Below are 72,089 nucleotides of genomic sequence, written 5' to 3' on the forward strand. Positions count from 1 at the left end.
AGGGTTGTTGGAAGGTTTGTTTTTCAGCTGGAAAAGGCTATATTTATTTTACAAGTTTTGAAAATAATGATTAAAATCATTTAATTAGCTAGCTGGTAACTCGGCTTGCTACTAACTGTTTACTTTAAAAGTAACCATCTGGGGTCCAGGAAAGGTGGCTTGTGCCTGTAATCCCAGCACTTTTGGAGACTGAGACTGGAGGATCACTTGAGTCTAGCAGTTTAAAACCATCCTGGGCAACACAGCAAGACCTCATCTCTACAAAAAAAAAAAAGCTGGGAGTGGTGGCTCACACCTGTTGTCCCAGCGACTGAGAGGCTGAGGTGGGAGAATAGCTTGAGCCTCTGCAGTTGAGGCTGCAGTGAGCCATGATTGTGCCACTGCACTCCAGCCTGGGTGACAGAGGAAGACCCTGTGTCAAAAAATAAAAGTAACCATTTGAATTGCTTTCCTACCATTTCAAATGGATTCAATAATTTTACTTGTCCTGCATGAGTGTCACAGAGATGGCCTAAAGGTGAAGTGTATTATGGCACCAATTTCACTGGGTTTTATCATTTAGTTGGAATATTGCATGTATAGTTGTGTTCTTAACTATTTGGCATCCATTAAAATTGTTTAAATATTAATATTATTGTATGGCATCTAGATTAAGAAGACATTAAAATACAGTTAAAGTATCAATGAAATAATGCAACAGAACAAAGGATTGCATATACAGAATTTTTTAAAAATGTGTTATTTCTCATTCTCTATGAATTAGGTTTGTGACAGATGGGAGATAATATGGGTCATCTGGTAGTAGGAGGCCGCCATTATAACAAACACCTGTTCCGGGGTGTTATCTTCCCTCTCCTCCTCTTCATAGTAGTAGGGAAATCAGTTCAAAGGAAATATTTCAAAAGAAAAAATAACAAACAACAACTGCAAAAGAAATGCAGGAACCCTGCTATTCATCACTGTATTTTTATATGGTTCTTCTTGTACTACCTAGATCACAGCTATGGGGCTGTGAGACTACAGGATCTCCTGAGAAGGAAGAGTCCAAAGAATTGTAGTCCGGATCATTCAGCCATTTACTAGCAGAGATCTTAGGTAGTCACTTCATATTTCTTAATCTCATGTTCTAAACTGTGATTTGAGAGTTCATTGAGAAAATGTACATCTACTTTATAAAAGAGTATAAAAAAACACGATATATATATTTTTAAATTAAAACAGGATTGCCCAGAATGTGTTCCATGCTGGTAAAGTGTACTGTGAAAATCAAAGAGAACATATGATTGAGCATTTCTCAAACTTATTTGCCTTGATAACATTTTCGTCTATTAAAATTCAGTATAATTGTGTTTAACTGAAACCACATATCAAAATCACTTAAAAGAGCATGGCAGGACAGGACTTGTCTGGACCCACACCACATCTCTTAAGGCAGAATGGCTGGTGCAGAGGTTGTGGTGGGCAAGGATCATCTCTTCACAATTCTGATATGTACTCTAATTACTGAAGGAATTCAGGACATGCTACCCCAGAATATGCATCTTTGGCTTATTACTTTTTTTCACCTCATGTAGTTATCATTTATTCCCCCGTCTAATGGAAACATTATATTCTTTGGCCAACGTTTCCCTATTCTCTTCACTCTCTAGTCTCTGGTGACCACCATTTAGCTTTCTGATTCTTCCATGTGTTCAATTTTTTTAGTTTCCACATACGAGTGAGAACATGCACTATTTGTCTTCCTGTGTCTGGCTCATTTCACTGATTATAATGTACTCCAGGTTCATCCATGTTCTTGCAAATGACATAATTTTCCTCCTTTTATGGCTGAGTGGTATTCCATCATGTATATGTACCATATTTTCTTTATCCACGTATCCACTGTTGAACACTTAGGTTGACTCCACATCTTGGCTATTGTGAATTGCGCTGCAGTGAACATGGGAGTGCAGACATCTCTTCGACAAACTGATTTTAATTTATTTGTATATATACCTAGTAGTAGGATTGCTGGCTCATATGATAACCCTATTTTTAGTTTTTTGAGGAACTTCCTTACTGTTTTTCATAAAGGCTGCACTGATTTACATTCTCACCAACTGTGTACCACAGTTTTCTTTTCTCCACATCCTCGCCAGCACTGTTATCTTTCATCTTTTTGATAATAGCAATTCCGACAGATATGAGGTGAAAATCTCGTGGAAAATCTCTTTGTGGTTTTAATTTTCATTTCCCTAGTGATTAATGTTATTGAGCATTTTTTCATGTATCTGTTGGCTATGTGGATGGCATATTGATTATTTTCAAGCTGAAGTCACTTGAGAAACAGCAGGTGCAGGAAGGGCTTTCTGATCTCCCCTTTTCTGCCTAAAAGCAGGCCATAAAATTTCCCATAAGAAAGATGCTTCCCTGTACCAGAAGAACATCCTTATCACCAGAGATGGGGTGATAAGTAACCAAGTTGTTGAAATAACCCTTATCTTCCACTAGAGTTCCCCAATATATCTCTTAGTCACTTACCCACAATTCACTGCTGCAAACCCAAATGTATCATTTCTTTGTCTAAAGGTATATACACTTTCTGCTCTGCTCATTTCTTCAGGTCTTTATTTTCTGGTAAGGCTCTCAAGTACATGTAAAATGTTAATAAAATCTGTATGCTTTTCTCTCATTCATGTCTCATGGCAGTTTAATTTCTATGCCCAGGTGGAATCCTAGGAGGGTGGAGGAGAAATTTTCCTCCCTTACACATGAACATCTGCTCTAAGGAGAGAATTTTCAGACTTTGTGTAAATAAGAATTACCTGGGGCACTTGGTAAATACTCAGATGCCCAGGTTCCAAAGATTCTCATCAATCTTGGATGGAGGTCCAGGAATCTGCATTGTTCCAGAACACTCCAGGTGATTCTGATGCAGAGGTTTTGTGGACCAAATGGTGAGAAACATGGGTTTGCAGTTCACATCTCTGGTTGCACATTAGATTCATCCAGGGAGCTTTTATAATCCACTGATACTCAGGCATCACCCATAAAGACTCTGATGTGATTGTTCCAGGGAATGCCTGAGTACCACCAGGTGAACGTATTATTTAGCCAGAGCTGAGAATCACTGATTCAGGAGTCCCACACCTGTCAGATAATAAGGTTCACATGGGCATGCTTGACTGAAGCACAGATTACTAGGCCTAATTCTTACAGATTCTGATTTAGAAGGTCTGGGTTGAAGTCCAGGAACTCATGTTTTTAGTTAGCTAATGAACTGATTTTCATTATTAGGCAAGTTTGGGATAAAAGGTATTAGATATCATGAATAAGCTTATCAGATGATTCAGTACCATTGTATAAAGTGGAACAGAGGTCCCTGGGGTGGTGAGACCTAGGTTAAGAAAGATTTGATAAGAAAGAAAGAGCAGAGCATGGTCAGGAAAGGCAAACTTAGGAGTCTTGGGAAAAGTGGGGAATGTGTTTCAGTGCTTGAAGGGTATTAAGAGCCATAAAAAAAGATAAAGCAAGAATTAAGAAAAAAACTTATATAGATTTTTCTATTTTGACATTTTTACACAGCTCTGGAGCCTCAATAATTCCAATAACAAACAGTTCTGAATTCTGCTAGAGTAATGTCTAATTTATGATACATTTTTGAAAAGTATATCATTTTTAAATTTAGAAAAAATTTATAAGTTAAATGTTTTAAATATTAAAATGTTGCGTTTTGTGCCTGTTTCCTGAGGAGCCACAGTTCTTTTACATTTTAAATGGTTAACATTTATGGACACGTTGTATATAGAACTCTCTTTACTACTTTTCAAGGTATTGAAAATTAAAATTTATTTGTGTGTGTGTGTATGCACATCACATGGATTTTTTTATTCATTGTTGAACTTTACTATGGCTTTGGGATTTTTAATTTTAAAAAGCATGTTATCTTAAATTACATCCAATAATCAGAGAGCAATGTGGCTTCTTTGTGTGTATAATTCTAGGAAGCTAGTGTGTAATTCCAAAACCATATGGAAATGCCCATAGACACTTCCCATCTTGGCATATTTAGAGTCCATTGAAATATCTAATTTTCAGAAACATTTAACAAGACTGATTCTAAATGCTTTTGTTTAAGGATACTTTGAGTAGTGAGCATTCTTAGCGGAATTTTAAAATTTACATTTATCTGATGGGATTGTTTCATGACAAATTCCCAGAGTTTGAAAAGTAGCAAAATGGATGGGAAAGTATGAAATGGTTAAATCAATAATTCAGTTGTTAAAGATGTTTCAAATGGTTTCTTTTAGCTTTGAATGACTCCATTGATTTTGCCATTTAAATCCACTCTAAGAGAGCAACTCCAATTTCAGCTGCCTTTTCCAGGCTTCTCCTCCCCCTAATCCTCACTGCCCCACAAGGCTACCCCTTCCTCATTTCCCCTGGCCACCCTTAGGCTCCAGGTTTATTTTCTCATCAATCAGCTAGTGGGTAGACATGATAAACAGGGGTGGGAAGCAAAATGCTGAGTAAATTCCATCAAGAATGTGCCTAATAAACAGAGCTGATGGTTAAGTAAATACAGGATATTTTAATAAATGCTATGAGTTTAATGTGGAGTATTTACAGAGAATTTGGGGAGAAAGGAGCACTGAATTGAATGTTTTCAGCAGTAGAGGGATTCAGCCGCAAAAAGTGTCCTTGTTCCTTACTATGCCTTAGTTTTTGGAATTTAGACATATGCATCTTCTTTGTCATTCTCCATTCATCAACCTGCCCTCTCCCCTACTGAGCTACACATACTTCTAATTCTGTCACCACCCCCAACCCCCAAGAAAAGAAAGTGTCATCCAATCTCTCCAAAAGGCTTTGGATCGAAATGGGTGAATCTGTGACTCCCTGAAGTCACAGGCTCATTAGGAAGGGATCATCTCCCAGATGGCCTCCACAGGGGCCCTGAGTGCTATTTTCATTAGTTATTTAGACCTAGTTCTATTTATATCAGTTATGTGGTCTGTGTAGTGTTTGGAAAACATTTGTGGAACCTGCGAGGCCCACCATTATTAGAAATGTGGAGGACTGGAAAAATTAGGCATTTTGAAAAAACTGGGATTTTTTTTGGTTTCTAAGGATTCCCCATGTGAATATTTTCCAATTTGGGAGCAGAGGAAAAGGAAAAATGTAGAAGATACTTTCCTGCCATTTTTTAAAATCCAGTCTTTAGGTCACACCCTAAAAATTTCCAGGGTAAAATGTCCCTCAGTATGTGTGCATTTTATGTTTAAGGACAGCAATGTTAGTTTAGGCCTGTGGTTTCAGGGCAAAAAGCTGTTTTTGGAAAATACCAGATTCAGGGTTTATACTGGTTGATAGAAAATAGGCTCAGAGATTCTGTTACTTCCAGCAAAACAGTTGGCTACAGCTGTAGACAAATCTATATTTGGTAATCCCCTCTTACGTGTAGGAGGATACATTCCAAGACCCCCAGTGGATACCTGAAACAGAAGATAGCACTAAGCCCTATATATACTATATTTTTTTCTATACATATGTATCATAAAATTAAATGTATAAATTAGGCTCAGTAAGAGATTAATGACAATAACTAGTAATAAAATTGAATGACGATAACAATATATGGGGGAGACTACTGTAGATATTGATAATCTCATCTTGAATTATAATCCCCATAATCCCCATATGTCAAGGGAGAGACCAGGTGGAGGTAACTGAATCATGGGGGTGGTTTCCCCCATGCTATTCTTGTGATAGTGAGTTCTCATGAGAGCTGATGGTTTTATAAGGGGCTCTCCCCCCTTCACTTGGCATTTCTCCTTCCTGCCGCCTTGTGAAGAAGGTGCCTTGCTTCCCCTTCGCCTTCTTCCATGATTGTAAGTTTCCTGAGGCCTCTCCAACCATGCTGAACTGCAAGTCAATTAAACCTTCTTTAAAAATTACTCAGTCTCGGGCAGTTCTTTATAGCAGTATGAAAACGGACTAATACAGATATGAAACTTCCAGGTGAGAAATTGCCCAGTGTAATAAGTTGAGTCTTACTAAAAAATAAAGCCAAGAGGTGCTGTAGGAAAAATGCTGTTCCTTTATTCACTGAGTGACCTTATTTAAGTCGCTTTTTGGAGGGCACGCTGGTTTCTCTCTTCTTACTGATCTTCCATTGCTATCAATAAATATTAAATATGGCCCACACATTCCTTCTTGGCCTAGTTCTCTACTTTCTAATTTCTCTGTCTTCACTTATTCTTGTGCTACATAAATTATTTAAAGGCCTAATAAGACTGAGAAGAGTCTTGGAGGTTTTTCTACTCCAATACCTTCACTTTACAGAAATCAGGCCCAAGGACATTTAGTGGCTTGCCCAATGTCACCCAGTTAGTTCGTGATAGGATCAGGACTTGACCTCCTTAAGTGAACTTCTGTCTCACATATAGAATGCCCTTTTCACACTGAGGCATCACCACAGTCCAACGCTGCATCCTCTAGCACTCTACTCCCTCCTCCTCCCCTCCCAGGGAGGCAGGCACGAAAAAGAGCAATTAGAGTGAATAGGAGAGGAGGGAGGATGATAAAGAACAAGGCGATTGCTGTTTACCCAAAGGTAACAAGGGCTCCCTTTTCTTATCAGCCCTAAGAAAAGGACAGAGTGTTCCTTTCAGTAGGAGTTATTTATAAAACTCTGAAGGATTTGCCAGTTGGGAAGGGGGTTCCAGAATTAAATCTCTCTCATCCCCAGTTCCCTGTGAATTCTAAAAATGGATTCTGTGTGTATGCCATGTTAATTCATATGGCCCCAATGTTGGTATGGAGCTGATGGAAGGTGAAAAATGCAGGCCACTGGAGCAGGATATTAAAAGAAATTTAGATTATAGGCATAGGTAAATGGCTCTCTCCATGGAATTTTGACTAGAATGTAAAGTCCTTGGGGTTGGGGACTTTGTTCAGTACTGTGTCTCCTAGGCTTAGGATACTCCCCTGGTGCCTAGAGGATGTCAGTAAATATTTATTGAGTAAATGAATCAGTGAATGAAATGGCCCAGTTTTAAGAACTCACACATATACACATCAAAACAAACCCCAAACACCCAGAACACATACTCATCTCCTGCCACACTTAATCTCCTCTCTCCCCTCAGTGGCTCAGGTAATAATGTCATAACAGAGATGACTAAAAGCCTGCATTTTTTTTGGTCATTGAGATGCCATCAGCTCCTCTGTAGTCACGCTTCTCTGCTTACATTTTAATTAAAAGATTATAATTCCTTTAAAGTAGAATTGCAGTGACAGCTGATGAGGCCCTACCTTTCATCAGAATGGCCCCACCTTTCATCAGAATGGCCCCATATTTTACCCTTTACCGTTCAAACCACAGAGTAACAGATTTTCTGCCTTTTGAACCATCATTCCATTGCTTTTATAGGAAGGTTATTTTCACTTCTGTGTCCAACAGAAAAATGGAGAAGTGACTAGATTTCCATTTCATTGATGGTTAAGAAACCAGTTAATGCTCTAAGAAGACATTGTATGAGTATGAAAGGCAGCTCATGGAGAACTTCCCAAAGTAGCCACCAGAAAACAAATCTGTTTCAGCTGACAATTTAAGGAGTTCTGGTAGAATAAGAAATAAACTTTACTTTTGTTACTCATACCAACATTTGTAATATTAATTGCGCATATTTAGAGCAAGACCTAGATAATTCTCTACTCTGAATTAGAAATAATTTTATAGCTTCAAGGACATAGACATTATAGAAATACTATAGAAACCAAGGAAGGGAGTAAAAACATTAGATTAGTGAGTAAATGAGGCCAACTCTGGGTTGACTTTCATGGTACCACCATTGTTTCTATTTTTGATTAGCTTTTTAAAAAATGTAATATTGGTCCCTACAAGTATGAAAAAATCACAAATATTTCAACTCCTTTGGTCAAAGAGTTGGAAAAGTCATCTGAAATGCTTTTTTTCAAGGCATTCTTGGCACCAAGGTCCATGACAATATGTTTTTAAATGCATAAGAAGTTGAGAATTCTTGTCTAGATCAGTAGAAATAGAAATATAATGTATGCCAAATATGTCATTTAAAGTTTCTAATAGCCAGATTAAAAGAGATTAAATTGATTTTAATAATATATTTATTTAATCTCCTATATCCAAAATATTGCTTCAACATATTCTCAATGTAAAAATTATTATTATTATTATTTTTGAGACAGAGTCTCACTCTGTCTCCCAGTCTGGAGTGCAGTGGCATGATCTCAGCTCACTGCAACCTCTGCCTCCTGGGTTCAATCAATTCTCCCACCTCAGCCTCCCAAGTAGCTGGGACTACAGGTGCCCACCACCATGCCCAGCTAATTTTTGTATTTTTAGTAGTAACAGGGTTTCACTATGTTGGTCAGGCTGTTCTCTAACTTCTCACCTCAGGTGATCTGCCCACCTTAGCCTCCCACAGTGCTGGGATTACAGGCATGAGCCACTGCGCCCAGCCTTAAAAATTATTAATGAAATATTTTGCACTCGTTTTTTCATACTAAATCTTTGAGACCTGTAATGAATTTTACACATACAGCACATCTTATTTTGGACCAGCCACATTTCAAGTGCTCAGTATCACATGTGGTCAAGTTTCAGTATGGCTGATATAAGTTATATAGTCCTTTGGTGTTTATAAACAGTTCTTATTTCTGTTATTCCACTTGAATTGCATAGCAATTCTGAGAGTGGTTTTAGAGGTGAAGAAACTGATTAGTGATATTAAGTGCATTACCAAAATCCCGGCAGAGACACATTCCTACAGGTATACTGCCTTCCAGTTATTCATGTCCAGGAGATCCACATCCCTTTGGGGTCTCTTCAGCACAATAGGTGCTCTAGAAAACAAATATTACTATTACTGACAGGTATGCAGATCATCTTTACATTTGGCCAGTTGTTGGAAACCATAACAGGGAGCAGGTAAAATGATCAGCAATCCATTATAATAAACAGGAATGTGGGTTTTGTAAGAGGACAAGATAATTTGCTAATATTTGGAATCTAGAAGCTGTGGACAAAGAGACAGTAGTGAACATAATTCCACTTATTCATAGAACATGTTAGTCACATAATGATAGACATTGTGTTGGGTACACAAAGTTGTCCAGAGCTTCCTGATGCCGACCAGTAAATAGATAATTGCACCTCCATTCAGGAAGTTCCATTACAGAGCTACAAACTAGGGTCTGTGGGAGTGCAGAGGAGAGCTTCCTTAGCTTTGCTAAGGAAAGGGGAGGAGATACTTGAATTGAGTCTTGAAAAAGATGTGTGCTATTAAGCAGACAAGGTGGGAGAAGGTTATTTCAGGCAGAGCAAACAGCAGGTAATAATGAGGCTAACACTTTTTTAGAGCATGATGGGCATCATTCTAAGCTCGCTCTATTTTTTTTTTTTTTTTTTTTTTGAGACAGGGTATCTCTGTTGCCCAGACTGTGGAGTGCAGTGGTGTGGTCAGAGCTCACTGCAGCCTTGAACTCCTGGGCTCAAGTGATCCTCCCACCCCAGCATCCCAAAGTGCTGGGATTGCTGGCGTAGCCACCACTCCTGGCTCTTTACAAGTATAACCTAATCTGATTCTCAAAAAATCCTATTAAATATTTAATTCCAAGTTTAGGGGAAAGTACCTAGGCAATTCTGAATATGAGCTCTTTTCATTTTAAAGAGTGGTCACTCTACTCGTGCAGAGACCAACTGAAAGTGGGCAAGAATAAAAATAAAGAGGCATATTGGTGGGCGTGCAGTTTCATCGGTCAAGGGGAGAGCTGAGGTTTGGATAGGGAACTTCCACTAGAATGTCTACATGTGCTTTTTTGAGTTGGAAATCTAAAGTCAACAGGGCTACACTGTATAACATTGCATAAAGAGAAAGGAAAAGTGGTGGATAAAAAATTAAATGCTGGCTGACCAACGTATGTTAATAAATTGGGGGAAGACCCACTTAAACTGTTCTTCTATCACCTGTGTCCTAGAAAAGGAATAAAAAAAGAATACAGAGTTCTTTGACGTTCTCAAAAGCCTATATGAGGAAAGAAATTTAAAACAAAATAAAGACACTAGTATTATGTTTTAAATGACCACAATAAATCTGCTGCAGGAATAATACATGTATTTTGGGTGGCTGAAGCATTATATCTCCCAAGCATTCCTTAGCTGACAGCTTTCTTTTTTTTTGTCACCATCATTTTACTGAGACAGTTTTTGCAAAGAGATTTTATCAGCTAGGAGGCTTTCTGCTAAAACTATCAGCAGATCTTATTTAAATGAGCTCATGAAATGGAAAAGTCCAGAGGTAGATCTAGCTCTAGAAAAGGCTTGATTTGGTAATGTATCAAGTTGACCGATGACCTGGTTTCTTGCTGACTTTCTGTCTTGAGAAGGCTGCCATCAACTTCCATGGCCATTTGCTTCCTTGTTCACAATCCGGAACATCTGTGTCCTGAGATTTCCAATAAAATCCTAAGGTTCACCTAAACCATCTTAAGTTTATGTGCCCATCTCTGAACCCATTACTCATGGCAGGGAGATGCAGCCCTATGGAACTAGTGCTGTGGTCAATCCTACACAATTCATATGGCTGAGAATGAGTAAAGCAGAAAATCTTCCTGGGAACAGAGAAAATACGGAATTCTTTTACCAGAAGGCAGACGAATAAAAACTGGGCAACAAAAGCAAACCTTCACAAATGCCCAAATCCAAGTGCTATCTACTAATAAGCCTCTTAATTTGTCTCTCTGCATTATGTGACCCCATTTCCTTTTCGAAGAAATCTCATTTCTTCATTTAATGAAACCACTCACATCTGTTTCTTGGTACCTCTATGATTGTTGTGCTCATCTTTGGGAGATCATCTCCCTCTGTCTGTGACTTAAGTATTGGTTTCCCCAGGGCTCTGTTCTTACCTTTGTTCTCTTCCTATTCGCTCCTGGAGTTTGTTGACCTAAGCCAAGATTCAACTATTGCTGGTACAGGGATTCTTGATCTAGGCTCTACAATCCCTTAAAGTATCCAAGTAGACTTCAGAGTGTTGAAGAATCTCCCAGAGATTGTATGCACATATTGTGCACATATGTATATAAAGAAAAATTGATAACTGTCATTAGTTTTTCCAAATGAATCAGGAGTAAAAGTTTAAAGCCACTGTTACTTATGCCATTATCATCCCCAAAGTACTGTGTCCCTTCAGGCCTGTCTCCTTAGCTCTAACCCTGCCTTTCCCAGTCTCTCCATCTGCTTCCAGAGGTCTCGCAGGCACTTTAGTTCAGATTAATGCAATTTTGTGAAGTTATAGGCCACTTACCTACTGTTTTAGGTCATTCAGGGCTAAGAAATTGTCTCTTATCTCCAATGCTTTATAGTTCAGTGAATTGTATTGATTCACTTTAAACTCAGTATTTGTTTTTCTAAACTTCTTCTCTTGTTTTCACCATTTTATTTAAGAACCACAATTGAGCTTTCTGCCCAAACCAGAAGCCTTGGACCTACCCCAGCACATGACTCTAGTAGGTTGAGAAATAAGTTAATGCTTGTTAACCTACTAGGGTCACTGTGCTGGGATAGCTCCTGGGAAAGTAGATTAGTCTGTCCTGATTACTCTGTAGAGTGAATATTTATATTTTACATTAAATGTAATTTTAATTTGAAAATTATTTTTATTGTTTTTAATACACATTACAGAAATAAAGTTTGACAAAGTGTCTCCTGACTAACAGGGATAAGCTGAAGAGAAGTGGTTTTTTTTTTTGTTTTTTTTTTTTGAGATGGAGTCTCGCTCTGTCACCCAGCCTGGAGTGCAGTGGCGCGATCTCGGCTCACTGCAAGCTCCGCCTCCCGGGTTCACGCCATTCTCCTGCCTTAGCCTCCCGAGTAGCTGGGACTACAGGCACCCGCCACTACGCCCGGCTAATTTTTTTGTGTGTTTTTAGTAGAGACGGGGTTTCACCATGTTAGCCAGGATGGTCTCGATCTCCTGACCTCGTGATCCGCCCGCCTCGGCCTCTCAAAGTGCTGGGATTACAGGCGTGAGCCACCGCGCCCGGCCAGAGAAGTGGTTTTTAAGTGTGATGGGATAGGGCATGTTCTGCTAGAGGAACACATAGGAATGTTTCCAAGGGGCAGTGTGAGGGTTTTATTAAAAAGGGATCATGGGCTTAAAAATAAACATTCTCCTGGAATACCCCCAACTTCTCAAAAAGCACATGTAATCTTCTACTAGTACTCGTCCTTTCTGCCTTCCAGATCTTTCTCAAGTTTATCTCCCACCCTTCCATTTCCGTTGCTGTTGCTGGAATGCCAGGCCCCTCGGCAGTATCCTTTCCCTGATCAATTATACTATTTGCAGACACTCTTTTGGCATCTAATCTCATTCTGTCCCTCCCCCTCCCTCCATCCTACCTAGGAAACCAGAAATATATTTCTTAACCAGAAATCCATTAAAAAACAAAAATGCTGGTCACTCCAGCATCAAATAATTTAGCGGCTTCCTATTGTCTACAGAAAAAACTAGTCACATTCTTTAGCACGTTGAATTGCTTTAAAGACCTTTTATCATCTGACCTTTCCTCACCTTTTCATCTTCTCTCTTCTCTCCTTCCCCACTTCCAGTATATTCTTGAACTTCTGAGATGCTGTCTTCAAAGGCAGAATGCCCTCCAAATTTATCTCGATCATCTGTCCTCTCCACATGATAGCATTTTCTGCTTTTTTCACATTATCAGTATGAGAAACTGAACACCCTCACAGCATAGCCCTTACCAATGGTGATTTGGTAACAATATGTTCAGATATAAAGAATATTACTATCAATTTTTTTATCCTAAGAGGTCCTGCCTGGGCACTCATCATCTAAATATACAGCTGTTTCCTTACTGTTTCTGATCTGCACAATGAGCACAAGACAAAGTGTTTTTTCTTTTTTCCCTTTTATTTAGAAGCAAATTTCTGCATCCTAAAATTTAAAACAGAACTATGGAACATTATCATTTAACTAACACCAGACATGTTTTTTCTTCTCATTAATCTTAAACTCTGAAGGAATTACTGAAGTTTCATATCCCTTGATCTGACACTTTAAGAATTAGGAACAGCCACGAAGACAACAGCTGAGAGATAAGATGTAGATTAAAAGAACCATTAACTCACAATGGCATTAGAAGAAAGATCATAAGTGCTGAATTCAATTTGGATGTGGTTCAAAGCACTAAGTAAAGTGGGAGGTGGAAGGCTGTAAATAGTTTTTAGTGTCCTGGAACTTGACTAAATTTTCCTATGGAGCAGCAACAGAGGAATCTAATCGTTTAAAAATTAGATAATTTGTTAGCCACTTTCCTCTCCATGAGCCACTAAATTGCTGCTGCTTTATTCAGAGATGCTGTATGGCTAGTGGTTAGGAGTATATCCTTGGAATTATATTCCTAGGTTTGAGTTCCAGTATTTTGACCCTACTGTGAGATATCAGGCAGGTGATTAACACTCCGTGCCTCAGTTTACTCATCTTTAAAATGGGAGTCATAGCATCTGCACCAGGTGGTGTTGAGACATTTAAACAGACGACATGGTAAAGTCCTTAGAACGACATCTCTCATATGTGCTGTACATATCTAGTTATTATTATTTTCTGTTGAGCGTTATGTCTTTCTAGGAGACCTTGATAATTACATTAATTTCCCCAGAGTTGTGAGGAAAACAATCATAATAAACCTTTATGAAGGCTTCCTTTGTGCCACACTCCAAGCATATATATATATATATATATATATTTACCCCCAATTTGGAGATGAGAAAACTGAGGTATACAGAGGCTAAGCAAAATTTTCTGGGGGACACATCTTCAAATCTGACTGTGGAGTTCACGCTCTGAACCACTGTAGTGAGGAAAATGTAGGAAGGGCAGTTTTAAATAAGTGGTCCTAACATTTTGAACTAGCCTCACTGTTTTCATTACGTCTGATTCCTCCTCTTAAACATATTGCATTCCAGGTAGCTGAACCTGCACGGGGTAGGATGTCTCAGGCCTAGGTGCAGGTTAGGATTGCTGGATGGCTAGAGTCGAGGCAATCTGTAGACCAGTGTGCTGCCCACACACTCCCACCTCCAAACACTAGAACCAAACGAAGTGGATAGTTCAGCTGTGTCATCGATTTGTAGGGCTGAAGGATGGGAAGATGCATGTCTATAGCAGGACACGGTGGCAGAGGTGGGTGGGTGAAAGAGCCTGGAGTAAGGACTGGGGTCAGTGGAATGCAGTGCCATCATTTGTTATGTGGTGGCATTGGCAGTGAGCACAAAGGAACTGAGGAAGGACATCGATTTGACATAAAAAAAGTTCCAGAGACTGTGCAAACCAAAGGCATCCATAAAATTCTCTTATATTTTTGAGTCATTGTACTACATTGGCACTAAAGAAAAATTACTGTTTCCTAATATCCACAAAGACAAAATGCAAAGATATGTGCACAAAGATTCTCATTATAGCATTATCCAATGAAATAGTCAAAGAATTGGAACTGCCTAATGTTTGACAATAGTGGAGATGATAAGTAAAATAAAAATGTACCACTTGATTTAATATTATGCAGTCACTAAAGCGATAATTATAAAGACCATGGAATAACAGAGAAGCATACTTAAAAATATTTTAAGTGAAAGGAGCTGAGTATAAAATTGCATCTCTATTATGGCTATAACTATGTAAAATTATATAGGTAGAGAGAGATTGGAAGGGAACACAAAAATGCAGTAAAATGTGAATTTGGTTGTAGTTGTAAATTATTTATTCTTACTTTCATCCATGCTTTTATAAGTATAATCCAGGGAGGGGTTAGGTAGAATTCCAAGCAGAGTATAGAACCAGTATAGATGCTCAGGTTGAAAGAAAGTTGGATGTAGGGTCATGACAACTCAGCATGTTCCAAATAGACATCTTCTTTCCCCAGATCCTTCCCTTTTGCTAGGGAAAGACATTATCATTCATCCAGTTCCCTGCGGTGCAAACTTGGGAGTCATCCTAGATACTTTCATTGAACATCCACATCTAATCAGACACGTAATGGTGATTCTAACTCTGAAACTGCCTGGAAGTCAGTCCTTATATCTCCTTCCCCTTTGCTATTGCCTTAGGTCAGGCCCACGTCAATTCTTGTCTAGATATACTTTTCCTCTACCCCTACATACCTCTCCTCTTTTCCCAGTTTTTCTAGTGTTACTAGAGTTCCCAAATAGAAATCTGATGATATTACTTTCCTTCTTCAAGTTCCTTGGCGACTCCCCTTAGGCTAGTTAGGAAAATGGATAGCTCTTCGGCATGGCTGAAGGCCTTATTTCATATGACTTTGCCTTCCATCTCCAGGTATTAAATCTATAACCAGCCACGCTGCTTCAGACGTCAAGGTTTTGCATTCACTGCTCTCTCTGCCTGGAATATAGTCAGCACCCTCTCACATGTCTTTATTTGGCCCTCACACTTGATTAATACATAGTTTGACCACAGAATTACAAGTTGGACATCTTTTCCCTTTCAAACCGTAAAAGCATAGCTCCACTGTCTTCTTAGTTTAGAGATGCAGATGGGAAGTCTGATGCCATTTTGATTTCTGATTCTTTGTAGATGGCCTGTTTTTATGTTTTGGGGTTTTTTTTCCCCCTTCTTTCCCTAAAAGCTTTTAAGGTTTTATCCCTGGTTATACAAAATATCACTGTGATATATCCTGGTGTGGGACTTTTTTCATTAATTTTGCTGGAGATCTTGTGAATTCTTTCAATTGAGAAACTCATTTCCTTTAGAAGTGGGGGAATTTATGATTCCCTTGGTAATTTCTTCCATTCCTTTTTCTCTATTCATTCTTTCTTGAACTCCTCCTCTTTGGATATCAGATCCCCTGGATTGCTATCTTAATCTTCTTGTTTTTATTTTTCTATTTTTCCAATCTTTGTTATTTATTTTATTTATAGATTTCCTCAATATACCCTTCTAAATATTTATTGACTTTAAGACATTCTTCCAAAATTGTATTTTTAATTTCCAACAGCTGTTCTCCATCTTCTCAATGCTCCGTTTAAAAAAATTAATCCATCTGTTCTTAATTTATGGATGAACTATCTTTATGAGACTATGAGGGAGAGTTTCATTTCTGTTTGCTGATTTAGGTTCCACCTCATGTTCCCCGCATTATTTCTGTTTCCTAGAGATCCCCTTTTCTGTTGATCTGTTTTGGTTTCTCTGCTCATGTGAGAGGTTTCCCACATGTATCTGCTGAGTTTTGAATGTCTATTCCTATCTTAAGTGAGACACTACAAAAAGTTGATGAGAGGCTCTGTGATTGTGTGTTTGTGGGGTGTGTGTTTGGACTGGCAGTGGTTTGTGTTTGTTGAATGAAGTGCTTTGCTTCAGGGTGACTGGACCTGTCCAAATCAGTGTCTTTAGGGTGTTTTCTCTTGGGTTTGCTATTTTTCCTACAGAGGAACACTCTATTCTTATATCCTGGGGATAAAAGGAGATATCTTGGTTGTATAAGCCCTACTACCAGCACACTGGGAGGTGATCAGAGAAAGGAGGTTGGGGAACCTCATCATCCCCAATGTGGAATTCCTCTGTATTCAGTGTGGCACCTCTTTCTCCCATTCAGCTTGCTGATTCCTGAGTGCTGATATCTACTTCCCTGAGTTTTTCTGGGGTATGGCTTACTCATTGATATTCTTCTTCATAAGCATTTCTGTTTCACTTTTCTGCAATGTCAGCTACCACATATCCATCTGTTTAGTATATTTTCTGTTGTCTTAACAGAACACCATAAACTGGGTAAATTACAAACAATGGAAGTTTATTTGGCTCATAATTCTGGAGGCTGGGAAGTCCAAGAGAATGGCACCAGCATCTGGCCAGGGTCTTCTCATGATGGAAGGTGGAAGCAAGCATGGGAGACAGAGCAGGAGGGGCCAGGCTAGCTTTTATAAATCACTTGCTGTTGTGGTAACTGACTAGCTCCTGAGATAACTGTATTCATCCATTCATGAGGGCAGAGACCTCATGACCCAGTTGTCCCTTATTAGGCCTTACCATCCACCACTGTTGCATTAGGGTTCAAATTTCCAACACATGAATTTTGGAGGACACTTTCAAACCATAGCATCATACTCTTTCAACATTTTCCAAAATTTTGCTGATAAGCCTTATATACTGTTGTCTCCATTTTCTCTCTTGGTCCTTGTGTGTGTTTTTTGTTTTTGTTTTTACATTTTACTTAAACATTTTTCTTTACTGTTATTCTGGCCAAGTTTGAGTGGTGATGGTGATAAGTAAGTGCATGTGTGTGTGTGTATGTGTTTGTGTTCAATTTACCACGTTCTATGAAGCCTTTCTTGGTAGGCCAGGGGCAAGTCTGCTATAGGCCTGATCCTGCAGTTAGGAGGTATATAGTTGTGGTACAGCAAGAATTTCTTGTCTGCTAAATAGGCAGACTTCTGGGTGATGACACAGTCCCTTCCATAGCCTAGAAGTTTGAATGTCTGAGAACCTGGGGTTCTGAATCCTCTGGCCTCACAATTTCTTCTCACCAAGGACAGTGAGCTTTAGGGACACTTCTTGAGCAACTAGCAATACATCAGGAGCAGCTTGTGCTCACTCGTACCTTCGATTTTGTGCGATCATTGTCCTGCTAGTTTGAAGTTTTGGTAGTCAACAAAGGGAGCGAAACAAACAGAGTCTCTATTATCTTTCAGCTTAAAAAAATTAATTTTGATAGTTTTTGAGGAACAGTTGTTTTTTGGTTACATGGATAAATTCTCTAGTGGCGATTTCTTAGGTTTTGGTATACTCCTCACCCGAACAGTGTACACTGTATCCAATATGTAGTCTTTTATTTCTCACTCACTCCCACTCTTCCCCCTAAGTCCCCAAAGTTTATTATATCATTTTTATGCTTTTGTGTCCTCATAGCTTAGCTCTTACTTATAAGTGAGAATATACAATACTTGGTTTTCCATTCCTGATTTGCTTCACTTAGAGTAATGGCCTCCAACTCCACCCAAGTTACTATAAAGACCATTATTTTGTTCCATTTTATGGCTGAGTAGTATTCCATGGTGTTTATTTACTGCATTTTCTTTATCCACTTGTTGGTTGATGGGCATTTAGTTTAGTTCCTTATTTTTGCAATTGTGAATTGTGCTGCTATAAACGTGTGTGCATGTGTCTTTTTCATATTACTTCTTTTCCTTTGGGTAGAAACCCAGTAGTGGGATTGCTTGATTGAATGGTAGTTCTACTTTTAGTTCTTTAAGGAAACTCCATACTGTTTTCTGTAGTGGTTGTACCAGTTTACATTCCCACCAGCAGTGTAACAGTAAAGTGTTCTCTTTTCACCACATCCATGCCAACATTTATTTTTTGATTTTTTAATTATGGCCATTCTTGCAGGAGTAGGTTAGTATTTCTTTTTCTTTTTTTTTTTTTTTTTTTTTTGATGCAGTTTCACTCTTGTTGCCCAGGCTGGAGTGCAAAGACACAATCTTGGCTCACCGCAACCTCTGCCTTCGGGGTTCAAACGATTCTCCTGCCTCAGGCTCCCAAGTAGCTGGGATTACAGGCATGAGCCACTATGCGTGGCTAATTTTGTATTTTTAGTAGAGAGGGGGTTTCTCCATGTTGGCCAGGTTGGTCTTGAACTCCCAACCTCAGGCAATCTGCCCGCCTCAGCCTCCCAAAGTGCTGGGATTACAGGCATGAGCCACTACAACTAGCTGTAAGGTGGTATTTCATTGTGGTTTTTAATTTGCATTTTCCTGATAATTAGTGATGTTTAACTTCACGCTCTTAGGAAAAAGAATTGACTACTATATATGTTTTTGTTCCCTTTATGCCTTGGTTATGTTCTACTCCAAAACTTCTAAGATTTATAGGATTTATTAGTTTTCATGTCTTTTCTCTATCCATTAGAATGTAGTCTCCTTGAGGGCAAGATTGAGGCTGGGCATGGGGCTCATGCCTGTAATCCCAGCATTTTGGGAGGCCAAGGTGGGCAGATCACTTGAGGACAAGAATTCAAGACTAGCCTGGCCAACATGGTGAAACCCTATCTCTACTAAAAAACACAAAGATTAGCCAGGTGTGGTGGTGGGCACCTGTAATTCCAGCTACTTGGGAGGCTGAGGCAGGGGAGCATTGCTTGAACTCAAGAGGCAGAGGTTGCAGTGAGCCGAGATTGCCCCCACTGCACTCCAGCCTGGGATGACAGAGTGAGACTCCGTCTCAAAACAAAGAAACAAACAAAGAAACAAACAAAAAAACTGAATCATCTCCATCATTGCATTTCTAGTAACACACCTGTCACATAATATATGCTTAATATTTATTTGTTGAATTAATGAATTCAGAGATCAGTGGCATATCAGGTGAAATATATAAAATCAGTTGTGTTGTTTTGGTCATTTGCAATGACTTATAGAAAAATCAGTATTGAAGGTTTCTATTAGAAAGTCAAGTACTCTTCAATGATTAGACAGCTTACAGTGATTCCTTTTTCTCAACAAGAATTAGTCTCTGTTTGTTTTTTATTTTGTTTCTACATCTGTGTAAAGATTTATTTTATTCTGCTTGGATTATATATAGTTAGCTATCCATCTGCCCTTATAAGATTATAAGCTATTTGAGGGTAGAGGCAGTACCAATTATCTCTGCCTTCTCATAATGCAAAGAACAATGCACATATACAATGAATTCAATCCATGTTTGCAGAAGTATATTAAACTGTCCTGAATTTGTCACATATGCAAAGGTGGAATATATGCTGGTGAGTATGTGAGATTGTTAGTGGGCAAGGGAAGAAAATTAGCAGGGATTTGCTGTTTGATATGAATTACTTTACTTCTATAATTAGATCAACTGAAGTTTTAGCATACTGAGCAGGCTCTCATTTCATACTCCTCCTTATTCCTTATCTTACACAAAGAACTTTTCTATGGTGCCAAGTAACAAGGGATTGGCATACAAATCAGTAACATGTCAATATGCTTTATGAAAAATTGATACATAGTCCTTACCAAAACAGTCAATAATTTAAGTACATTAAGAACTATTATCCTGACACATATTATCAGATTTACATAGAATTAATTTTCTATTTATTTTAGGATGACAACACAGATATGTCCAATTTTTTCTTTTACTTCTCAAAAAGACATAGCAAATTATGCAAAGCTATTGCTGATGAATCCTTCAAAATGTTGAATGACAAGAAGGATAAAATGACTCCAAAGTTCTAGAAAGATCAGTCCATATACAAAAACTATACTAAATCAATGGCATGATTCAACTCTCAAGTATCCTATAGCGTGCTCTATGTGGTGCAAACACAGAATCTAGTGGCATTGAACAGATGTTTCTGGAGCAATGTTATAAAGTTCCTTCAGCATTTAGTAACTATGTTTATTTTAATCACTTTAATAACAGGGATGTATATAGGTGCTTAAAATAATACAAATGGCACCTATATGATACAAGTCATTGAGCAGTGAAAATGATTTCCCAAACTGCAAATAGGCAGGATAACAAATATATTTCACGTTGAAAATTTGAGTCACCACGGAATAATTTAGTGGTGACGATAAAAACATTAAACTTTAAATATAGGGTCTAAGGTTTAATCGGATTTCTGAAAATAGCTAATAGCACAATCTATAAAGTGCCAAAAAGAAAAAAATATGTATAATATGAATTTTGGATCAGGGTATGAGCTGCTAGGAAAAAGCATGAGACAGGAACAAATATTAGTAATCTGAAGATGAGTAATAAATTGAATACTTAAAGTTTTAGCATCTAAAGATGCTAAAAGATGGAGGACAACTCAGGTCAAGACTCTGTAGAAAAGTAAGTAAGCCCTTGAGTGAGGCATAGATCAGGCGAGAGCAACAGGATACCATGATCCCAAGGCTGTGAATGTCATTCACGTGCTAGACTCTGCTTGTACACTCTAACCTGTGAAATTTTCCCTTCTTCCTCAAGTCTGTATTCCTCCCTGTACCTAAACATGGCTTGCCAACTGGTGCACACCTCTGGATCCTTATATAATTTCTTATATTTGCTTACCCCAGTTTGTGTTTTCTAGCTTGGTTACTTGACTCAAATTACTTGATTCACAATTGCTTGCTATATTCGGTGTGTTTATGTTAGCTTATGCTTTAAGCCCGTGAAATCTTTAGTAACTCAAAAGAAAAGATTTAATTCCTTCCTGGGTAGACCAAAGGTTGCAGAATTCGAAATTTTGTCATTGATGACAAAGGGGTAATTTGAATACATTTTGAACAAGAGTTGTATTCTCTGGGGGGAATTTAGCCAGATAAAATGCAATATATTTCTTTGAGTAATTTTAATTCTCAATGATGTAGAATGAAATTTTTTTTTTTTTTTTTTTGAGACGGAGTCTCACTGTCGCTCAGCCTCCCGAGTAGCTGGGACTACAGGCGCCCATCCCCACGTCCGGCTAATTTTGTTTTTGTATTTTTAGTAGAGACGGGGTTTCACCGTGTTAGCCAGGATGGTCTCGATCTCCTGACCTCGTGTTCTGCCTGTCTCGGCCTCCCAAAGTGCTGGGATTACAGGCGTGAGCCGCTGCACCCGGCAGAAAAATAATTTTTATCTCTTCTAGGACTGATTCTCGAGCTGTGAAAATTGATGGAAAATAAAGTTTTATAAGTCAACTTTTTACAGTGAAAAATCAGCAAAATATTCTGTCGTTATCTTCCTTTACATTTTCCAACATCAGCTTCATTTCTTGGTATCAGGGATGTTTTACTTTTTTAGATCCTCCCCACCCCTAAGTAACCTCTCCTAATTGTCTTCCAAATACTATCCATGATTGCATTCCCTGTTCTTTCTCTCCAGTTTTGTTTGTTCTTTGCTTATCTTATTTACTCTTGTAGCTTGTATTATCACCCTTTTAGTGATGGCTAAAATCTATATTTTCAACCTTTTCAAAGTTCCAGGCACCTATTTCCACTGCCTGCCAAATATCCTTATGTCTAAATCCACCTATATTTAAAATTTAGTATTTCACGTGGACACAAAGAAGGAAACAACAGACACCGGGGTCAGCTTGCGGGTGGAGAGTGGGAAGAGAGTGAGGATAGAAAAACGAATCAGGTACTAAGGTTATTACCTGGGTGACGAAATAATCTGTACACCAAATCCCCGTGACATGCAATTTACCCATGTAACAAACCTGCACATGTATCCCCTGAATCTAAAATAAAAGTTGGAAGGGAAAAGAAAAAGAAAATGGTATTATGGGTAACTCTGCTTTCTGGCTAACTTAAACTCGGATACAGGTACTGCCCAGTCTTTGAGGAGTCTGACAAATTTGGCATTCCTCAAATTTGTGCCAAACTCCTTAGAAATGGCGATTTGAAAAGGTATAAAATTCAGTCCGAAACGTCAAAGTAAGAATCTGAGGCCATTTTTTTTCTCTGATAAAGTTTGATTCTGTTAATATTTGCCCTTCTAGGCATTTTTTTTCTTTTCCATCCGTGTTTTCCTATGCCATCGTTTTCGTTTCCAATACTGCTGCAACTGTGCTTTTAAAATATCAAAATTTTGTATTCACATATTAGTTCTTTTTTATTTTGTAATAAACTATTTACCAACTAATATAATTTAATAGAAAAGCCCTGTAAGTTTATTAAACTATTTCCAAAGGAAAAAAAATTAACACATCTCAGATGCAGCAGCAACAACAACTAACTTTTGTATAGCACTTTACAATTCACAATTTGCTTTCAACATACATTGTCTCATTGAATCCTCACAGCAACCAGAGTTGAGGTAGGTATTTTTGCCAATTTACAAGTGAGGTAACTGAGGCTCAAAAGTTCCAGGACCTTTAAAGATATCCACAGCAAACGACTGGTAAAGACAGACCATAAAACCAGATCTTTTGACGCATAGTCCCATTTAATGCCAAGTGTTTATTTCTCAATGTAGAATTATACAATATTAAAGATAAAAGGTCTTACAACTGATCCAACTTTTCAAAAATGGAAGCTTTTATAAGGAAAAATTTAATTTCTTTGATTTATATGAAAATTCATAACCTGTTCAGTTTTAAAATTAATTTGGCCAACACTGCCATGACTTTAGTCCCTCTCTTTCGGAAGTACTGATAAATTATATAGCTTTCCCTTTGTTTTAGGATCACAGAAAATCCTCTACTGAAGAACACATATGTAGGATCTATGAATCTGAACACTAATTCAAATTCCATCCCTCCTTGACTTACCAGCAAATGCACTAAGAAAGTCTGTTCTCTATAGGAGATAGGAGCAGAACATAGGTTATAAGCAGTCACACTGTGCGAGAAATTAGTTTCTTTGCAACTCAGAGAAGAGAGGGAAGGCATTATACTAAACCTCTACTGAGATTTGGATGCCCCAAACTAACAGGCGTATTGCATTTTAATGAATGGATTCGTTACCACAATCATGACTAAAGAGCAGTTACAAGGCATCCTCTTGTGGTACTAGTACAAAACAAATAGAGAATATGGCCTTCACCCTAGAGCAGCTTGCTGAAGTCTCTTCTAAGGTCTGCCACTTCTAAATCATGGCTCATCACAAAACAACAACATAGAACTTGACACAAGTAAAGAAAACAAAGGAAAACAGGCCACCAAATAACTACCATATAACCAGCTAAAATAGAATAATTACAAAGTGAACAGGGACACAGAAGAGGAAGAATACAAACAGTTTCCTGATTAGTGCCACAGTGTGGCATGGCTACAGCACTAAGAAACAACTAAAGCTAACAAACCAGTTTGGCACAGAACCAAGAGGGAGGGTTGTTCTTTCTCAGTTAACCTTTATATTGGTGGTGCATCTAAGAGATAGCATTGCATCAGCAATAGCTCATAATAAAAAAAATGTCATGGAATGAACTTGATGTATGCTCAGGATCAGAAGAACCAACAATATTTGGCCATTAGCAGTTTAGTCACATGTACACAAAGATTATATCACATACAAACACTTAGTCTAAGTCATATATTACCAAGCTAACAGAAAAAGAATAGCAATTCCAAACATTTTGGAAAAAATTAAACTTTGCAAAAAATTAAATTAGTAAAAAAAGAACCATGCAATTTTACATTTTTGGTGCTTGTTTTCAAGCTGCTACTAAATTTAGAAAATCACTTCCCTTTATAACAAAGGGCTTTCAGAATCTAAATATCAAATGAAATTCTAGCATTTAAAGAGTTTATTAGACACATACAATTACATTCAATGAAATTATGAGTGAGCTACAAAATGGAAAATTATGAACTCACATTGATAAAACCTCAAACACATCTCAGAATAAATTCAACCTTTTTAGTTTAACATCTGTATCTTTATCAACTTTTTAATGCAGAAGGACCCATTAAACACTTAGGTAATAAAATTCAGTGTTCTATGCTAAACGCAGAGAATTTTATAGTCCACAGCATGATTTATAGTTACATTATCACCTTTCTTCCACAATGCTTACTTCACAATTATAATAAATATTAAGCTATTGATATGAAGCAGAACACTTCCTCAAATTAAGGTACCTTTCGCTGTACGTAGCAAAGACTGCCTTCCTGCAGTAAGTAAAGAAGTGACTCTTCAAATACTGGGTGGAATTTCTTTATCCAACATATTACCAGTGCGCTGGCAGATTTACAACAGATGATCAGGAGCCACATGCTCATTGGACAAGACCAGTTCCTCGTAGTTCCTGTTATGCTCATTGCCCTCCCAGTCCACCCTCTGCGGCAATAACTGGTACTGCTCCAGCTCCTGCACCAACACCTGGGCCCCTCTCCAACACAGACCCGCCGACAGGTACCGGGCGATGAGGAAGTACAGCTCCAACTCCATGAGAGGCACCGGGCCTCGGGTGGACAAGGCCTCCGCCTTGGCCGGGCGCTGGGCGGGAGGCGGGAGCGAGCGTGCTAGCCAAGCGTGTGGGCCGCGCTGAGGCCTGACCCGGCCGGCGTCCTTTCTCCTGAGGCACGCGCGCCGCCGCCATCATGCCGCGCGCGCCGCCCTAATGCTTTTTTTTCACATTAGAATCAGCTGGGAAGCTTTTATTTTTCTCCCAGATTTATTGAGATATACTTAACAAATATAAAATGTAAAATTGTATAATTTTTTTTAAAAGTCAGTATTTTCTTAAAAATTCAACGTTATGTCCCTGAAACAAGAATGATCTCAGTCATCTTTGACTATGCTCTCTCCTCAGCCCCTCTATCTAAGTAGTTTCTGCTCATTCTTACTTCCACTATCATGATCATATGACCTCTAATGTTTTTAAATCATCATTGTCCTCATCTACTATTTCATTATCTATATGAAAGGTAGGACAAGTGCTTGATTCTTTCTCATTATCATCTTCATTGCCTTTCAGCTGATTTATTCTGGCAGAATTCTGACTTCTTCTACCATTCTTTTGCCCTTCCAATTTATATTACATGTAGCTATCAGATTACTCTTTTCAATGCACAGGTCTGACCAATTGCTATTACCCAATTATGTTCAAAGCAGTCAAGACATTCCTTACAACCAAATATGACTCTGTCATCTGTATTTCCAAAGTGCTTTCAAATTACACTTCTAAAGACAATTTAAATTTTTTGCTGCAATTTTTTTATATAGATTAGGCTATATATGATTAGTGGACTATATTTTAGAATTAGAGCCAAAATTCTAGTGGCCACAGACTACAAAACCAGTTAAATAACCACTTCTTATGGAAGTCTTAACAAGGTTTATTTCTTTCTGGGCTTACAATGGTAATCATTTATGCTTGGTGAGAATGCAATTTGTTAATGAATGGACTCTAGCATTTTAACAGCCTAGATAATCAATTTTTATTCAGATGGTGTTATCCTAGAGTTATTTGCAACACAAACAACAAAACATGTCATAATAAATAAAACAATACATCATTAAGTTCTTGGTGGAAAAATCTGTTTGGCTCAGGTTTTTTTCTTACAACAGTAATGCTTGTTATAAAAGTCTAATAATACAGAAATGTGGAAAGTCAAATGTGAAAGTCTCCCTTCACGAATCTCACAACTGACCATTAATAATTAGATTTGTATCCTTTAACATTTTTTTCTATGTACATACAGGCATTTGAAATAAAGGAGCCCTTTATGTTATTTCTGTTACAGAACCAGGAAGATCCTGATAAAGACACTGTCTGCACTCCACTCAGATGCCCTTTGAGTCTATGCGCTGTTTCTGGGCTCATCCTCCAGCCTCAGTGTGTTTGCTGTAAGTCTGTCCTTGGGCTCCTGGAGAAGTTTTGCAGTGCACGGGGGATGGAAGTACTTGGGAATTGATGTCCCACTAGATCAGTTGTAGTCAATGACTGGTGCATGAAGAATTCACCTCCAGAGCTCTTCTGGGATTTGGCTGAGGCTGGGACTTTGCCTCAAATTGCACCCTTGTTTGATTTCCTCTTCCCTGTCCCATTGGCCCTCCTCTCTGCAAGTGTCTTTGCAGCACTTTCTTCCTATCACCTGCATATAAATCCTTGTCTCAGGGTCTGCTGGTGGGGAACTCAGCACAGGGAAAGTACACAAAGAAACGAACAAAACTGACATACTTAAGGGAGAATTTGTGACTGTTTCAATTGGTCTTCAACTAAATGACCTCAGGCCTTAGATAGGGCCATTGAAATTTCCCTATTAGAAATGTGGTTACACATTTAAGACCCTTAAAATTATAAAAAGAGATTTTAAGTAGTGATAATTGAGACTCAACACCAAACATAGTGTATAGTTTTATAACTGTTCTGTTCTCTGACTTTTACTAAAGAAACAAATAAAACTACTTCTCATTATCAAGGTCCTCCAACTACTTGCAATGCAGGGGGAGGCAACTTTATAACACAAAGCAGTGGAAAAAAAATTATTAAAAAGTGATAGTGTATAATTAGATTCACATGACTTATGTTGTGGACATTTAGAAAAGTGGATAAGAATTCTGTTCTGAAGTTACCAGGAAATGCTTCACTGCAAAGTTGAAATTGAAATTGAGTCCAGAAAGCTGTAGCACCTAGATAATGGAAAGTCAAACATTCTGAATACTTGGTGTGCTTTGGGGAAATAAGGTGGCATTAGGGGGAATTCTTTGACTAAAGCAAAAGATATGGGTCCAGGAATTATGTTCTAATGGGGTGTTATCCGGTTGGATAGGCAAGGTAGGGTCAGATAATGAATGGACCATCTCAAATGCTGGGCTAAGTAATTTGGGCTTGATTAGAGAGGCTACAGTGAAAAAGCATACATTTTTAATCAAATGGTGTGTTACTGGAGGCTCTGTAAAGACTTACTTAGCTTTAGTGTCAGAGAATTAATTGTGACAGACAGAGAGAGGCTGAAAATTTGTTGGAAACTGCAAGTCCGTACACGAATAAAACTCTAGATTTGAGGGAATGGCAATGTACAAATGAACACTAGCGATCATAACAAGAAAAGATGGTACTGATTATTAGGGGAGGAGTAGAGAAAAGAATCAAAGATAGGTCTAAGGTTTAAGCTTGAGTGACTTGGAAAATGTAATGGAAAACAATGAAGCTGAACTCAAAGCAAGAAAAGTTTATTCAGGTGGGAATGTGCCTCAGTTTGATTTTTGGACACTTAGAATTAAAGCAGGATGTTCTGGTGGAAATGTCCTGGAAATATGGAACAAGCCTGACTGAAAAATTAGTGTTGGAGATACAAAGTTTGGATTGGTAGACATGAGAACTTAAGCAATGGAAATGGATGCATTCTTAAGAATGGAAATATAGAGAGAAAATAACTGAAAACGGGAAATTAAGACCACTAGAGTTATGTTTAAAGATTTCATTACATCTGAATGGAAATTGGAGGATATATGCTAGTTTACTCAAAAGACAGCCTGTTTTGTTAATTTAACACTACACCAAACTAGGAAAGATAACCTCTTTCTCCATGGATCCTCCATTGAGCTTTGGCTCTTTAGAATTCCCTCATTGCTTCTTTGGGAAAGTGGAATGGGAAAGTCAAGGGTGTGAGGGGAGAATAGGTGACATCTCCTGGATTTTCTCCTCCTATTCCACCCCATCCCCACACTCTATTTTCTACATACTTAGATTTGGGGTAAATTCTCATTGTTTTTCTATGTCAAGACCTGAATCCCTCTGAATGGGGGTAGTGTATTATGTCAGTGGACAGTTAAACTCATCATCTTTTTTATTTCTTTTTGTTTTTTTAATCTGATGACTGAAGAAAGCACCCCTCTTTCTGTTTCAAAAGACCTAGTAAGGAGTAATGAGAAAAATTTGAGAGGCCCCACGGGATGCATATCTATAGATATTTCACACCACACGCAGGCAGCTTATTGTCTTTAGTTCCAGTAAAAATAGACCATTGGGAACAAATTCAAAATCTGTGGAATCTGCTGTTAATGTGAAGTGACTCTTGCTCTTGCAAAGAAATATGCTTTAGAACTCCTCTTTAGAACTCAGATGTTTTACGAATGGTGATGAGGATAATGAAGCTAATAATTGTAAATAATAATCCTATGTGTTAGAAATTGTCTCCTTGATGATACAATTGTTCCTCTACTCTTCTCCCACATTTTAATTAAAACATGCCGCTGCTTTAAATTGGTAAGAGGCAGTAGTCTGATAAGACAACACATATTGGCACTGTCCCCACTTCATACCCTCTTGGTTACAGCCACCATGCCACTGGCCTTCCTCCGTTTCAAACTAGATTCATTTTCAAGAGGAAGATTTCCTAGGTACCTCTTGGATCCAAAAATAAACTGGCAACTGGTAAAATTCTTGTTGTAACTTCCATTGCAATTTCAGCATAACTCTGTAGGAAAGGTTGTGTCACTTGCGAGAATACAGTGACCCACAGGGAAATTTCAAAAATTTAGACCACTCTGATATAACAAAGCCTTTTCAACCCTGCAATCAATGGCCGTTTAAAAAGAACAAGTGCACAATTTAGATTGTCACTCAAGGACTAAAATACTAAGGAGATGATTTTAGATCTGTAATGTCTTCCTATAAGTTATATAATAATAACTTAAAAAAGAATAAGCAGAGTGTGCTTTTTTATTTCTCTTGGGGAAGAACGTAGTGAATCAATAATTACAGTTATTGGTAAAGTACAGAAAAAGTTTAGCATATAGAGTAACATTTACATTTGTCTCTTTCATTCAAATATCCTCTATTGACAAAGACATTTTTGGTTGTGAAGGGGAAAGGAGAGTTATGGGGAAGCAGAAAGAGCTTGAGATTACTGTCAGTTCTGAATTCAAATTCCTACTTGGCCACTTTCTGGCTTTGTGGCCTTGAATAAAATATTTATTCCAATTTTTATTCCTTTTATTTCTTGGTCTGTAAAATAAGGACCAATAATGATTGCTTAACAAGGTTTATGCAGATTAACTAAATGTACTTGGCACATGATAGATGCCTAGTAAAAAGAGAATATCCCTTTACTTGCAGATGTGAAAGTTCGTATGACATAATTGTATGACTTCTTCTTTTAATAATTCCCCATTTCAAAATCTCAGCTAGTGAAAACATCCAAGGATAAAAGAGCTAAGGAATCAACATTTGTTTATTTTATAGCTGTAATATCGCACAACAAATATGCACTGATTTTTGGTGAGTGATCTTCAAAAAAAAATGAAAAAGTGTGAACTATAAAAAGTCTCACTATATCTGCTACTTAGTTTTCAAGCTGGGTTTTGAGTTAGCTAAGCTACTATAGAAAATGTTCTGAAATTTAGGATTTTTGTAAGAGCCACACAAACTCCTTTTGTAGTTTAAGTGGGTCCTCCCAGTTTTCATTGTAAGATTGAAACTCAGGTGCTGAGGCTGCCTGGTACTTTACCTATACCTAACCTATATTATTATTGTTCTGTTGGGAGAGTGATTTAGGAATATGAAATATAATAGAAAAAGCATTGGTTTCTAGCCAAGGCATCCAAATGCATTTCTTGCTTTGTTACTAACTAAATTATGTAATTGATCTTTACTTCTTTGGGCCTAAATTCCTTGTTGGTTCTATATCAGCAGTTCCCAGATGCTGGTCTCAGGACTTGGACTTCATTAGAATTACCAGGGATATATCTTTAAAATCACATTCCCAAACCTACCTTCCACCTTCTGAATCGCTAGGAATGGGGTTAGGAATCTAGCGTTAACAAGCTCTGTAGGTGCTTCTGAGTAGTAACTGGGTTTAGAAACCAGTGAAGTCTTTCCAAATCTTCCTTGCCTGCAGATTTGAAGTCTCCTTCAGGTTTTTTACTTTCAACTAGGCTTTTAAGTACTATGGAGGTGGTTCCTCTCCCAGCCTTCAAGTGACAATCTGGGCTATAGGAGAAGCTTAATAAAAAACAATTTTGTGAATCAAGTAATTTGATTTACTTGTTGGCATTGAATTCTCTCCTTGGGTAGCCTCCAACTTTCTCAGATATCAATTCTTTCTCAGTTCTTAAGAGAAACAAATTAGCTTTAAAGAATTGTTGCTTGAAGTTTTCCCAAATACATAAGTATTAAAAGCATATGGCAGTATTCATTACTTGTTTGTATTACTCCTAATGATATAGTGCCTTGACTTGATTTAGCCCTTGTTCTGATTACATATACCTGTTAAAAATTGCTTTTCAATTGCCTTTGTTTGGAAATGATGTGTTTAATTGATTTTGGGAACAGATTCTATCCTATTAATCTTTGACATGCTATGGTATTAACTTTTTTAAGCTCTCAAAAGGATAGCTTAAAAAATAAGCTCTTATCTTAGAATATTTAGGGAGCATAAAAAATTATAAGGAGAAGGCTGGGGCGGTGGCTCACGCCTGTAATCCCAGCACTTTGGGAGGCTGAGGCGGGTGGATCACAAAGTCAGGAGGTCAAGACCAGCCTGGCCAATGGTGAAACCCCATCTCTACTAAAAACTACAAAAATTAGCCAGGCACAGTGGCAGGTGCCTGTAATCCCAGCTACTTGGGAGGCTGAGGCAGGGGAATTGCTTGAACCCAGGTGGCAAGGTTGCAGTGAGCCGAGATCATGCCACTGTACTCCAGCCTGGGTGACAGAGTGAGACTCCGTCTCAAAAAAAAAAAAAAAAAAAAAAAAAAATTACGAGGAGAAAAATGGAAATTACCCATAATCTCATTACTCAGAAACAACATTCAATATTTCAGCACATTTTTTCTAGTTATACATGCATAAAAAAATAAATATTTGGGATATTTTCCAAATATGTAATTTTAATCCTTCTTTTTCCACTTAACATTTTATATTGAACATTTTCCTATGTTACTTTTCTTAAAAACAAACAGTTTTAATGGTTATATACTATTTCTATAATATGAATAGACCATAATTCACGCAATCACCTTCTCATTTTTATATGTAGATGGTTTTTAACTTACTGCTCTTATAATAATGCTATAATGAACATTTCTAGAAATGATTCTTATCTGAATTTCTTACTATTTCCTTGGCATTTTCTCCTAAACAAGAATTACTGAAACAATCTGAATTTTTAAAGGTTCTTAATATGTATTACAAACTACTTTTCAGAAAATTTTAAAAAATCAATAACAGGACTGAATGAGAATGTCCATTTTTCATAATACTATTTTTAATAGTTATTGTCATTGAAAACAATCTTTGCTAATTGAAATTCTTGTTGTTCATAACTTGCTTTTCTTTAAACATTAGTGAAGTTGAAGAATTTCCTTACTTGAGTCAATTATATGTCTTATACTGTAAATTGTCTTACAGTCTTTTTCCATCTTTTCCTATTAGATGGTTAAAGCTGTTATGTATTAATTTTATATATATATATATATTTTTTTCAGAGTCTCACTCTGTTTCCCAGGCTGGAGTGCAGTGGCATGATCTTGGCTCACTGCAACCTCCGCCTCCGGGGTTCAAGCGATTCTCCTGCTTCAGCCTCCCGAGTAGCTGGGATTACAGGTGCCCACCACCATGCCTGGCTAATTTTTGTATTTTAAGTAGAGACAGGGTTTTACCATGTTGGCCAGGCTGGTCTCAAACTCCTGACCTCAGGTGATCTGCTCAACTCAGCCTCCCAAAGTGCTGGGATTACAGGTGTGAGCCACCACGCCTGGTCTGTATCGTCCCTTAATGTGATATGGTTGGCAAATATTTTCTAGTTGGCTAGTAGATTTTTAATTTATTTGTGATGATGACAATATTTAATAGTATTAGGAATATTATGTCATTATACTATAGTCTACTATACATGAAGACTTATCTATGGTAAAAAGAGGTGGAAAATCCAGATAGTACAGATCTTTAGTACATTTTAAATTTGTTTATGTGATTCACATGGCTTGACTTTTGACAAACATATGCCTCTTAGAGCTAAAAGAGTCCTCATAGATTGTTTCACTTCCTGTTTCCTGGTAAGCAGGTCACCGTGAAGTAAGAGCATGTCTTATCTTTGCATGTCAAGCATTATTTTGTGTTTCACTTTTATAGGGGAATAAAAAGAGACATTATGTCATTCTTCTGATTATGAATTTAATTAAAATCCTGATTCCTGGATGGTATCAGGTGCCTATTGAATGAGAATCTCTGGAGCTAGAACTTGAAATCTGCATTTTAACAAATGAGTCTGGTGATTTTTAGCATTCTGACATTGGAGAACTACTGGTGCTGGAGAGTTCAGATGACCAATGGTGAATTTTATCTCACATTACTAGCTTCTTCAGTTTTCTTCCCCTCAGTGCTCAGGTACTCAATTTGCATAATATTAGATTGTACTCTTTATATATTGGTTTAGAAAGCTTTTTAAGTGTGTGCTGTAAATCTGAAGCTAGATGGAAACTCATTCAAGGCAGAAGTTGTAACACCCAGTTTTTTTTTTTTTAATCTCCTTAGACAACTTTGCATAGTGCTACAAAGTTATTGACTCATAGAGATTCAAAGTACCAAAGAAATTGAGATACTTAATATTTTAAAAATATAAGCCTATTCTCTGTATGCGAAAATGGAGGTAGAGTTTTAAAGTCTTTCAAAGTTTGTCAGGTTTCATGGTTTTTGATTTATTATTTTTTGAGTTTCTGAATGATGAACCTTGACTGATACTACTCCAGTGATATTTTTAAAAGTATTTTTATAAGATGTTTTAGAGGTGTACCTTTTGTAGCAAAGAGACATGAGGTAGTAAATTAGAATTTTTATTTAATTTAATCCAAGAATTTGAGAACATTACCTATTCACAGAGAACCAAAAAATAGCTTGATTTAATCTGCAGTGTGCCTATCTCTGTGCTTAAAACTGTGGATCTATTTCAATGGAATGGAACACGATCCTTGTCCTTGAAGAACTTATTGTATTTTACTTGCACTTAATTTTTGGCATTGTTTTACATGTTATTTCATATAATTTTACTCTCTATAATTATATTTCTGGAACATTTGCATTGCTCTCATCTGCTTTAATAATGCTATTGCTGATTTATATTCATATATAATATGTTCTTTTCAAAGCCTATTTATGTATATGGTTCTAGGAGAGCCTCAAGAACTTAGCATAATATTAATAGAATTTTTTGAGTGTTTGATTCATGTGTGACTCTGAGCTTCACATGAACCCCACCACCGAATTATCTCAACAATTCTATAAAGTAGGCTGTGTTATTATCTCCTATTTACCAGGTGTGAAAACAGAGCTGAACAAAGTTATTTCAAGAGCTACAGTCTGACTCAAGAGCATACAGTTTGCCTTAAGGAGCCTCTAGTCTAAACCATTAAACACACTGCCTCCTGAGCAGCATAGGTAGTTGTAAAAACAATTGGACAGATAGTCAAATTCTTGTCTACTTATATTGCTCAGATAGAAGGCGGCATATTTGCTGAACTTGCTCTGCAGTACTCAGTAGAATATTTTCTGTGGGTTAATATAATCCTTGGATGATAGTAAAATGGTGATCAGAACCCCCACTCCTGCCCTTGATCTCTCCCAAGCCAGGCAATATATTTTTATTCAGTTACTTTTTTTAACCTGAAGTCACCAAATAGCATACCGTACTAAATGTATAAAGCAAAAACTATAAAGCAAAAAAAGAGAGATTCCAATATACATATTCAAAATCAGATCAAGTAGAGAAAACAAAAGTAATGACACAGAAGAAATAAATATTATAATCAATAACATTGACTACTAGCCAAATACAGAATTTTTCGTCCTTCAAATGGATAATATTATTTTTTAAATATCTCTGGAATATTCACAAAAATTGATCATGTTCATAGCCAAACAAAAACAAACACAAAAAATCTTAAAACCAAAAGTGGAGATTTTACAATCCATGTTCTCAAATAGCTATGTAACTCAAAACTTATGAAACATACTAAAACTTTGGAAACATTATACTTAGATGCAATTTATAGCTTTAAGCGGCATCATTATTAAAGAGATGGCTAAAAATAAGGGTTCTTTGTACTCATCCTAAGAAATTTAAGGACCCATAAGGCCGGGCGTGGTGGCTTATGCCTGTAATCCCAGCACTCTGGAAGGCCGAGGCGGGTGGATCGCCTGAGGTCAGGAGTTCGAGACCAGCCTGGCCAACATGATGAAACCCCGTCTCTACCAAAAAAAAATACAAAAATTAGCCAGGCATGGTGGCACATGCCTGTAATCCCAGCTACTTGGGAGGCTGAGACAGGAGAATCGCTTGAACCTGGGAGGCAGAGGTTGCAGTGAACCAAGATTGTGCCACTGTACTCCAGCCTGGGTGACAGAGTGAGACTCTGTCTCAAAAAAAAAAAAAAAAAAAGAAAGAAATTTAAGGACCCATAATATAAATCCGAATAAATATAAAATCAAAAACTTATGAACAAGAAAATAAATGGAAAATCTAGAAAGACTAAATAAACCTGGAACCTAGTTATTTGATAAGACTATAAAGTAGATAAATCACTCATAAGCCTGGTTAAAGGAAAAAGAAAAAAGATGCAAAATAAATAATAAAATATTACAAAAAAGAGAAAAATGACAATAACAGATGTGGAAGACAGTAAAAGACATGAGAAAAACTTCGTGAAACTCGATTGTAACACGATTGATAACTTAGGGAAAATGAATATTATAATAAATGTAATTCACTAAAATTGATCTAAAAGAACAACTTTCGTGGGGGGTGGAGCCAAGATGGCCGAATAGGAACAGCTCCGGTCTCCAGCTCCCAGCCCCAGCGACACAGAAGACGGATGATTTCTGCATTTCTGCTTGAGGTACCGGTTTCATCTCACTAGGGAGTGCCTAACAGTGGGTGCAGGACAGTCGGTGAAGCGCACTGTGCACGAGCCGAAGCAGGGCGAGGCATTGCCTCACTCGGGAAGCGCAAGGGGTCAGGGAGTTCCCTTTCCTAGTCAAAGAAAGGGGAAACAGACGGCACCTGGAATATCGGGTCAGTCCCACCCCAATACTGCGCTTTTCCAACGGGCCTGGAAAACGGCACACTAGGAGATTGTGTCCCGCACCTGGCTCGGAGGGTCCTGTGCCCACGGAGTCTCGCTGATTGCTAGCACAGCAGTCTGAGATCAAGCTGCAAGGCGGCAGCAAGGCTGGGGGAGGGGCACCCGCCATTGCCCAGGCTTGCTTAGGTAAACAAAGCAGCCAGGAAGCTCGAACTGGGTGGAGCCCACCACAGCTCAAGGAGGCCTGCCTGCCTCTATAGGCTCCACCTGTGGGGGCAGGGCACAGACAAACAAAAACTCAGCAAGAACCTCCACAGACTTAAAGGTCCCTGTCTGACTGACAGCTTTGAACAGAGTAGTGGTTCTCCCAGCATGCAGCTGGAGATCTGAGAACGGACAGACTGCCTCCTAAAGTGGGTCCCTCACCCCTGAGCAGCCTAACTGGGAGGCACCCCCCCAGTAGGGACAGACTGACACCTCATTCAACCGGGTACTCCTCTGAGACAAAACTTTCAGACGAACTATCAGACAGCTGAATTTGTGGTCTCACGAAAATCCGCTGTTCTGCAGCCACCGCTGCTGACACCCAGCCAAACAGGGTCTGGAGTGGACCTCTAGTAAACTCCAACAGACCTGCAGCTGAGGGTCCTGTCTGGTAGAAGGAAAACTAACAAACAGAAAGGACATCCACACCAAAAACCCATCTGTACATCTCCATCATCAAAGACCAAAAGTAGATAAAACCACAAAGATGGGGAAAAAACAGAACAAAAAAACTGGAAACTCTAAAAAACAGAGCACCTCTCCTCTTCCAAAGGAACGCAGTTCCTCACCAGCAACGGAACAAAGCTGGATGGAGGATGACTTTGATGAGTTGAGAGAAGAAGGCTTCAGACGATCAAACTACTCTGAGCTACGAGAGGAAATTCAAAACAATAGCAAAGAAGTTAAAAACTTTGAAAAAATATTAGAAGAATGGATAACTAGAATAACCAATGGAGAGAAGGGCTTAAAGGAGCTGATGGAGCTGAAAGCCAAGTTTCGAGAACTACGCGAAGATTGCAGAAGCCTCAGTAGCAGATGCGATCAACTGGAAGAAAGGGTATCGCTGATGGAAGATGAAATGAATGAAATGAAGAGAGAAGGGAAGTTTAGAGAAAAAAGAATAAAAAGAAATGAACAAAGCCTCCGAGAAATTTGGGACTATGTGAAAAGACCAAACCTACGTCTGATTGGTGTACCTGAAAATGATGGGGAGAATGGAACCAAGTTGGAAAACACTCTGCAAGATATTATCCAGGAGAACTTCCCCAATCTAGCAAGGCAGGCCAGCATTCAGATTCAGGAAATACAGAGAACGCCACAAAGATACTCCTCGAGAAGGGCAACTCCAAGACACATAATTGTCAGATTCACCAAAGTTGAAATGAAGGAAAAAATGTTAAGGGCAGCCAGAGAGAAAGGTCGGGTAACCCACAAAGGGAAGCCCATCAGACTAACAGCTGATCTCTCAGCAGAAACTCTACAAGCCAGAAGAGAGTGGGGGCCGATATTCAACATTCTTAAAGAAAAGAACTTTCAACCCAGAATTTGCTATCCCGCCAAACTAAGCTTCATAAGTGAAGGAGAAATAAAATACTTTACAGACAAGCAAACGCTGAGTGATTTTGTCACCACCAGGCCTGCCCTAAAAGAGCTCCTGAAGGAAGCACTAAACATGGAAAGGAACAACCGGTACCAGCCACTGCAAAAACATGCCAAATTGTAAAGACCATCGAGGCTAGGAAGAAACAATAGCAACTAACGAGCAAAATAACCAACTAACATCATAATGACAGGATCAGATTCACACATAACAATATTAACGTTAAATGTAAATGGGCTAAATGCTCCAATCAAAAGACACAGACTGGCAAACTGGATAAGGAGTCAGGACCCATCAGTGTGCTGTATTCAGGAAACCCATCTCACGTGCAGAGACACACATAGACTCAAAATAAAGGGATGGAGGAAGATCTATCAAGCAACTGGAAAACAAAAAAAGGCAGGGGTTGCAATCCTAGTCTCTGATAAAATAGACTTTAAACCAACAAAGATCAAAAGAGACAAAGAAGGCCATTACATAATGGTAAAGGGATCAATTCAACAAGAAGAGCTAACTATCCTAAATATATATGCACCCAACACAGGAGCACCCAGATTCATAAAGCAAGTCCTCAGTGACCTACAAAGGGACTTAAACTCCCACACAATAATAATGGGAGATTTTAACACCCCACTGTCAACATTAGACAGATCAATGAGACAGAAAGTTAACAAGGATATCCAGGAATTGAACTCAGCTCTACATAAAGTGGACCTAATAGACATCTACAGAACTCTCCACCCCAAGTCAACAGAATATACATTTTTTTCAGCACCACACCACACCTATTCCAAAATTGACCACATAGTTGGAAGTAAAGGTCTCCTCAGCAAATGTAAAAGAACAGAAATTATAACAAACTGTCTCTCAGACCACAGTGCAATCAAACTAGAACTCAGGATTAAGAAATTCACTCAAAACCGCTCAACTACATGGAAACTGAACAACCTGCTCCTGAATGACTATTGGGTACATAATGAAATGAAGGCAGAAATAAAGATGTTCTTTGAAACCAACGAGAACAAAGATACAACATACCAGAATCTCTGGGACACATTCAAAGCAGTGTGTAGAGGGAAATTTATAGCACTAAATGCCCACAAGAGAAAGCAGGAAAGATCCAAAATTGACACCCTAACATCACAATTAAAAGAACTAGAAAAGCAAGAGCAAACACATTCAAAAGCTAGCAGAAGGCTAGAAATAACTAAAATCAGAGCAGAACTGAAGGAAATAGAGACACAAAAAACCCTTCAAAAAATTAAGGAATCCAGGAGCTGGTTTTTTGAAAAGATCAACAAAATTGATGGACCGCTAGCAAGACTAATAAAGAAGAAAAGAGAGAAGAATCAAATAGATGCAATAAAAAACGAAAAAGGGGATATCACCACCGATCCCACAGAAATACAATCTACCATCAGAGAATACTACAAACACCTCTATGCAAATAAACTAGAAAATCTAGAAGAAATGGATAAATTCCTTGACAAATACACCCTCCCAAGACTAAACCAGGAAGAAGTTGAATCTCTGAATAGACCAATAACAGGTTCTGAAATTGTGGCAATAATCAATAGCTTACCAACCAAAAAGAGTCCAGGACCTCACGGATTCACAGCTGAATTCTACCAGAGGTACAAGGAGGAACTGGTACCATTCCTTCTGAAACTATTCCAATCGATAGAAAAAGAGGTAATCCTCCCTAACACATTTTATGAGGCCAGCATCGTCCTGATACCAAAACCTGGCAGAGACATAACCAAAAAAGAGAATTTCAGACCAATATCCTTGATGAACATTGATGCAAAAATCCTCAATAAAATACTGGCAAACCGAATCCAGCAGCACATCAAAAAGCTTATCCACCATGATCAAGTGGGCTTCATCCCTGGGATGCAAGGCTGGTTCAACATACGCAAATCAATAAATGTAATCCAGCATATAAACAGAACCAAAGACAAAAACCACATGATTATCTCAATAGATGCAGAAAAGGCCTTTGACAAAATTCAACAACCCTTCATGCTAAAAACTCTCAATAAATTAGGTATTGATGGGACGTATCTCAAGATAATAAGAGCTATCTATGACAAACCCACAGCCAATATCATACTGAATGGGCAAAAATTGGAAGCATTCCCTCTGAAAACTGGCACAAGACAGGGATGCCCTCTCTCACCGCTCCTATTCAACATAGTCCTGGAAGTTCTGGCCAGAGCAATCAGGCAGGAGAAGGAAATAAAGGGTATTCAACTAGGAAAAGAGGAAGTCAAATTGTCACTGTTTGCAGATGACATGATTGTATATCTAGAAAACCCCATTGTCTCAGCCCAAAATCTCCTTAAGCTGATTAGCAACTTCAGCAAAGTCTCAGGATACAAAATTAATGGACAAAAATCACAAGCATTCTTGTACACCAATCACAGACAAACAGAGAGCCAAATCATGAGTGAACTCCCATTCACAATTGCTTCAAAGAGAATAAAATACCTAGGAATCCAACTTACAAGGGATGTGAAGGACCTCTTCAAGGAGAACTACAAACCACTGCTCAATGAAATAAAAGAGGATACAAACAAATGGAAGAACATTCCATGCTCATGGGTTGGAAGAATCAATATCGTGAAAATGGCCATACTGCCCAAGGTAATTTATAGATTCAATGCCATCCCCATCAAGCTACCAATGACTTTCTTCACAGAATTGGAAAAAACTACTTTAAAGTTCATATGGAACCAAAAAAGAGCCCGCATCGCCAAGTCAATCCTAAGCCAAAAGAACAAAGCTGGAGGCATCACGCTACCTGACTTCAAACTATACTACAAGGCTACAGTAACCAAAACAGCATGGTACTGGTACCACAACAGAGACATAGATCAATGGAACAGAACAGAGCCCTCAGAAATGATGCCGCATAGCTACAACTATCTGATCTTTGACAAACCTGACAAAAACAAGAAATGGGGAAAGGATTCCCTATTTAATAAATGGTGCTGGGAAAACTGGCTAGCCATATGTAGAAAGCTGAAACTGGATCCCTTCCTTACACCTTATACAAAAATTAATTCAAGATGGATTAAAGACTTATATGTTAGACCTAAAACCATTAAAATCCTACAAGAAAACCTAGGCAATACCATTCAGGACATAGGCGTGGGCAAGGACTTCATGTCTAAAACACCAAAAGCAATGGCAACAAAAGCAAAAATTGACAAATGGGATCTCATTAAACTAAAGAGCTTCTGCACAGCAAAAGAAACTATCATCAGAGTGAACAGGCAACCTACAGAATGGGAGAAAATTTTTGCAACCTACTCATCCGACAAAGGGCTAATATCCAGAATCTACAATGAACTCAAACAAATTTACAAGAAAAAAACAAACAACCCCATCAAAAAGTGGGCAGAGGACATGAACAGACACTTCTCAAAAGAAGACATTTATGCAAAAAAAAAACACATGAAGAAATGCTCATCATCACTGGCCATCAGAGAAATGCAAATCAAAACCACAGTGAGATACCATCTCACACCAGTTAGAATGGCCACCATTAAAAAATCAGGAAACAATAGGTGCTGGAGAGGATGTGGAGAAATAGGAACACTTTTACACTGTTGGTGGGACTGTAAACTAGTTCAACCATTGTGGAAGTCAGTGTGGCGATTCCTCAGGGATCTCGAACTAGAAATACCATTTGACCCAGCCATCCCATTACTGGGTATATACCCAAAGGACTATAAATCATGCTGCTATAAAGACACATGCACACGTATGTTTACTGCAGCACTATTCACAATAGCAAAGAGTTGGAACCAACCCAAATGTCCAACAACGATAGACTGGATTAAGAAAATGTGGCACATATACACCATGGAATACTATGCAGCCATAAAAAATGATGAGTTCGTGTCCTTTGTAGGGACATGGATGAAACTGGAAAACATCATTCTCAGTAAACTATCGCAAGGTCAAAAAACCAAACACCGCATGTTCTCACTCATAGGTGGGAATTGAACAATGAGAACTCATGGACACAGGAAGGGGAACATCACACTCCGGGGACTGTTGTGGGGTGGGGGGAGGGGGGAGGGACAGCATTAGGAGATACACCTAATGCTAAATGACGAGTTAATGGGTGCAGGAAATCAACATGGCACATGGATACATATGTAACAAACCTGCACATTGTGCACATGTACCCTAAAACCCTAAAGTATAATAAAAAAAAAAAAAGAACAACTTTCGTATACTAAATGCTGTACAAAATACTGAAAAATGAATAAAAATAAACCATTAAAGAAATTAATAGGACCCGATGTCTTTGTGGCTGAGTTTGATCAAATCCTTAGAGATCATGTAAGCTAAGTACTTAAACCTCATAAAAAGCCAGCATAATCTTAATGCTTAGTAAGGGTAGTGCAGATAAAACACTACAGTCCAACTTCCTGTGAACATAGTGGCAAAAATTCAAATTCAAACATAATGAAATGGAACCCAGCATTGTATCAAAAAATGGAAGCTATAATACACTATCACTAAGTAGGATTAGTTCCAGGAATGCAAGAATGGTTGAAAATTAAGAAAATTATTAGCATGATTTTATATGTTGCAAGAGAAAAATCATGTTTTATCAATAAAGACAAGATTGTTAGAAGGAATTTGTTAAAAATTTTCAGGCATTCCTAATAAAAACTAGGTAAAATAAGAAAAAGGAAAAAATGCCTTATCTATGATTAAAACCTACCAAAAACCAACAGCAACCAATTAAAATTGTTTGTGCTAACCATTCCATAATATAAAAAGAAGACAGCAATATTTACCTTCAATAAGAAAGTAAAATAATTGGTATAAATTTGGAAAAGAGATAAAATGATATAGTATTGCAGATAATATACTTCTGTACTTAGAAAACCTAAAAAAAATTCCACCATTATGAATTAGAAGAATAAAATTTGGTAAGTTGACTGGGTATATAATATTTCAAAGAACGTAAGATATTATATATTTTAAGATATCTGTTACTTTATGAACCACCAAGAAGGAAAAAACAATGTCAGAATTAAGATGTCATTATTATAGAATATGTCCCATTTTCAAAGATGTTAAAAATATGTGTTTCAGAATTGATGATGTAAGATAGATATTTAAAAAGCAATAGTTTTGTGTGTAGGGGGGTGGGAGGGGGATAATAACCACTTACTTGCTAAAAAAAAAAGCTATGAAATACTTAGGATTAAATTCATCAAGAAATACATAGGACCTACATGAAAAAAAACCCGTACATTTTCATGTAAATATATAAAACTCCCTAACCAAATAGATCAAGATGCCATATTGTAGATGAGAACAGTTAAAATTGTAAAAACATTCATGTTCTCAAAATTAATAGACAAATTCAACGCAATGCTAATTAAAAACCTGGAGTGTACTTAGGGGAGAAATTTGACAAGATGATTTAAAAAATCATATTGAAGAATAAATATTCAGTATCACCAATAAAATTTAAAAAACAAGAATAGTGAGGAGAGATTAAGCATAATAGATCATAAACCATTCTATAAAATTACCATAAACCAAATGGAGAAGCAAGTGGCATGGAAATTGACAAACTGATTAGGGGCAGGATAAAAGACATCTTATTTTAAAATTCAATGGGAAAAGACTGTTTGTTCATAAATGGTGCTGGTAAAAACTGGGTTTCTACCTGAAAAAAAAAAAAAAAAAATTAGGCCCTTACCTCTGGCCCTGTCAATTCTGGATAGATTAAATCACTACTTATAAAAAATAGAATAAGAAAATTCAGGGGGCGATATGTAAAAATCAACAGTTGAGAAAATATTTGCAATACCAATGACAGTCAAAGTGCTATTACCTGTAATATGCAATGAGAGCTTGCAAATTGATAACAATAAGACAAGCATACCACAGAAAAAGGAATGAAAAATTTGAATAGTTAATTCATAGAGAAATAAGCCCAGATGAACAATAAACAAGTAAAAAGCTGTTCAAATTTTTTACTAGTTAGGAAAACACAGATGAAGGGGAAAACAAAATCATTCTTTTTACATGCCAGTTTGAAAAATTTTAAAGGAAGATTTATACCAACTATAGGTGGACATTTGTGAAAGAGAATATTCACATGCATGGTTTGAAGAATGTACTTTTTGAGAAACCACCTGGTGATATATTTTTAAAAAATATACACATCATTTGACTCAGCAGTTATATTCCTATGATTCTGGACCATAGAAATAAAAGTGCTAGTAATATAAAGGATGTTTATTTCATCTCTGTTTCTAGCAGCACAACACTGAAAAGGTGAATAACCATTAATAGAAGAATGAGTGAATAAACTGTGCTATATTTGTAACATAGAGCATTATAAATCTACTAAAAAGAATAAGTTAGACCTGTATCATCTAACTTGAACGGATATTCTGTATTGTTAAGTGAAAGCAAACAAGATGTAATTCTTGCATATAGTATCATTTTGGTAAAACAAATAATGACAATGATCCCTTTACCCCTGCATGTGTCTATAAGTATGGAAAAATGTGAAACTATATGTTTAACATTTGTTATCTAGATGAGAGGTGAAAAGGGGGAGAAGGAAAAGACAGGGAGAAGAAGGAAAACAAAGCAATATACAAAGAGTCAACTTTGAGCAACACATGAGAAAAAAAGAAAAACCACAATAGCAAAGAAAAAAAAATTTCTAAGAGTATGTAATTAAATTCCCTGATTGAAGAAGATATCATTATAGGGTTGGAATAGACCTAGAGTCACACACACACAAGAATTTAGGAGACTACCAGAACTTCCATTTAGCTATGTTAGTTAAGAGTTAAATCTAATTTCCATAGCGGAAATTGGGACTAATTTTAGAACCCACACTGTAATCTTTACTTTCAATTTTATATATTTGGATAATGTTTTGGAGGTCTCAAATAATTAATATTAAAAAGTAATAATTTTTTAATTTACCTATAAATCCAAAGTCTGTATTTATCTGGTAACATTAAATAAATGATAGGAAGAACATTTTTCTCTCACTATTTTAATATTTACATCATGGTGTATCATATTTATTTTGTAAATTCCTGGTGTTCTTCAGAAATGAGAGTGAATATAATTTGCTACTGTTTTTCACCATGTGCATTAGGAATTAGATAAATAATTAAATAAATATTTAATTTATTTAATAGTAGGGATTAAATAAATAATTTGTTGAACAGGATTGAATTCCACTTTTTTTTTCAAGAGTGCTTTCCAGCTGAGATAAATCACCAAAGGCTGACCAACAAGAATTCCTAATACCAGAGGACCTAACATTCCTTCTGAGGCAGGAGATAGACTTTTATTTCAGTGCCAAAAGGATCTACAAAACACAGCCCGTCAGTCATAATGAATAACAATTTCACCTTCACTCAAGTGTGTGCTTGAACAGTAACAGGTGATTAAACCTATCACAGTATTACCTTGCAGACTGGAGGCACTCACCACATTCTCGTGGTTTCTAAGGCAACTGATTAAGGAATCTAAGAACTGAGGCCCCATTTAGGCTGATGCCCTTGGAAAGGTAGAATTTCTTTTCCAGTAGGCTGTACTGGAAGACAAGGCTTATTTGTTTTAATGTTTTCCATTTCTCTGAATTTCACAACACAAGGTGCTCAGATACCTTTTGGTAGAGCCTACTGGAAAATGTTACCAGTATAAAAATAAAGAGCTCGGTTTTGCCAACCCAAAAAACACTTGGTGTGATTACTGGTAAATAGGAGGCAACTCAATGAGGACTCTGTTTTCCTTTTAGCCTCACTTTTTATTTACTTCTTTGCAACACAAACTGTAAACGGTAACATTGATGATGTTCGGCTAATACCTCAGTGAAGGACTCTCTTTAATAAAACCCGTGGTGTTGGATGGGTCCAATACAGACAGGCTTTTCATGCAGTTCTGCTGTTCAGGCTTGACACCCACCGTGAAGAACTGCCGTTGAGATAAATTCAGTGGTTCTCTGGAATAAGCTCTTTGGGGTTACAAAATGGCCTCCAGAGAGAGAGTCAGGGCTTGCTTCCAATGGGAAGTTAAGTGGATTTTTTTTTTCTTTTAAGCAGCTAGTCTGAGATCCAACCAGCAAGTTGTTCACATACTTCTATAGTACTCCCAGCCTTGGCTGCAGCGTTGCTTTCTCTTTATGGACTCATTACCCAAATCTCTGAAATGAAGTTATTTTTTTTTTCATTAACTCACTGAAGCATAACACGAGCATTTCACTACCACATAAAAGTTACTTCCTTTGTTCTTTTCTCTGGCAGAAGGAATATTAAATCTTAGCTATCAGCTATGAAACACAATGCTTGCTGATTTTCATGCAAGAATAATGTTGATCAGATTCCCACACATTTTTGGGGCAATGATGGTTGTTATTATGACTCTCAAGGTCCTGAGAAAACTTGAAAATGGCAAGCAATACATTCACACATCTTATGCAATGACTTTATCATGCAAGGCTTACACTAGAATGTGAACTCTGAAGTTTTACCTGTTTGACTCACTAATACATTCTTGTGTCTTCTACAGTACTTAGGAAGTACTATAGAAGGCAGGGCCCTGAAACTGTGTATTGAATGAATGAGTGAATGGTCCTGTTCTGGGCCATGGTGAGGTTAGCATGGCATGCCAACTGGGAGTGATGAGGACTTGGAACTATGCCACCTACCAAAGCAGAAATTTTAGGACAAGGCCTGGCTTGAATGCTCTGGGGAAATGTCCATTTCAACAGGAAGAACACATGATTTAGCTGTGCAGATGGATACTGACAATAAGTTACTATATACTTTTTGCACAGTAGGATTAATCTGCACAAAATCTTACAAACTAGATGGCAGTATCTCCATTTTACAATATGACAAATGAGTCCCTGGAGGTTTAATTCGTTTTCTAATATCACATAAGTAGTAAATGGTAGAGTAGAGATGAAAAATACTGGCTGCTTTTAAAGTTCATGCTCTTTTCATAAATGTGTGTGGATAATAGGCATTGGATGTGGGCACATAATAGGAGAAGGCAGGGGAGCCCAGTGACCAGTTATCCTCAGAGTATGTAAGTCAGAGGCCAGGGAGTGCAGGAATCTAGGTAGGCCCATAATCTAATCCTTCAAGACGTGGGGAATCTTTTGAGCAGGTAGCAGGGACCCAGTTACTAGGCTGGAAATTTTGGTGAAGAGGCAGGAGGATCTGGTAAGAGGAAGGAAGGACCCTCATCTTAGAAGAATTGGGAAACTGGACAGGCCACAAAGATAGTGTCTCTGGTGCAGGGATATATGTTTTCTACTATTGAGTAACAAATTACTACAAATTTAGCAGCTTGAAAAACACCCACAGTTCTGGAGGTCAGAAGTCCATGCAGGGTCTGCCGAGTCCTCTACCTAGGATCTCACAAGGCCTAAAAGTATCGATTAGGCTGGGCTCTTAGTGGGAGCTCTGGGGAAGAGTGTACTTCCAGGCTTATTCAGCTTGTTGGTGGGATCCAGGTCTTGTGCTTGTATGACTGCGGTTCCTGTTTTCTTGCTGGTTGTTATCTGGGGACCACCCTCAGCTCCTTGAGTCTGTGTTCAGGTCCTGCCCTGTGGTTCCCTTTACTCAGCAATGGGAAAATGCAAACCTTCTTTGCATCGACTTCCTCTCACACTTTGAATCTGTCTGGATTCCTCTTCTGCTACTGGCTGGATTAAAAGGGCTCATGTGATTAGAATAGGTTCACTTGAATAATCTCCCTATTTCAAAGTAACTGATTAGTACCCATTAATTGTATTTTGAAATCACTTTTTTTTTTTCATGTAACACAATCAGTGGCAATACATCATCATCTTCACAGTCCTGGGGAGTAGGGACTGTGGCCTCTGGGGTGGGGACATATTAGAATTCAGCCTAGCAGGCAAGGCAACCATCTGGATTTGGGAAAAGGCAAAAATGGGGATTCTGAGTTCCAGTGTGTTGAACTGTTTAAACTTCTTTTGCTTTAGGTCAATTAGATCAAACTGTGGATATAGGATGGCTGCAGCCAAATCACTAATCTTGACCCATCATGAGGCTCGGCTCACTGGCAGGGTGACTTAGGAGAGTGAGGAGAAAGCTGCCCAAGCTTTTATGCATGTGGAACACATTCACTTCTGACATCCTTTACGAATGGTATGGGAGATGTTTGGCTACTTCCTGACATTGAGAATTTTATGACTGGAAGGGAGGTGTATGATAATGATGAGGAAGTCTAGTCATTTATGGCCTTCTCTAAAACCTGTACTTGTTCATGGAAAAAAAAATATGTGTTTTTGCTCAAAGGTCTATTTGCCTGTTCCCAGTTGTCATTTTAGTGTTAGGAAGTAGGCAGGGGACTCTTGCCTGCAGAGTGACTTTACAACAGCCCTCACCTAACCATCAGCTCCACAACTGGACATCCTGATACTGTGGAATGGTAATTTATGAGGCCTTTGCTATTTTTATTTCTTTATGTGGCAGGGAAGAAAACTCCATTTTTTCTTTTTTCAGAATAAATTCCCTCCCCTTAGGCAGAGAACTTTTGCCAAAGGCAACAACTAAAAATAAAATCTTCCTTTCATGTCTATATTTCTGGGCCTCGTCACTTAATCAGAAGATTCTACAGGGACAGGGAAGTAAATGATAATCCTAGAATATTTTAGAATCATTGAGTTCCCCAGCTGGTTCAGAAACTGCATCAAATTAAGTGCCTAGCTTACCTATTTGTAATATAAGACTTAAAAAGCAGTCTGAATGAGACAATTTAGTATTCTTGACAATATTAAATGTCAGCATCAACTGTTGGGAAAAATTCAGATTTCTTTCCTACCATCTTCAAAACATGCTTTTTTTTTTGGTTTCTCTTGAGAAGACTTAAGCTCTGCATTTTTACTCATAATCAAATAGGATAGATTTGGCTAGCCGGTTCCTCAGAATAACTGCTAGACTCTTCAAATAAGCAGCTGTTCCCAATTAACCTGTAAGGCATGTCAGATGCAAGGCCTGGTTCTCCAGGCAGACAGGCAGCTAATGGGGACAGTTCTTCACACACTCCATTTGCATATCTGGCAGTCAGAATATACGTTGCTTTTCTCTTGGCTCTGTTATTTAATTTCCACCGGTGAACTAATGAGGATTAAAAAAAAAACTTTCCTTATTTTTATTTTTCAAAACCGTGTTGATAAGAGACAAGCAACAATGCCCACATTGAGAGTAATGCTTTTTGCTATTTTAATATTTTATCTTTAGAGGAACACTACAAGGCAATATCTTAGAAAGGCATTCCTGGCACAATTTCTTCTATGAGGCCTCGATCACCCCAAACAAATGCCACTTTGTAATGAACTTTTAGGCACCAAATTGTCCCATAAGGTATGTGAAACTTATAGCTTTCTAAATACAAAGCTAACCGATGAGATGAGTATAATTCAGCACTTTAATTTGTAGATACCAGTAGTACAATTATCGTATTTGAAATAGGTGGGTGTTACAGCTTTTAATTCTGTGTTTAGTTTTATTTTGCTTTTAATAGATTAGAGAGTTACTTTGTCCCTGACAGCCCACCTTTGGAATGCTTGGCCACCTTCGTTGTGGTCAGTGAATGAGGTGCCTGCCAACTGGCCCCTCCAGGTGTCAAGACTGTACTCTGGGAAGGCTCGATGTGTCTTTCTCTGGGCATCAGAAGGATGTGCCCCCAAGCTGCACCACTGCGGATGGAAGTGGACAAGAGGGACTTGGTTTTGTTGAGGATCTGGAAGACATCACTGACTTAGTTTCCTAGGTCTGCCGTAACAAAGTGCCATGAACTGGGTGACTTGAAACAACAGAATCTCACTGTCTCACAGTTCTGGGGGCTGGAAATCTGAAATCAGGATGTCAGCAAGGCCACACTCCCTCTGAGAGCCTGGTTAGCACCCATCCCTGGATCTCCTAGCTTCTGGTGGTGAGTGACAATCCTCAGTGTCCCTTGGTTTGAGGCTGCTGCATTCTTCTCCCTCTGTGGATGTCTTCACCTGCCATCCTCCTCTCTCTCTGTGTGTCCAAATTTCCCTCTTCTTACAAGGACACAGTCATATTGGGCTATGACCAACCCTAAAGACCTCATCTTAATTTGATTAAAGCTGTGAAGAGCCTATTTCTGATAAAGGTCACATTCACAGATTCTAGGAGTTAGGACTTCAACATATCTTTTGTGGGAGGACAGAAACCAACCCAAAACACACCTGTCTCCTGCTTTGCCGTACAATGAACTGAGCCTGGAATGGGGAGAAAATGTAACACAAACTTTCTTTGAATAGGGATCACTTTCTCCCCCACAGGGTCTCTGTAGGACAGCAGGCCAAAGTTTACATGTTTTACTTAATTTATAATTATTATTTTTTTAATGAACCAGTATCTCTATCGCAAAGGCTCACTCATTAAGAGGAAAAAGAACTTCCTTCAATTCCACTTCCAGAAAGGGAAAAACAGTCATTAGGGGATTAATGTGAGTGTCCCTATTTTATAGATGAGAAAACTGAGGCACGGGCAGCTTTAAACACATTGAACACACCTATGCTTCAGACATGGTAGGTGTTTCTATTTATGTATTTAAGGAGTTAGGTAGTAGTCATATGACTCCCTAGTTTGTGTATCTAGAAGAGAGAAGGTAGCATGTCTTCAAATGTCTCATCTGGAAGTTTGGGCATATACATTGTTATTTCTGAGCATGTGATAAGGAATATATTTTCGAGGATGTAATCTCTGTTATACCCTTCTGAGTTTACCTCTCCAGTCTGTACTAAAGTTTTTTCTTTCTAAAAAGCTCTGCTGCCTGGGCACAGTGGCTCACACTTGTAATCCCAGCACTTTGGGAGGCCGAGGTGGGTGGATCACCTGAGGTCAGGAGTTCGAGACCAGCCTGGCCAACATGGCAAAACCCTATCTCTACTAAAAAAAAAAAAAATAGCTGGGTGACCCTGGGTGACAGAGTGAGACTCCATCTCAAAAAAAAAAAAAAAAAAAGGCTCTGTTTTACAGTAAAATAAATATTCCTTATTTATGAAGACTATGTACATGTTATTCTCAACTGAGCCACTTAGTACACTGTGACTTTATTTTCTTTTTTGAACAACTTTAGTTTTGTTGAACTTAATTTGCTAGTTTTCATTTGCTCAGTTTTGCTATGTACCTATCACATAGTGACCTTCCAACTCTGGTTACCTCTTTTCAGTATCTTCTAACATGTTAGTAAGCTTATGTCTTATTATTATTATTATTATTTTGTAATAGAAGCACCCCCCCCGACCCCGGAACCCTCCTTTCTCTTGTTTAAAATGTAAACTCATTGTTCTCCAGACCTGCTCTGCAGCTAGCATCCTGAGACAACTCCTCATTGTCACCCTGGATGTTCCTTTATTTTCTTTCCTGCACTGGATTCTCTGCTTTCCATGTTTTGCTCCCTCATTTTGGTCAAGCACATTCTCCAGGCCCTTTTTCGGGCATATTGGAGGTAAAGAGACGATCATTTACATATCTGATAGTTTAGAAAATTTTTGTTTGGGCTTTTTAGGCAAACAAACAAACAAAAAAGCCGTTTTAAGGCATATTTATACCAGTTGGCTATGTCTGCAGGTTTGGATATCTCCATGCATAGTGTCTACCCATTACCTGGCTACAGAGTGCTTAGTAAATATTTGTCAATATGAGAACCAATGTCTAAACAGTTCATTGATGGAAATCCAACTTGTTCCTCATCAACTCAATTGCTTGAAAGTCAAACTCTGGACTTTGGCTCGTTGGCAACTAGTACTTTTTCAAAATTATCTGAGGTCAGAGAGTTTAATGAGGAAGTCTTTATAGGCGTTGCAATTCCTTCTCCTGATAAGCCTCACTACACCTGCCACACTTTGCTCTGATCTCATCTACATTCTATCTTAAGGGTGGGGAGAAGTAGGCACTGATTAATATTGGTAATACTTAGTCAACATCTTATTAATAAGTGGTTAGTTCCTAAGTGTTCATTAAGTACCCACTCTGTTTCCAGCCTTATCTCAGGCAGTATAAGAGATAAAGAAGTAAGTAAAAGAATTTGGACCCTTGCTTGATAGAATTTACAATCTAGCCAGATATATTAATAATTAAGGAGTTTATAAGTTCTATGCACTTTCCTCCTCCCTCCTCCTTTCCAGTTAACTCTGACTCTCCAATTTGCCTCCCTGGCTGCTTTCCCTTCCCTGTCACCCATGATTCATCATCTCTTCAGGCTTGCTTAGCAGTATGGCCCATTCTCAGTGTGGAGGCTAGAAAAGGATTTGCAGATGAAGAGTATTTTTGTCACTTGTTAAAACTGTGACCTTGGGGAAAATCATTCAAATTCTAAGAGACTCAGTTTCTTTATCCTTAAAACTGAGATAATTATGCCCACCTTATATGTTTACTACAAAGATTAGTAATAATTTATACAAGGTATATCAAATGTTGTGTGCATGGTGGATGTTTAATAATTTAAACTAGAGATACAACTGCTGCCAATGTTAAATGTCAGCTAAAGAAGCACTTAGTAGAAAACGGCTCAAATTCCAGGAAATATACTTTTGAAATGTTATTAGGGCAACAGGACATTTGCGTCTGGTCATAACATTTAAGTTGTTTGTGTCCATACCAATATTTTTATTTAATTTAAATAATTAATTTATTTAGAGTCAGGATCTCACTCTGTTGTCCAGGTTGGAGTGCAGTGGCACAGTCATTGCTTCCTGCAGCCTCAGTCTCCCCAGGCTTAGTTGATCCTTTCACCTCAGCCTCCCAAATAGCTGAGACTACAGGTGTGCACCACCACACCCAGCTAATTTTTAATTTTTATTTTGGTAGAGATGGAGTTTTGCTATGTTTCCCAGGCTGATCTCGAACTTCTAGGCTCAAATGATTCTCCCATCTCCACCTCCCAAAGTGATGGGGTTACAGGTGTGAACCACCATGCCCTGCAGCCCTATACCATTATATTTATTAACTAATACTATTACTTGTAGCCATTGCTGCCTCCACCTCCCATTTCTTACACCAAAAGGAGAAGAATTAAAAAATAGCAGATCTCTGCTCAGAAAAAATACCTATCAGTTTTCTCTTAGTAGCCCTGAAAGTAAGAATTTATTCATTGATTCAACAAATACCTAGGAGTCCAGTCCTCGAGGCTGAACATGAAAGAGAGCAGGACATGGAGGCACTTAAAGGTGCTTGGTGTGGCAGAATTGGGAATAGAAAGTGATGAGCAATAAGGTTGAAGAGTCAGGCAGGGCCCTGATCATCTGGGGCTTTCTAGGTCATGTTCTGCCTTTGGACTGTATGATAGGAGCAAAATGGGAGATAAGATTGACCTTTTTTGATTATTCTGGCTGCAAGTGGAAAAAGGATTTGAGGAGGCAAGATTTTGGACAACGGAAGCATTTGGGGTGCTGTTGCTGCAATCCGGGTAAGAGATACTAGTTGCCTTCTCTAAGGAGATGGATAAAATTGGAAGACCTTGAGAGCTAGTTAGGGTATAGGAGGTACAAGTCCACAATCTCCAGGACTTGCTGAGATGGAATGTTTTGGGGTTTAGAAATCTTTTCGATATTCCTAGAAAGGCAGTATGATGTATATAAAGTATATTATATCACACCCTTAGGGAGGGCTGGGCAATAATCAAGACATCAATATTTGCACAGTAAAAGTCACATATTCACAATAAATTAGATCTATCAAGACTGTTAGTAATTCTCAATCACTTCAGAGAGGTTTTGCTGCCAAGCAAGCAGCTTGTTTTGGAATTGTGGGTAACTGTTGATAATTGTATGAGGCAAATGGAATAAACAAAACAGTGACTTCAGGCTGATACTTGGGTATTTTTTGGGAGGAAGGTAGCTGAATGATGACACCGTTCCAAGAGAGAGGGACAAAGCAGAAAATGCAGGTTTGAAGCTATAAAGATGTGTTCAGTTTGGAGTTTGCACTAGCAGTATTTATGGGACATTTACATAGCTATCAAGTAGCAGCATTTCAACAGCAAAGGAATGGTCATCAGTGTCAAAAGCTGGAGACAGAACAAAAAAGATGAGTGCTTATGTGTTTATTGGATTTAGCAACCAAAGAACTGTTGGTGACCTTGGAAAGAATGGCAGTAGTGTGGCAGAAAAAAGAAACCCAAATGTAGTAGATTAGGGAGTACACAAAAGGTAAGAAAATAGAGTGAGTAAATGCAGATATATCTTTTAAGTTTACCACATATTTATTTGTTTTGCTGGCCAAAATAAAATCCATCTTGCATGTCAATGAGCATAGAGCTGCTAAATAGTTATAAAAAGTGTAAAAAGGTAAATAAGCCATATTCCTTGCTTTTAAGACTCTGGTACAGAAGATAAACCAAGAAAAAAGGTATCATATGATTAAGTCTCTCAAAAGAATTGTTTACAATTTTTTTTACAAACAAGGAGTACACATCTAAATTCCTATGGAGTTTTTTTGAAATACACCCAGGTTCTATATCCTTGAATATTTTGATTAATTAGGTCTCGGGTGGAGGGTTTTGCATATTAAGTAAATTCCAAGGTGATTATGATGAGATGAATTAGGACTAGGAATGTACATTTAGGAAATAGCCTTAAAGAGGTGAGAATTTAAGTTATAAGAGAGAGTTAGAACTTGGAGATGAGACTGAGGAAAACTGAGAGCAGAACTTATATTTGTCCTATTTTACTTAGAAGGGGAGCTGGGAGGGGGAGATGAAATAAATGCAATAAATAAATAAATAAATAAGGCTGTGGGAACTACCCAGTGCCATGCAAATATAAAGGGGTGTTATGGAGAAGGGCTTTAAAAAATGCTGAACTATAGGAAGACTATTTAAAAAAATGACTTCCGAAGCATGACAAGAAAGCCCCAAAATTGGGGTTTAGCACAGGAGGGTTCTTGGCTCCACCCAGGAAAGAATTCAAGGGTGAGCCGGTGGCCTACAATAACAACTTTTATTGAAGCGTCAGTGCACAGCAGCAGCAGAGGTACTGCTCCTTGTGGAGCAGGGCTACTCCGTAGGCAGTGTGCCCAGAGCACAGGTCAGAGGCAGTTCTGCAGTCACATTTACACCACTTTTAATTCTATGCAAATTAAGGGATGGTTTATGCAGAAATTTCTAGGAAAGAGATGGTAACTTTCAGGTTGTCAGGTCATTGCCATGGAAAGGGACAGTAATTTCTGGGTGTTGCCATGGCAATGGTAAACTGACATGGCACACTGGTGGGCCTGTGTTGTTGAGAGGTGCTTCTGCTGGGGGTACTATTTTAGCTAGTCCTCAATTTGGTCTTGTGTCTGAGCCCTGTCTCTGGAGTCAAGTCCCACCTCCTACCTCACTTCCACTTCCACTGTTTTAGTTTCTAATTACAAAAATGTTACAGAAAAGTACAATGAAGAAAAAAGAAATCCTTTGTGGTCTCACATCCAATAATATCCACTGTTTATTTTTTAGTGGGTATCCTTCCTGTCTTTTGGCAAACACTTTTTAGAACTTTGATGGAAAGAGTAGCCATTTATGGGAGTTGACATTAGTTTCAGACCAAAAAGGTACTTTGCAAAAAAACTTTAGGTTGAATTGATTGTTTTTGAATATTAACATGTAGAAAGATGACTTTGTAACATTTTTGGTATAGCTATAGCTGCTTTGAAAAGGTTTAGTGGAAAGCATAGACCAAGGGTTAGCACACTAGAGCCCTTGGGCTAAATCCAGCCCACTGCTTGTGTTCTAAGTAAAGTTGTACTGGAATACACAGCTACGCCCATTTGTTTATGTAATGTCTATGGCTGTTTTCCTGCCACAACTTCAGATTTGAGTAATTGTGACAGAGACTATCTGGCTCATAAAGCCTAAAATATTTATGATATACCTCTTTACATAAAAATTTTGTTATCCTTGTATACAAGTTTTTCTGTCGCCCAGGCTGGAGTGCAGTGGCGCAATCTCGGCTCACTGCAAGCTCCGCCTCCCGCGTTCACGCCAGTCTCCTGCCTCAGCCTCTCCGAGTAGCTGGGACTACAGGCGCCTGCCACCACGCCCGGCTAATTTTTTTGTATTTTTAGTAGAGACAGGGTTTCACCATGGTCTCGATCGCCTGACCTCGTGATCCGCCCGCCTCGGCCTCCCAAAGTGCTGGGATTACAAACGTGAGCCACTGCGCCCGGCCTCCTGTGAAATGTTAATAAACTTTCTTGAACAAGAGCCTTGTATTCAAACAAGTTTGGAAAATGCTGAATTAAAGTTAACCAGGGTTTCTTTCCAGTAGGACATCTGATAACATTTACTGTGTTAATTGATAACCTACAAGAGCAGGGTATATTACATATAGCATGCTCCCAAATTATCTGGTCATAGATTTTTTTTTTTCTCAGCAACATCCATTAACATCATATAGTTTGGAAAATCTTAAATTAATCTGTTTGGAAGGCTTTGCCAGGGTCATAAAATGGCATAAACTTGAGGCCATGGAGTTTTAGTTCTAGGAGGTCTGTGTAGAAAGCCTGCTTGATTCCAGAGATCAGAAAACCATTATCTGCTGGTGAATCACCTGAGCTGTCTTTGTCCCCTGATCTCTGTGAAGGAAATTTTAGTGTGAAGCAAAATTCCCAAGAGTTCTATTCAGAAATAGAGATTGGTGGTAGATTTATAAGGCCTCTAAGATGGTAACTGGAGTAAACGATACGTTCAGCTTTCTGAGACTGTTTCTGAAAATTCAGCTTTCTCAATATTTTAGGGTAAAATTTTGGGGGTAGATATTTGGAGTATTGTTTTCAGAGCTACAATATGACTTTCATGGGCACCAGGCACTTTTTCCTTTGTGGGACCCTTTTTCCATAAAATAATTAGTGACAGTTGTATTTTATGACTGTATTGGTATAAAGACAAATATAATCTAGGCTGAATATATTCATTTTTTTCTTCTGATTTGAAGAGATATTAATATTAAAACATTTCATAGCCCCTAAAAATATTGTGGGCCTTAGACACTGTTCCTTCTGGGTGAGTCAGCCTTGAGAATTGTGAGGCATAATCTATTTTCTGCAAGACCAAAACTTTCTTGAGAGTTATGTACTTTGTACTCCCCTTCTACCTTACTCACTTAAAATCTCTTGTATATAGTATTGGTTCAATAATGTCTGTTGAATGAATGAATACATTAGTAATTTCAAGATTCTCAAATACCTTGTTCGAGGACAAACACAAATAGCTGCACTAAAAGACATTTGGTTTTCTTCCAAAGATCTAACCAAATTAATACAAATGTGATAGAAAGAACTCTTTATGTTAGGTCTCTTGCCAGTAAGTAGCAGTAAGTAGCAGTGAAGCCAGTCATTTTGTAACTTTGGGCCTCAATTTCTAAATTAGTAAGAAAAATATTAATTAAAATGATGGGGTTCTATACATACTTCTAATCAGAAGCCAAAGAAAATAGCTAAAATTTTTATAATTTTATAAGGTTATGAAATACTTAATCGGTTTTCAAAACAGCCTCAGTGGTAAATCTCCCAAGTTCATTTAAAAGTTAAACTCTCTCAGAAATGTTAATCATAGCAGATATGGTTGCAGACTACATAATATGCTTTCAAAGGACAGTACATGGGCCCCTTCTAAGAGCAAAACAAATCAGAAAGTTCTTAAAATCCAATAAGAATCCTAGTAAGCCACCTAACTCAATTTTCTTCCAACATAATCCTCTTCTTGGAGAATATTATTACCTGCTTTTTGTCATATCCTGCTTGAAAGCTTTAATACCCTAACCACAATGTTTTCTTTTACCAGGAATTTTGTCTAACCCAATGAACAATTAATAAAAAAGATGTGATGCAATTAATATATCACATAGTCGGTGATACCCACATAAGACTGTATGAGTGTAAATATTTAAAAAATAACTTACAAAACAAATATGCAGACTACTATCCATTTGCTATTAAATCAGAGATAAGAGCTACTATTTTACCTGGTACTACTTCCAATTGAATAAAAAAACTCATCACCATAAAAAAGGCAGGTTGGGCCAGTCACTTTTAAATTATAGAAATTTCTATCATTTTGTCTAATGGAATAATACACAACTCAGGAAAAGGCCAGGCAGCACCTTTCTGAAATACAGAACTGTATCGATGTGCTATGATTTTCATCTCAAGAGTGAGTAGACATGGAAAAACTGAAATTAGTTTGTCCACAGGTCTGTCTCCTTTCTTTGCAGTTTGTGCTGTTCTTTCCTTGGAAGAGAAGAGTTGTGGAGGCTGACAGTGCTGGTTCCAAGTACTCTCACCCCTCTCTGCCATTTCCCTCCATCCTGGATAAAAGAAGGCAGATTTATCTGTAGAAACTGAATGTGGCTGTGGAAAGCATTTTACCATTTGTCCCCTAAATGTCATTTCACAGAGGATTCTTCTCTGGCATGGAGATCATATGTTTTGGATATTCCAGGAAAGTGTGAATTTCACATATTCTATTCCTCAGTCAGGCATGTGTACTGGTTTTGGGTTGGGGTAGAACACCCACTTACTCCGGGCAGTTCTCTAAGCATGATAGTACATTTTTGGGTGCTAACCAAGACTCAGCCATGAAAGATCTGGGGAAAATGTAGCATTCATCAGGGGGCCAGGACATATTAAGAAGAAATTTCTCACACAAGTGATTCTAAACTGCACATTCTTAAACAGGTTTACCATCTCAATTTTCAATGGACTTTATTGACTTAGTCTATTGCATGAAGGCTCAAGGTGATTTTGCTTTGAAACACTCAAAGAGAGCCTTATTGAAATACGTTGTTGATGTTGAAAATGACGCTGGATAAGAATAGCTGTCCTAAATGGATCTTTGACCCCTTAATGTAATCAAGATTATCAGGGATCTTTTCCCCCTCTTGAGGCAACAGTTTTGTCATGGAAAAAATGAGTGAGAACAATTAGAATGTTTTCTAGATTAGATACTAGGTGTTGGAATACAGAAGATGTCTGTTCTGGCAGACTGATTATTTTTCCAATACCAAGTACAGTACAGTTTCTGGTTTACAATCCCTGCCTTCCCTGGTGCCAAGTTGCGTTGCCTGAAAATTCCCATCCCAGGAACCTGAAGCACCATTCAGTACAGCTACAGTATACAGGGCAAAGCTCCATTTCAAAGGTCAATGTATAATGAGATAGGAAGAATCAGCTTCTAGAAGGGTATGAATTCCATATTTGAATGGTTCTCAAACTTATATTCTGAAGGGAAACTTATTACTTTTGTTTCTTTTCCTGAATTTGGTCTTCCCAGAGACCTGGTATCAAATTGGATCCTGGTATCAAATTGGAATTAAGGATCCTGGTATCAAATTGGAACCCAGCCTCCTCGACATTGAAGTCTCCAGAATATAGTTTGGCTTCAGGGAATGTAGCTGCCTTGTGGGGTATCTGGAAGAGGCTTCATTGATTGTGATTTTTACTATGTGGCCAGTTCTGATGGTCTGGTGTATTTTCAGAAGAATGTTGAACGTAAGGCTAATCAGGGAGACTTTAATTTATTGGGCACTATAGACATAAAACTTTTTAAAAGCTGATGAAAATATTTAAAAACTGGAAAAAAATTATAGGCTACAAAATAAGAGAAATACACTGCAAAATGAAAGTTTCAAAAACAAAATTATAAAAATCCTTTTGCAGTTTAAAGAAAAATGTTATATTTAGGATGAGATTGGGTATGTATGTATGTATTAACATGTTTGGTATGATGTGGGACAGAACTCCAGAGCAGGAAGGGCTCAGCTATGAACCTCTTACTATGGCCCTGTGGCTGGGCATATTGAGAGACAGCAATAGATACTTCTGGGTTTAAATAAACACTTTTTCTTTCCTGGATAAAAGTTTATTGTTTCTGGTTTGCCTCTTAGCAAGAGATGCTAGTAATACCAGCTTCGATCTAGAAACTTCAATTTCCTATGACAGCAACTGAACAATGTCTTGAAATTCCATCATTGTTAGACTGGGTGGGAAAATTCTAGCTGAACCTGTTTCTTTTATTAAGAGGATTGGCCTTCTTGACCTCAGAGAAGAATTTTGGCAAAACAGATATGCTGATTCTAGTTCTGGTAGCAATTGCTGGGCTCTCAGCAACTCTTCATGTGGGCTCTTCCCTTCCCCCTTTCAAAACTTGCAATTAACCCTGGGTAAGAGCCTTTTTTATTGAAATTTAGTTGAGGGACCCATAATTTAACTGTACATCGGGAAATAAGAGAGACAGAAACTAGGAGTTTTGCCAGACACCTGGGAACAGCTTTATATTATCACGGAATCCTCAAGTTGGAAGGCGCTTTCAAAATCTTCCTGCTCAACCCCCACACTCTATAGATGAAGGAAGGCAGGAAGGCCAAGATGAGAAGCTACTTACTCCAGGTCTTAGAGGTGATTTGTGATTTGTGGCAGAGAAAGGATTAGCAAACAGGCTCCTGTCCTTTTCTCTTACTCCGTGCTGACACAGTGGAAGAAAAAATAAAGTCCACTTTGGTGTGGAAATGCTTTCTACTAAGATTAGAGGAGAATGAATCACTGGAATTTTTTTTTTTTTTTAAAACAATGGTTCAGAGCAAACTGCATAGAGTATGCAAGATACAGGGAAACACTGAATCCTGGGGCTGACAGTTTACGTCCTGGCTGTTTACCAAGTGTGTATAGACATGGAGCCTTTTGATTCTGCTTGTTGAATAATTATATTTGATCTTAAAATCTCCCCAGCTATACTGTGACAGGTTGTGTGCCTTACAGTTTATGAAGTCTCCAGTTATTAGTGTGGGCGAGGTCTTGTTGTATATAGAGGACAGCTGGTAAATTTTTTGTTCTGAGAATCTCCAAGGTGAAATCCACTCATATATACTCATTGCTAATAGGAATAATGATAGATTCTGCACTTTTCTCATTAAGTGTTGAATTGATTTGGATGCAGCAGTTCTGCAATTTCCTAAAATACATCTTTGTGTTTCAGTAATGGAAAGCTCAGAAATTCTCTACAGAGATATTCTCTCACTTTTAAACCCCACCTGCTATTTCAGTAAGGCAAATATTTCACTGGTGGAAGGTGTAACTCAGGGCTAATAATCTGCTTTTCAGAAATGTTATTTCCAAGATATTGACAGAATGACTTCAAACTCCTGAGCAAAGCACAGGCAGACGGATTTCCTAAGAGGCAGAGTGTTTTCTTTAAAAAGCTCTGCAACAAGCCCAGGTTATCTTTTACAGTCTGGAAGATAGCAGAAAAGCTGTAAATGGTTATTAATCTACAACAGCCATTACTTTTGCACTGGGACATGATTTTTCCATTGAGCCCAAGCCTGTTCCAGGTTGGATTTCTGATTTCTTTCCACTGAATGAAAGGACAGGGCTGTTTTTACCAATATAATGACACTTCCTTTTCAACAAACAACAGAGCAAAGGCCCTTGTTTTTGTACTCTTGTCTCTATATAACTTTGCTTTTGTGGTGCAGTGAATGGCACAGTTGTCCTCTTCTTTATGTTTTAAAAAATCATACGTTTGCTAAGTTGCTAGGAACTATATACATTTTAGTTTACTTCATAAACAACGGAAATAATAAAATTCCTATTTTTCTGTTCTTGAGGGACTAAGGGCCCTTTTAAAAAGCACTTACTGTCTCTCTCTGTGATTTTAATTTTAATTTCCTCATTCAAAAATGACAATAACAATATTACTTCAAAGGGTTATTGGGAAGCGTGAATGAAATAATATGTGTCTGACAAAGTATATGTTAGTTGTCCCCTTTGTACAAATGAATGAAATGATTTACTCAGTTGAAATCCATGTTGGCCGAACTTCAGCTCTGGATTATACACTGATGAATAACTTTTTTTTTTCTTTTTATAGGTCCATCTTGAAAATCTTACTGTGATTCATGAACATAAATATTCAATATCTTTCACTGTATCTATGTCCACTATTGAGCAGGTCTATATTTTCAGTCCTGTTCTATATGCTATTTACAATGATCGTCAAACACATTTAAGCAATTCCTTTTTATTCCTCATGCAATGGGAAGTAAGCAAACATTCCATGAGGTTCATTTTATGAAGCAATAAAAGAAAGTTAGTCATCAAATAAAATAAAATGGTAAAATCAAGAGACTTACTTATTCAAAACTGTTTACAATCTTTCAAATAAAAATAAAAATGATTTTATAGAAAACAGATATTGAAGTAATACAACCTTTAAGCTTCCACTTGCATCCCAGATTGGATCCCACCTAGAAGAAATTTGGAATAGAGTGGATTGAATTTACTGGTTGACTCATCATCTGGGCAAGAGACTTTTAGTCTTTGCCTTCCTGTAGTTTGCTGATTTCGCTAGAACACTTACTGCCCTTCAGAACAAGCAGGCTTCTATGGTAACCAGTGAAGTAAATGGACCCCGTTGCCAGGAAAGGTACATGAAACAAAACCAAAACAAGGCAGACAGGAAGACAGGGGCTTCCCTAGTGGTTGAATTAAGAGTTGTCAGGGGAAACATAAAAATACAATTATGAAACAGCTCAATGCGATGTGTTAATATTGATTGTGATAATGATAGTAGTAGCATGTGGATTAATATGTGGTAAAAGCTGCGGCCTTTTTCTTTCCTTTTAGAACTTTGCCTTTGATTACATATGCACAGATTTCTATGATACTGTTCAATAACTAACATCTATTAAGAACCAACTATTTGCCAAAATTTTACATTTAGTTTTAAAAACCATTATAGCCACCTTAAAAGTACATTGTGATAATAATTTTACAGATTCTTCCAAACTCAGTTTGTCAGCCATCCCTGAGAAGCCACTTAGGTCTGTCAGTCAAATGGTCCAGTGGAATCCTGTGGAGCTCTTAGAACGTTTGTAATTATGCAATTAATGATCATAATACTTAAAGTTTAATGTTCATGTTCTCTGCTAGCTTTTAGAGTGAGACAAGCACAATGCCTTGTTCACTGGCCCATCTCTAGAGCCTGGCATGGCAGCTGGCACACAGTGAAAGCTCAATAGACACCTTTGGCTGAGATATAAAAAGACCAAGGCTTTCTGACTTTTGCTCAATTGTACACAAGTACTGAAACCTCAGCCAGGGGCTTTTCACTAAACGCTCTGCCTGAGATATTGTTTTGTCGTAAGAACTCAGAGTACATAGACATTCTATCCTCTTGGGTATTAATCACATTTCAGTAATCTAAAAAAGAGAAATAGTATTTTCCCTCTACTTTAAAGATGCAAAAAAAAAAAAGTTCAGTGTCTTGCCAGAAGTCACACATGCTCTGTAATAATAAATAGGTTGATGATGATAACAATGGTAATGACTTATAAAAACATGGCAGGACTGGACTCCTAGCTTCCAGCTGCACGCTCTTTAGAAAAAAGATTTCCCAAACATTTCCTTACCATATTTGACTGATTTAAAAAATATATATGTAAAATTCTACTCTAATTGTTTTTCTTTTTTATTATTATACTTTAGGTTTTAGGGTACATGTGCACAATGTGCAGGTTTGTTACATATGTATCCATGTGCCGTGTTGGTTTGCTGCACCCATTAACTCATCATTTAGCATTAGGTATATCTCCTAATGCTGTCCCTCCCCCCTCCCGCCACCCCACAACAGTCCCCGGAGTGTGATGTTCCCCTTCCTGTGTCCATGAGTTCTCATTGTTCAATTCCCACCTATGAGTGAGAACATGCAGTGTTTGGTTTTTTGTCCTTCCGATAGTTTACTAAGAATGATGGTTTCCAGTTTCATCCATGTCCCTACAAAGGACATGAACTCATCATTTTTTATGGCTGCATAGTATTCCATGGTGTATATGTGCCACATCTTCTTAATCCAGTCTATCGTTGTTGGACATTTGGGTTGGTTCCAAGTCTTTGCTATTGTGAATAGTGCCGCAATAAACATACGTGTTCATGTGTCTTTATAGCAGCATGATTTATAGTCCTTTGGGTATATACCCAGTAATGGGATGGCTGGGTCAAATGGTATTTCTAGTTCGAGATCCCTGAGGAATCGCCACACTGACTTCCACAATGGTTGAACTAGTTTACAGTCCCACCAACAGTGTAAGAGTATTCCTATTTCTCCACATCCTCTCCAGCACCTGTTGTTTCCTGACTTTTTAATGATGGCCATTCTAACTGGTATGAGATGGTATCTCATTGTGGTTTTGATTTGCATTTCTCTGATGGCCAGTGATGATGAGCATTTTTTCATGTGTTTTTCGGCTGCATAAATGTCTTCTTTTGAGAAGTGTCTGTTCATGTCCTTTGTCCACTTTTTGATGGGGTTGTTTGTTTTTTTCTTGTAAATTTGTTTGAGTTCATTGTAGATTCTGGATATTAGCCCTTTGTCAGATGAGTAGGTTGCAAAAATTTTCCCCCATTCTGTAGGTTGCCTGTTCACTCTGGTGGTAGTTTCTTTTGCTGTGCAGAAGCTCTTTAGTTTAATTAGATCTCATTTGTCAATTTTGGCTTTTGTTGCCATTGCTTTTGGTGTTTTAGACATGAAGTCCTTGCCCACACATATGTCCTGAATGGTATTGCCTAGGTTTTCTTGTAGGATTTTAATGGTTTTAGGTCTAACATTTAAGTCTCTAATCCATCTTGAATTAATTTTTGTATAAGGTGTAAGGAAGGGATCCAGTTGCAGCTTTCTACATATGGCTAGCCAGTTTTCCCAGCACCATTTATTAATAGGGAATCCTTTCCCCATTTCTTGTTTTTGTCAGGTTTGTCAAAGATCAGATAGTTGTAGATATGCGGCATTATTTCTGAGGGCTCTGTTCTGTTCCATTGATCTATGTCTCTGTTTTGGTACCAGTACCATGCTGTTTTGGTTACTGTAGCCTTGTAGTATAGTTTGAAGTCAGGTAGCGTGATGCCTCCAGCTTTGTTCTTTTGGCTTAGGATTGACTTGGCGATGCGGGCTCTTTTTTGGTGCCATATGAACTTTAAAGTAGTTTTTTCCAATTCTGTGAAGCAAGTCATTGGTAGCTTGATGGGGATGGCATTGAATCTATAAATTACCTTGGGCAGTATGGCCATTCTCACGATATTGATTCTTGCAACCCATGAGCATGGAATGTTCTTCCATTTGTTTGTATCCTCTTTTATTTCATTGAGCAGTGGTTTGTAGTTCTCCTTGAAGAGGTCCTTCACATCCCTTGTAAGTTGGATTCCTAGGTATTTTATTCTCTTTGAAGCAATTGTGAATGGGAGTTCACTCATGATTTGGCTCTCTGTTTGTGACTGGTGTACAAGAATGCTTGTGATTTTTGTACATTGATTTTGTATCCTGAGACTTTGCTGAAGTTGCTAATCAGCTTAAGGAGATTTTGGGCTGAGACCATGGGGTTTTCTAGATATACAATCATGTCATCTGCCAAGAGGGACAATTTGACTTCCTCTTTTCCTAATTGAATACCCTTTATTTCCTTCTCCTGCCTGATTGCCCTGGCCAGAACTTCCAGCACTATGTTGAATAGGAGTGGTGAGAGAGGGCATCCCTGTCTTGTGCCAGTTTTCAAAGGGAATGCTTCCAGTTTTTGCCCATTCAGTATGATATTGGCTGTGGGTTTGTCATAGATAGCTCTTATTATTTAGAGATACGTCCCATCAATACCTAATTTATTGAGAGTTTTTAGCATGAAGCGTTGTTGAATTTTGTCAAAGGCCTTTTCTGCATCTATTGAGATAATCATGTGGTTTTTGTCTTTGGTCCTGTTTATATGCTGGATTACATTTATTGATTTGCGTATGTTGAACCAGCCTTGCATCCCAGGGATGAAGCCTACTTGATCATGGTGTATAAGCTTTTTGATGTGCTGCTGGATTCGGTTTGCCAGTATTTTATTGAGGATTTTTGCATCAATGTTCATCAAGGATATTGGTCTGAAATTCTCTTTTTTGGTTATGTCTCTGCCAGGTTTTGGTATCAGGATGATGCTGGCCTCATAAAATGTGTTAGGCAGGATTCCCTCTTTTTCTATCGATTGGAATAGTTTCAGAAGGAATGGTACCAGTTCCTCCTTGTACCTCTGGTAGAATTCAGCTGTGAATCCATCAGGTCCTGGACTCTTTTTGGTTGGTAAGCTATTGATTATTGCCACAATTTCAGAGTCTGTTATTGGTCTATTCAGAGATTCAACTTCCTCCTGGTTTAGTCTTGGGAGGGTGTATTTGTTGAGGAATTTATCCATTTCTTCTAGATTTTCTAGTTTATTTGCATATAGGTGTTTGTAGTATTCTCTGATGGTAGATTGTATTTCTGTGGGATTGGTGGTGATAACCCCTTTTTCATTTTTTATTGCATCTATTTGATTCTTCTCTCTTTTCTTCTTTATTAGTCTTGCTAGCAGTCTATCAATTTTGTTGATCTTTTCAAAAAACCAGCTCCTGGATTCATTAATTTTCTGAAGGGTTTTTTGTGTCTCTATTTCCTTCAGTTCTGCTCTGATTTTAGTTATTTCTAGCCTTCTGCTAGCTTTTGAATGTGTTTGCTCTTGCTTTTCTAGTTCTTTTAATTGTGATGTTAGGGTGTCAATTTTGGATCTTTCCTGCTTTCTCTTGTGGGCATTTAGTGCTATAAATTTCCCTCTACACGCTGCTTTGAATGTGTCCCAGAGATTCTGGTATGTTGTGTTTTTTTTCTCATTGGTTTCAAAGAACATCTTTATTTCTGCCTTCATTTCATTATGTACCAAGTAGTCATTCAGGAGCAGGTTGTTCAGTTTCCATGTAGTTGAGTGGTTTTGAGTGAGTTTCTTAATCCTGAGTTCTAGTTTGATTGCACTGTGGTCTGAGAGACAGTTTGTTATAATTTCTGTTCTTTTACATTTGCTGAGGAGAGCTTTACTTCCAACTATGTGGTCAGTTTTGGAATAGGTGTGGTGTGGTGCTGAAAAAAATGTATATTCTGTTGATTTGGGGTGGACAGTTCTATAGATGTCTATTAGGTCCACTTTGTACAGAGCTGAGTTCAATTCCTGGATATCCTTGTTAACTTTCTGTCTCATTGATCTGTCTAATGTTGACAGTGGGGTGTTAAAATCTCCCATTCTTATTGTGTGGGAGTTTAAGTCCCTTTGTAGGTTACTCAGGACTTGCTTTATGAATCTGGGTGCTCCTGTGTTGGGTGCATATATATTTAGGATAGTTAGCTCTTCTTATTGAATTGATCCCTTTACCATTATGTAATGGCCTTCTTTGTCTCTTTTGATCTTTGTTGGTTTAAAGTCTATTTTATCAGAGACTAGGATTGCAACCCCTGCCTTATTTGTTTTCCATTTGCTTGATAGATCTTCCTCCATCCCTTTATTTTGAGTCTATGTGTGTCTCTGCACGTGAGATGGGTTTCCTGAATAGAGCACACTGATGGGTCTTGACTCCTTATCCAGTTTGCCAGTCCGTGTCTTTTAATTGGAGCATTTAGCCCATTTACATTTAAAGTTAATATTGTTATGTGTGAATTTGATCCTGTCATTATGATGTTAGTTGGTTATTTTGCTCCTTAGTTGATGCAGTTTCTTCCTAGCCTCAATGGTCTTTACAATTTGGCATGTTTTTGCAGTGGCTGGTACCGGTTGTTCATTTCCATGTTTAGTGCTTCCTTCAGGAGCTCTTTTAGGGCAGGCCTGGTGGTGACAAAATCACTCAGCATTTGCTTGTCTGTAAAGTATTTTATTTCTCCTTCACTTATGAAGCTTAGTTTGGCTGGATATGAAATTGTGGGTTGAAAATTCTTTTCTTTAAGAATGTTGAATATCGGCCCCCACTCTCTTCTGGCTTGTAGAGTTTCTGCCGAGAGATCAGCTGTTAGTCTGATGGGCTTCCCTTTGTGGGTAACCCGACCTTTCTCTCTGGCCACCCTTAACATGTTTTCCTTCATTTCAACTTTGGTGAATCTGACAATTATGTGTCTTGGAGTTGCTCTTCTCGAGGAGTATCTTTGTGGCGTTCTCTGTATTTCCTGAATCTGAATGCTGGCCTGCCTTGCTAGATTGGAGAAGTTCTCCTGGATAATATCTTGCAGAGTGTTTTCCAACTTGGTTCCATTCTCCCCGTCATTTTCAGGTACACCAGTCAGATGTAGATTTTGTCTTTTCACATAGTTCCACATTTCCTGGAGGCTTTGTTCATTTCTTTTTATTCTTTTTTCTCTAAACTTCCCTTCTTGCTTCATTTCATTCATTTCATCTTCCATCACTGAAACCCTTTCTTCCAGTTGATTGCATCGGCTCCCAAGGCTTCTGCAATCTTCGCGTAGTTCTCGAAACTTGGCTTTCAGCTCCATCAGCTCCTTTAAGCCCTTCTCTCCATTGGTTATTCTAGTTATCCATTCGTCTAATTTATTTTCAAAGTTTTTAACTTCTTTGCTATTGTTTTGAATTTCCTCCCGTGGCTCGGAGTAGTTTGATCGTCTGAAGCCGTCTTCTCTCAACTCGTCAAAGTCATTCTCCATCTAGCTTTGTTCCGTTGCTGGTGAGGCACTGCGTTCCTTTGGAGGAGGAGAGGTGCTCTGCTTTTTAGAGTTTCCAGTTTTTCTGCTCTCTTTTTTCCCCATGTTTGTGGTTTTATCTACTTTTTGTCTTTGATGATGGTGATGTACAGATGGGTTTTTGGTGTGGATGTCCTTTCTGTTTGTTAGTTTTCCTTCTACCAGACAGGACCCTCAGCTGCAGGTCTGTTGGAGTTTGCTAGAGGTCCACTCCAGACCCTGTTTGGCTGAGTGTCAGCAGCGGTGGCTGCAGAACAGTGGATTTTCGTGAGACCACAATTTCAGCTGTCTGATCGTTCCTCTGGAAGTTTTGTCTCAGAGGAGTACCTGGCCGAGTGAGGTGTCAGTCTGTCCCTGCTGGGGGGTGTCTCCCAGTTAGGCTGCTCGGGGGTCAGGGACCTACTTTAGGAGGCAGGCTGTCCGTTCTCAGATATCCAGCTGCATGCTAGGAGCACCACTACTCTCTTCAAAGCTGTCAGACAGGGACATTTAAGTCTGCGGAGGTTCCTGCTGAATTTTTGTTTGTCTGTGCCCTGCCCCCAGAGGTGGAGCCTACAGAGGCAGGCAGGCCTCCTTGAGCTGTGGTGGGCTCCACCCGGTTCGAGCTTCCTGGCTGCTTTGTTTACCTAAGCAAGCCTGGGTAATGGCCGGCGCCCCTCCCCCAGCCTCGCTGCCACCTTGCAGTTTGATCTCAGACTGCTGTGCTAGCAATCAGCGATATTCCATAGGCATAGGACCCTCCGAGCCAGATGCGGAACATAATCTCCTGGTGTGCCATTTTCCAAGCACGTTGGAAAAGCGCAGTATTAGGATGGGACTGATCCGATTTTCCAGGTGCCATCTGTTACCCCTTTCTTTGACTAGGAAAGGGAACTCCCTGACCCCTTGCGCTTCCTGAGTGAGGCAATGCCTCTCTCTGCTTTGGCTCGCGCACAGTGTGCTGCACCCACTGTCCTGCACCCACTGTTTGGCACTCCCTGGTGAGATGAACCCAATACCTCAAACGGAAATGCAGAAATCACCCGTCTTCTGTGCCACTCACGCTGGGAGCTGTAGACCGGAGTTGTTCCTATTTGGCCATCTTGGCTCCACACCACTAATTGTTTTTACATTTGTCAATTTTTTTTCTTTTTTTGCCCTCTCTTTGAGGGCAACAACTTTATCTTTTCTCTGTTTTCCCACATTGGATTCTTTCACTTACATGCCAATTCAGTAAACGTGTGCTAAATGAATCCTGTTGCCGACATCCTTCTGACTGCATGTGCTGGTTAGTATCTTTCTTCTTTTACTTGTGTCAGAATAGTGTAGGTTATCCTGTGATAACAACTTTAAAATTTCAGGTTATTTCTCATTCACGGTGTCAGGGAGAGCTTTGCTTATCACTGTCACATACGGAGTAAGGCTGAAGGAGACTCTGTCATTTTATGACACTGCCATCTAATGACCCCAGGCTTCAGGGTTCACCCCAGCAGGGGATGAGAAAGAGCTGGCAAGTCAAACACAAACCACAGAAGCCTTAGTCCAGAGTGTCATTCACATGCCTTTGGGCAAAATGAGTCACATGGCAACATCTAACTTCAAGGGAACATGGAAATGTAATCTCCTGTCTAACCAAAAGTAAATAATTAGAAATTGGTGGACATTAACAATGCCTATCATACAACCATCATCTATGAAGTCAGGCTTTGTGAAAGAAAGAGTGTAGATGCAGATAGGAAGCCAAAGGGGGAAAAAAAAAGAGAGAGAAGATCTGGGAGGGGTAAAGATGGATAGGGAAAGGAGAGAGGAAGAGCTCAACTGCTATTCTGACAAGATTAGCTCCATTTCCAAAGGAGAACTAAGCTCTTAAATAAACCAGTCTTCTCTTACCTGTGCCTCTGGATAGCTCATGCACATGACTCATTAGTGAGTTGATTATATTTTACCATTGTTGTTCATATTTTGTTGATGTTCTTATACCATTGTGGGTCATAGTTCATTGGGACAGACACTTTTTAAGGTTTCCTGGATTGTCTTTCATGCATGAGGTACAGAACTGTGAAGATTGCTGCCTTCAACTTGAGGTAGGTGTGACAAAGAAATAAAACTAAGAAGTAGAGGTGTGTTTGCCATTGAATACATCATTACTCTCTTCCTCATCTTTCTTTCACTACTTAAAGTTTCTAACTATACTCCTTCCTTGCTGGGGTTGAATACCACAAAGGAAAGAGTTGTGAATATCTTATTTATCATTGTATTCTCAGAGTCTACAAGTACCAGGCAAATAGGTAGTGCTCGGTAGATAACTGCTCATTGGTGGCTTGAAAGGGGCAGCTTAGCAGGCCCAGCTATAGCATTTGTAATTAAAGGTTTATTTCCTAAAGTGGGCCCTTTGGGGAAGGGAATTGCAGAACTACTGAAGTTACCTTTCATCTGATGAGTTGTGCTGTAGGCAAGTTAAATAGGGAGGCTGTTTTTAATCTTTGGGTTGGCCCTTGGTAAGATTTGCTCAGTCATTTTCTTTTCAGTGGGTAGTTGGGAAGTCCCGGCAGTATAGCTTATGGCTGACAGTCAATTAGTTGTGAATTTATTTTTAATCTTCAGCAAATGTCCCTTGTGAACAAACAAAGGGTGCATGATAATTACCATCAACCACTATCTCTTCAACTCTCCTGTGTGCCTGGCAAAAGTACCTTGCAAAACAGACAAAATATAGTTCTAGTATAAGGGATCTGACAGAGCAAATAAGGATCATTAACTTTGCCATAGTTTTTAAAAATAATTACTTTATGTGGGACAGTGATTTTCTTATTATCTGATAAAGTGCTTCACGGAGGGCTAGAGATTGAAAGAAGATTATAAAAGAAAGAGGAACAAAGATAGCACATGTAAATACCCAAAGGGGTCCTTTGATTACTGTACAAGTTTAATAATTAGAAAATAATGTGATTACCAGTTGATGATGATAGTTTATGGAGGAGTTGGTAAGAGGAACATTTTTGGTAATGTTCTGGTACTTTTGTATGCTCATTTAACTGTCCAACTGCTATAGAATAAATGTCAGAATATATTTGATAGCCAGAGTATAATTCTGAGGCTGTTTTGTTCATTAAAAAATAAAGAAAAGGAATAACATTATGTTTGTTATGTACAGAAACCCTTTCCTCATTCTTCAATCAGGGACAAACATCTACTCAATTGTAAATAAACCTTTAAAAATATATCTTTATCTGATTGAAAATAAAATTTTGGTGATAACTTCTATTTATGAATAGAAACTTTTTCCAATTAAAGTGTTTAAAGATACTCATATACTTCAGAACAAGTGGGTATTTGGTTTTTAATTTCTAATTTTTGAATCCAGGATTATTTTTGCATCTTTAGGGGCACCTGTTTGATTGTTTTGGGTGGGGTAACAAATAATTTACCAGCTGATGAGAACGATGAATTCTGGATATTTTTATGATATTATATCTGCCTTTAAAGCCTAAAAAATATTTCTTGAACAAAAATATCTTGGAAATATTAATCACTAGTAAAAGGCAAGTTGCTTTTAAAAAAATACCACACTAACAAACAAGGAACTAAATCATTACCATTTCTTTCCTTTCCCCTTCATCCCACTGAAAATGAGTCTATTTTTGCCAAATATATCCTATGAAAGATAGATAATCCTGAGGTTGGCTCTGTGGACAATTTGAAATTCCAGAAAAGCCATGAACTTAAAAGAGGACAGGGTTACTATCAAGCCCTAGGAGAAGAAGAAGGAAATGAATAAACTGTTTCTCCCTAGTCAAGGTCATAATAAAGAAATATTTAATCTTATTATAATCTTGCATTTCTATATTTTAAATAAGAAACTCTGAGGTACACTTTTTAATGTGCAGCTGTGATGAGATTTGATACAGAACACAATGTTCTGTTATTCCAGAAATGTGACTAAAAAGAGAGAAAAAAAGTTCTGTTTAGAACAAAATAAAGAACACAGCCCAAAGCCACACACAGGCAAATGTGTGTGAATGTGAACACATTTTAACATTTTTCTTAAAATTAGACTTTGATGACAGTTGCTCTGCTTAAGGGGACAGTGTCCTTGCTCTGGGATGTGGCTGTGAGGTCACCTTATCCAGTTCATAAATGTGGGAATCTTTTACCCGTCTCCAGTTTTCTTCACCCTTAGGGAGACAGTCTAACACTCAGAGGAAGGGTCTGGGGCAGTGGAAAGACCAAGGGTTCTGGAATCTGTCAGCCTTGATGAACTCACTCTTTACTATTTCATTACGTGACCTTGGGTCAGTCTCATAGGCCCTCTGAGACCTAATTTCCTTATCTGTAATATAGAAATAATAGTATCTTCCTTGTAGGAGTTTTCATAAGGATTAAATGAGACAATAAGTAAACTATTTC

The 72,089-nt window shown here is 38.2% G+C and overlaps 1 pseudogene; it reads right to left on the minus strand.

Annotated features, from left to right (window-relative positions):
• Nucleotides 1–24,589: 24,589 nt before the first annotated feature.
• LOC116479580 (bromodomain and WD repeat-containing protein 1-like) lies at nucleotides 24,590–25,064 on the minus strand (annotated as a pseudogene).
• Between the last annotated feature and the right edge of the window lie 47,025 nt (nucleotides 25,065–72,089).

The sequence above is a fragment of the Hylobates moloch genome, unplaced genomic scaffold (genome assembly GCF_009828535.3).
Source record: "Hylobates moloch isolate HMO894 unplaced genomic scaffold, HMol_V3 SCAFFOLD_12, whole genome shotgun sequence".
Taxonomy (NCBI): domain Eukaryota; kingdom Metazoa; phylum Chordata; class Mammalia; order Primates; family Hylobatidae; genus Hylobates; species Hylobates moloch.